The sequence below is a fragment of the Phyllostomus discolor genome, chromosome 11, assembly GCF_004126475.2.
Source record: "Phyllostomus discolor isolate MPI-MPIP mPhyDis1 chromosome 11, mPhyDis1.pri.v3, whole genome shotgun sequence".
In the NCBI taxonomy this organism is placed as follows: domain Eukaryota; kingdom Metazoa; phylum Chordata; class Mammalia; order Chiroptera; family Phyllostomidae; genus Phyllostomus; species Phyllostomus discolor.
The window spans coordinates 65,138,878-65,210,966 of record NC_040913.2 but is presented as its reverse complement, the minus strand read 5'-3'; the positions used below and the strand labels follow the sequence as shown (position 1 = coordinate 65,210,966).

General features: G+C 39.7%; 1 protein-coding gene across 6 annotated transcripts; it reads left to right on the top strand.

Moving 5' to 3' along the window:
- The first annotated feature begins 14,205 nt into the window (after positions 1-14,205).
- Positions 14,206-48,233, top strand: ANKRD10 (ankyrin repeat domain 10). Of its 6 annotated transcripts, none has more exons than XM_028526593.2 (6): positions 14,214-14,571; positions 18,624-18,776; positions 23,742-23,833; positions 34,765-35,000; positions 43,441-43,536; positions 46,626-48,233. In XM_028526593.2, exons 1-6 carry the CDS (start codon positions 14,362-14,364, stop codon positions 47,099-47,101), a joined length of 1,263 nt encoding a protein of 420 aa, XP_028382394.1. In that variant the 5' UTR covers positions 14,214-14,361; the 3' UTR covers positions 47,102-48,233. The 6 variants fall into 6 exon arrangements, 3 of the variants coding, with proteins under 3 accessions (XP_035867357.1, XP_028382394.1, XP_035867356.1); XR_003685554.2 differs by lacking the exon at positions 14,214-14,571 and adding exons at positions 14,623-15,348; positions 28,928-29,092 and having other exon boundaries at positions 43,441-48,233; XR_003685555.2 differs by lacking the exon at positions 14,214-14,571 and adding exons at positions 14,682-15,348; positions 28,961-29,092 and having other exon boundaries at positions 43,441-48,233.
- Positions 48,234-72,089: the final 23,856 nt, after the last annotated feature.

Sequence of the window (72,089 nt, the reverse complement as noted above, 5' to 3'; positions counted from 1 at the left end):
TTATGTTAACACTAGCTTTATTCATAATAACCCATAAGTGGAAACAACCCTAATGTCCATCAATTGACAAATGCACGGACAAGTGTGGTCTATCCATACAATGGAGTGTTATTCAGCAATAAAAAGGAATGAATCATTGACACATACTACAACAATGGATGAATCTTGAAAACACTACGCAAGTGAAAGCCAGACTCCAAAACCACATGTAATGTGATTCCATTTATATGAGATGTCTACAATAGGCAAATCTATAGTGACAGTAGATTAGTGGTTGCCTAAACTAGGAGGTATTGGGGCATTGAGGGATAGTTGCTAAACCATGTGGCATTTGGGGGGGGTAATTAATATGTTCTGAAATTTGCTCCTGCTGGTGTAGCTCAGTGGATTGAGCACCAGCCTGAGAACCAGAAGGTTGCTGGTTCGATCCCAGCCAGGGCACAATGCCTTGGTTACGTCCAGGTACTCAGTAGGGAATGTGCAAGAGGCAACCACACATCCGATATTTCTCTCTCCCTCTCTCTAAAAATAAAAAAATAAAAGTCTTTTTTAAAATGTTCAAAATTTATTGTGGTGATGATTGCACAACTCTGAATATTCTAAAAGCCACTGAATTGTATACTTTAAATATTTGAATTGTATGGTATGTGAATTATCTCAAGACAGTTTGGTATTGGTGGAGGGATAGACACATACAGAAATGGAACAGAATAGAGAACTAGGATAGAGACTCATAGAAATATTTTTTGACAAATAGGCAAAAGCAATTCAGTGAAGGAAATATAGCTTTTTCAACAAATGGTGCTGAAACAATTGGACATCCATATACAAAAACTGAAGCTTGACCTAAATCTCATATAGTATACAGCATTACTTCAAAGTGGAATGTGGATTTAATTATAAAATAGAAAACGATAAATCTTTCCAAAGACAACAGAAAAATTTCAAAACATAAAAATAGGTGAAGAGTTATTAAACATGACATCAGAAGCAAAAAGATAAATTTTACTTGATCAAAATTTTCAGACTAAATCAAAAACTTTTGGGATTTGATGTACCTTGTTAAGGTGATGAAAGAAAAGCTACTGACAAGGAATAAATATTGCAAACTACATATTTTAAAGTCATATCTAGTAGTTATACATTCTTTTAATGGTCTTTTCCTACTTAGCTATGCCTCTCTGACTTACTCAAATCTAAAATACAGTAGTACTTTTATTACTGTATAGACAATGCAAACGCAATAGGATAGTTAACTCTTTGGCTCTTGTTTCTACATTTTCCATCTTTGGGCTCTAATCTGGAGGGCAAATTTGAAAAAGGAACCCAAGACCCTGGGACCATCCCTTGCCTGGTGCATTATGCGACAAGCAGTGGGAGCTGGGTTTCAGCCCCTACCTGTGTCTTTGGCCAGGGGCTCCTTGGTTATGAGCCCCAGATCAAGAGCTCAGTGCAGACTGGTCAGTCTTCCCAAGGAGGAGACATTCCTTCTTCTGAGTAATTAGTAAGGAAGGAGAGAATGAGGACACAAGACTTTTGAGGCAAAGGAGGGTTTAGGGTCCAGGGACATGTTCCTGCTACTTTGCCCCTATTCTCTGCAGAACAGAGGGAGATACTTGAAGCTGCATTTGTAACTCAGTTTGGCAAATTAAAATATGAAATCATGACATTATTATGTGCTGGTTTCTGGGCAAGAGGTACAAGAAGTTCAAGTTTGGGAAGATGTACAATATTTCACAGGTTTTTATACAGCATGTTCTTGGTGACAAGTTAGAATTTTTAATTTTCCAAAATTTCCCAAATTTTTAAATTTTGTCTGTTGTTATTTATTTATTGGTTTTATTTTATTGATTATGCTGTTACAGTTGTCCCATTTCCCCCTTCACTCCCTTCTACCCTGCACACCCCCTCCCACCCACATTCCCCCCCTTTAGTTCATGTCCATGTGTCATAAGTTCTTTAGCTTCTACATTTCCCTTACTATTCTTGCCCTCCCCCTGTCTATTTTCTACCTCCCATCTATGCTACTTATTCTCTGTACCTTTTCCCCCCTCTTCTCCTCTCACTCCCCTTTTGCTAAACCTCCATGTGATCTCCATTTCTATGGTTCTGCTCCTGTTGTAGTTGTTTGCTTAGTTTTTGTTTTTGCTTTAGGTGTGGTTGTTAATAATTGTGAGTTTGCTATCATTTTACTATACATGTTTTTTATTTTCTTTTTCTTAGATAAGTCCCTTAAACATTTAATATAATAAGGGCTTAGTGATGATAAACTCCTTTAACTTGACCTTATCTGAGAAGCACTTTATCTGCCCTTTCATTCTAAATGAAAGCTTTGCTGGATAGAATAATCTTGGATGTAGGTCCTTGCCTTTCATGACTTTGAATACTTCTTTCCACTTTCTTGCCTGTAAGGTGTCTTTTGGGAAATCAGCTGACAGGCTGATGGGAACTCCTTTTAGGTGACTGTCCCCTTATCTCTTGCTGCTTCTAGAATTCTCTCCCTCATTTTAATCTTGGGTAATGTAATTATGATGTGCCTTAGTGTGCTCCTCCTTGGGTCCAACTTCTCTGAGCTTCCTGGACTTCCTGGAAGTCCATTTTCTTTACCAGATTGGGGAAGTTCTCCTTTATTATTTGTTTTTTTTTTTTTAGTTTTTTTAAAAATATATTTTATTTATTATGCTATTACAGTTGTCCCATTTCCCCCCTTTTCTCTCCTCCACCCTGTACTCCCTCTCCCACTCACATTCCCCCCCACCCTTTAGTTCCTGTCCATGTGTCATACATATAAGTTCTTTGGCTTCTACATTTCCCGTACTATTCTTACCCTCCCCCTATCTATTTTCAACTTACATTCTATGCTACTTATTCTCTACACCTTTTCCCCCTCTCTCCTCCTCCCACCCCCCTGTTGCTAACCCTCCATGTGACCTCCATTTCTGTGGTTCTGTTCCTGTTTTAGTTGTTTGCTTAGTTTCTTTTGGTTTTGCTTTAGGTGTGGTTGTTAATAATTGTGAGTTTGCTGTCCTTTTACTATACATGTTTTTTCGTTATCTTCTTTTCTTAGATAAGTCCCTTTAGCATGTCATGAAATAAGAGCTTGGTGACAATGAACTCCTTTAACTTGACCTTATCTGAAAAGCACTTTATCTGCCCTTCCATTCTAAATGAGAGTTTTGCTGGATAGAGCAATCTGGGATGTAGGTCCTTGTCTTTCATGACTTGGAATATTTTTTTCCAGCCCCTTCTTGCCTGTAAGGTCTCTTTTGAGAAATCAGCTGACAGTCTGATCGAAACTCCTTTGTAGGTTACTGTCCCCTTATCTCTTGCTGCTTCTAGGATTCTCTCCTTCATTTTTACCTTGGCTAATATAATTATGATGTGCCTTGGTGTGTTTCTTCTTGGGTCCAACTTCTTTGGAGCTCTCTGAGCTTCCTGGATTTCTTGGAAGACTATTTCTTTTGCCAGATTGGGGAAATTCTCCTTTATTATTTGTTCAAATACGTGCTCAATCTGTTGCTTTTCCCCTTCCCCTTCTGATACCCCTATAATTCAGATGTTGGAACTTTTAAAGATGTCCTGGATGCTCTTAAGCTTCTCCTCATTTTTTTGAATTCTTATTTCATCATGCTTTCCTGCTTGCTTGATTCTATCTTCTTTCTGGTCCACTGTATTGTTTTGAGACCCAGTTTCCTTCCCTTCACTATTGGCTCTCCTCTGTGTATCTTCCTGCATCTCTTTTAGGGTAACCTGCATCTTTTCATCTAATTTGCGCCCAAAATCAACTAATTCCATGAGCTTTCTGATCACCAGTGTTTTGAACCATACATCTGATAGGTTAGCTATTTCTTAGTCGCTCAAAAGGATGAGTTCTGGGGCACTGATTTGTTCTTCTATTTGAACCATCGCGCTCTCTCTCTCTCTCCTTTTTTTTTTGGTCTGGTCGCTCTAGTTATGATGAGGGGCGGAGCCTTAGGTGTTCACTGGGGCTGGGCACCACAGTCGCTAGATTGTGACGTTATATGTGGGGGCGGGGGGGCGGAAATAATGGCGGTAGTTCCGTTCTCCTGGGATCTCAGTCCCTTCTCTGGGATCCTGGGCTGCGAACTCTGCCCTGGTCCACAATCGCTGCCTCACTGGGTCCGCCAGCCGCAGCTTGCATACTCAGGGATCACTGCTGTGTTCTTGCGCGCTGGATGGCTTTGGCGCCGATTTCGCGCCAAGTTTTCCCCGACCTCTGCTTGCCACTGACCCGCGCCCACCCGGCTTGTCGTCTCCTACCGGTCTGGATCTACGGGTCTACTTCAACTTCTTGGCTGCCCAACTTCCATTCAGATAAATCCTTTATCAGTTCTGAGTGTTATTCTAGCTATAAATTGTTGTTGTTCTAATCTTGGTTGTGCGAGGAGGTACGGTGCATCCACCTATTCCTCCATCTTGCCGGAAGTCCTTTATTATTTGTTCAAATAACTTTTCCACTTGTTGTTCTTCCACTTCTCCTTCTGGTATCCCTATAATTCGGATGTTGGAATGTTTAAAGATGTCCTGGAGGTTACTAAGCCTCTCCTCATTTTTTTGAATTCTTATTTCTTCATTCTTTTCTGCTTAGTTGTTTCTTTCTTTCTTCTGGTCACTCCATTTCTTCTGGTCAAATCACTCCATTGATTTGAGTCCCAGTTTTCTTCCCATCACTATTGGTTCCCTGTATGTTTTCCTTCATTTCACTTCACGTAGCCTTCATTTTTTCATCTAATTTGTAACCAAAATCAACCAATTCCATGAGCATCCTGATCACCAGTAATTTGAACTGTGCATCTGATAGGTTGGCTATCTCTTCATCGCTTAAAAGTATTTGCTCTGAGGTTTTGATCTGTTCTTTCATTTGGGCCATTTTTTGTCTTGTTGCTGTTGTTATTTTTTAATTTATTATGGACATAGATCACCTAACATTTGGGGAGAAAGGAGTTACTGGTGATTGTTGAGATTCCCATTTGGAACAAAAAATGAAAGGAGTTTGACAAACTGTATTTTAGAGTGTATTATAGAGCTACAGGGTACAAAACAGTATGGCACAGGAATAAACAAAAGGTCAGTGGAATGGAGTAAAGTGTCCAGAAATTTAGAGTCATGACTTTTAGTACATAACAATCATTTCAGATATATATGAGAGGTTTAGGAACTACTGTGAAAACATTAAGTTAGAGATTTAACACGTCCACACAGGAAAATAATCTGAGGTGACTTAAATATTTAAATATTAAAAATACAAGCATTACAATTGCTAAAAGAAAATATAAGGGAATTGTACCAGTCTGGGTTCAGTCAATAATTTAAACAGGAGAACTTAACTATAAATAATTATTAATTATTAGGTACGATAGGAGAGTAATGATAAGTGAGGACAAGAGAGAACACTCACAGGTCCCCCATGACTAAGGGAGAGTGCCAAAGGAAGACAAATTTGGCAGGGGCCCTGCCCCCAAGACCAGCAACCAGCCTCCATGGAGAAGGTCCACCTGCACACCACCAGGTGGTGGAGAAATTACAGTCAGAGCTGATCCCTATTCACAGGGCAGCAGGAAACAGACCCCGAGCTGGCTGTGAGGGTGTGTGAGACTGCACCCTCTCCCCACCACAGGTCTCCACCACCCTGCACCATCAACAGACCTCACAGAAAGAACAAGAAAGAGAACAAACACAGTACTCCCAGACCAGGAGGACAAGGTGCCATTCTGTGGCCACATTCGTCCAGCGCCTCCTACTATTAAATTGAATGCTGTGTCTACTGCAAAGGAGAAATCTGAAAGCATCTGGTCCATTAGGGTATAGTAGAAAGCAAACCTGAAGTTAAGATAATAAGCTGATAACTAACACAGAAGTATTTTTATAATTTCAGCATACTTTTCTTTGCATGATTCCAAGGACAGAAACTATAAAGAAAAATATGATGCCAGACTTGACTACATAAAATAGATAATCTTGGTAAAGTAAAAGGATCCATTAAAACAGTTAAAACAACTCTTTATGACATAATAATAGTTGATATTCTTAAATATGAAAGGCTTTTATAAGTTAACATTTACAAATAAAGCCTACCAGCTAGCAATTCAGCAGCAATACACAACATTTGGAAACAAAAACACATAGATGCTCAGTAATAGTTTCATTAATAATTTTACAAGTGCAAGTTAAAAAGGGCATGTGGCAAGTGCTTGATAAACACTCGAATGAATCATTTCTGCATATTAGATTTCCTAAATTTAAAAATGTGACTAATGCCCAGTACTAACAAGGGTGTGTGGGAATAGAAACTCTCAAATATTATTGATGGGAGTATAACACAATTTTTCTGAATGATACCTTGGAAAAGCCATTAAAATGTGCATAAAATTAACCTAAAGATTCTACCTCAGAAAATTGAGCAAGTATGCCGAGAACTATGTATGAGTATATTCGTGCACCATTGCTTATAATTGCAAAAAACTCATTCATCAATAAAGGATGAGTAAGTACATTATGCTACAGACACACATCGTCACACACAGCTATTAAAAAGATTAGTAGTGATTTCTATCCCTGGCACAGAAAGCTGCCTAAACTTCTGTAATAATGGCTCTGCTGCAGGCAGTGTGTGATATGATTCCATTGTACCTGAAAAATCATCTGTAGATTAATGCATAATTATACTTATATTTGTGTGTATGAAAATATATACAACAAATGTGACAGTCTCTGGTGTGGAATTACAAGGGGTCACCCTACATTTGGGATGAAGAGGCCAAGTGAGGTCAGTGTCTCCCGGCCACAGGTCAGCATACTGTCACTGGCAGCCCTGTGGACACCAGTGCCTAGGAGAGGCCACTGGTCACTGGCTTGCACTCTGAGTGGTGCCACTTTCTGACAACAAAGCCTCTGGTGGCCTTGACCACTGTAATTTAGCCTTCAAGAGAAAGAAAACACCTAACAGCAACACCTCCTACCAGGAAAAAGTGGTAACTGAAATTTTCATATATTGCTTAGTAGCAGGGTAAATAATAAAGGTACTTTGCAGAACATTTAATAACCTGCATCTTCACAATCTAAAAATCCTTTACATGTCCACAATCTCATCTGACCCTCCCAATGACCATTTTGCCAGAATTGGGTATTTTTTGTCTTCTGTTAATGAATGAGGAGACTAAGCTAGACAGGCTGAGAGATGCTTCCTCCAGCAAGGGAGAGCCGTTCATCTACTTTCCTAATACATCATCCTGCCCTCAGAAATGGAGAAAGGGGAAAGGTTGGCATTAAGGAGAGGTGAAAAGTACCCAGCCACAGTGCCCTGGGCCACCACTGCAGGATGGCACTGCATCTCTATCCCCAAATCTGGCTGCTCCCCCTCATGCTGCACAATCAGCCACAAAGATCACTCCTATGTTTGAAAGGACCAGGGGCACAGGGTTCTAATGGAGTGGGATGTGTTTGTCTTCCGGGTAGAGACCATCTTGGGACCCGAGTGACAAGACCTTTCCGCTCCAGCCCCACTCCCTGGTAGCCTGTGCATTTCTGGCTCTCATGGCCTCAGTTCTGCATCCACTCACTTAAAAAAGGCTCTGTCTGTTGGTGATGGGCAAGAGTGGGTTTAATTTGACAACTTAATTCCTGTTATTTCAGCAGGTATTTGGGATTATGTTATCCTTGGTAACAGAGATTCCCGTCGGGCTAAATGCTCTTGTTTCTGGAACATTCTTCAGGAATAAATTCAACAGTGGAAATTTCAGGAAGGGTGAGGAAGACGGGATAGGCGTCAACGGCAGCAGGTGCCAGGGCCTGGTCCAGAGAGCGCGGATAGCCGTCTCTGCCAGAGGCCTGTGGTTCTGTCTCAGTGGAAGTAGGCCTCAGGATGGCAGTGTGCGGGTTTCCTGGCCAGCTCTGTGGAGGGAGGTCACCAACTCAGTCCAGTGGGACTGCTGAAGCACATTTTAATAATAGTGATGACTCACTTGGGACTTTTCTCTCCAGTAATAACACTGGGGAATTAAGAAATAGATAGACTGACACATTTGAAAGGACTTCATGGCTGCCAAGTTAAAGATCAAAGGGTCGGGAGACCACATATGGTCATCCTCAGTGGTCAGCAGGACCCTCCTCAGGAGCAGCCCCTGTCAGCCTCTGTCTTTAGGATGGCAGGTACCAGAGCAGCCTGCTGCTTCCTTTTTCTTCTTCAGAGCTTTCACCCCCTCCCAAACCCCAAGTATTTTGCTATCACAAGTCTGCTTCTGAGTGGAGCATAGTCCCTTTGGTGTTATTTTCTTTTAAGGGCACTCGTGCTTGTGAAATTTTAAAAAGTATATGTTGGCCTCTGTCCCCAGTTCCCAGAAGAGTTCCTAAAGCTCTTGTGATCTCCTAAGTGATGAGACACTAGAAACATCTCTTATTCTAAATCTCCACACCTTTGGTAACCAAAAGTATGGAGGTTTAGAATAAGAATCTAAATCCACCAAATGTGACAAATGTCACCAAATGTGTGGAGAACTGGACGGAAAAACTGCTTATGTAGGAAGGAAAAGAATTGAGGCTTTTTTTTTCCATTATAGTACTAATCACTTTTAAAAATAAGCTATAAGTAAGACACAGGACAATCATTTAGATTCCAGAATCTTAATGTTCTTTGTAACCTAGGTCCCCAATCCATAGCAGGTCTCCCCTTTCTGAAAAGGAGCTACCAACTGATATGAGTTTCAGCTTGCAATTTCATGTCAGTCAACAAATTTGTATTGAGACCTGAATATGAATAAGGCATTGTTTTGGTGCAATGGATACAGTGATAATGAAGAGGGAGAGAGAGACAGAGAGAGACAGGAAGAGATGGAGAAAGACACAGAGACAGGAGAAACAGAGAGATGGAGAGAGAGAAAGAGACAGGGAAAGACAAAAAGACAAAAAGAGAGAGGGAGAGATGGAGAGGGAATGACAGAGAGGGAGAAACAGAGATGAAAAGAGAGACAGAAATTGAGGGAGAAACAGAAATAGTAAGAGAGAGAGAAAGTGAAAGAGAAACAGAAAGACGGGGAGAGAGAGACTGAGATGGAGAGACACGTAGATGGAAATGGAGAAAGGGAGAGAGAGACATCTATCCTTTATTTTATTCAACAGAACACCTGATACGAAGTGGAAAGCACAGAATTTTCAGAGCAAGCTCTCTGACCTGCCTGGGGTCTCCCTTCCAGAGCAGAGAGAGGTCATTTCTGAAAAAAACACCTGCTTTCACACTTAGAGCCTCTGGAGAGCCACGCATGTGGAGAGTCAGTCTCGGGGCACACCTCTTCATTATCAAGATTTTATTTATTTCATTAAATTTTTTTTCAGTTTTTACAAGTTTATTTCATAATTTAAAATGAGTAACATTTACTTCTCATTTTTTTTCTAATTTTTTTCAGTTGGGGGTGACAAGAAACTAATATTCTAGACATCTGGAAGCTCTCCCCATGAAAGTGTCTTGAAGGGAAGAAAGCTCCTGGTGTTCCCTGGTGTTCCCATGGCTTTTGGAAGAAGTCTGAGAAGTCAGGTGCATTCACAGTGTCTCAGCAGGGCACTGAGCCTCCTAGCCTTTGGCACCTCCAGATTGAACCAGGACAGGGAGGTGTGTTAGTGTCCTGGTGCTGCCACAACAAGTACCACAAACAGCAAGCTTGAACAACAGGAATGTAATCTCTCATAGTGTGGCGGCCAGAAGTCCAGCGTGAGGGTGTCCACAGGTTGGTTCCTCCTGAGGCTGTGAGGGAGAATCTGTCCCAGGCCTTCTCCCAGTTTCTGGTGGTGCTGGCACTCCTTGGTGTTCCTTGGCTTCTGCCCCATCACTGTGGTCTCTGACTTCACCTTCCCATGGTGTCCTCCCTGCGTGTGTGCATCTGGGCCCAAATTGCCCTTTTTTATGAGGACACCAGGCACATCGGGTTAGGAGCCTGTGCTCCACTATGACCTCATCTTAACTAGTTACATCTGCAACAAACCCATTTCCAAATAAAGTCACATTCTGAGATACTGGGGGTTAGGATGTCAATACAGGAATTTTGGGGAACACAGCTCAATCCAAACCAGAGAGACTGTACTGGGGATGGGATGGGAAAAGCCTCTGGCAGAGGCAACTTTCATTTCAAAAATTTAGTAGACAGCCTTGAACAAACTTTATTTTGTCACATATTTGTTTAAATGCGTAGGGACGAAAATATAACTAGCACCACAACTCATGGATGTTTCGTTAATGAAGAGGATGTGAATAAAGTTGGTAAGTTTTAAAAAGTAAACCTATTTTAAGAAAAATATGATTAGTACAGATCCTACATGGATATAAAAATCCATGTAGATGTGGTAAAAATTTACATGGAAGTGGTATCTAAATAACCAAAGTCTGGGAAGTTGTTTACTATGGATTGAATATTTGTTTCTCCCCAAAACTCATACCAATGTGATGCTCTTTGGAGCTGGGATTAGGGTGGGATGAGGTCATGAGGGTAGGGCCCCCATGATGGGATGAGTGCCCTTATAAACAGACATGAGAGAGAGCTCTCCCCCTCCACCAGGTGAGGACTCAGCAAGGAGGCAGCCACCTAGGAATCAGGAAGGGGGTCTAACCAGAACTCAATTGTATTGGCAACCTGACCTCAGACTTCCAGCCTCCAGAACTGTGAGAAATACATTTCTGTTGTTTAAGCTACCCAGGCTGTGGTATTTTGTTATAGCGGCCTGAACAAGCCAAGACACTGTTCTTACAGATTTGCCTTCTTAAAAGATGGGTCTGGCAGCATGGAGAGATGGATAGGAGGGGATGTAGATGAGTTAATAGTAAGACTCCAGTCCCACTTTTAGGCCAGAGTGAAGGCACCATTGGAGTGGCATCTCCTGAATCAGCTGTAAGTTGGGCATCTGTACAAGCCCCATAACCTCGCCTTACCTGGTGCCTCACTGGTCCAACACTTTCAGGAGTTAAAGCCAGCTTCTTGGTATGGTGTATAACTTGGGGCCCTGCCTTCCTCTCCAACTCATCTCCCATGTCACAAGTTCACTATGTCCCAGGTGTAATAACAGCGCTCAGAAGAGGCCCACCAACATCTACCAAATATGTGGACACTTCTGTGCATTTCTGACTGGGGCATTCCTTCAACTGAGCCCTGCTCCATTTGAGAAGCTCCTCACAAAACATGATCCTTTTTTGGAAAACCACACCACCAATCCTAAACACAGAGTTTTTGGTTTTGGTTTTGATATATTGAGTCTTGAGTCTTCCTGTTTTCTTTCATGTATTTGAATCACATCTTCAAATACCCATATTTGCTAAGTTGAAGGAAAAAATTATTCAAACAATTAAAGGAGAAAATTGTTCAGTGACATTTGTTAAGGATTGGTAAGTAGATTTTACTCACAGAATTGTGCGCCTGAAAACTGTATAATTTTGTTAAGCAGCATTACCCCAAAAAATTAATAAAAAAGAAAAAAAGGTAGATTTTACTCAAGCAGGGCCATCATGATGGGTGTAGGAACTACTACAATGGGGAAGACCCCATTATTTCTTGCAGTAGGGGAGAGATCGGACTCAATTCTCAATATAGCACAGACAAGTTGGAATGTATAGCCACAACACAAGGTGGGTGTCCATGAACAGGAAATGGTTAAGAGGAAACATCGACTAAACATCAGAAACTCTGGCTAAACCAACCTAACAAGATTCTTGCTGAGGGCTGGCCAGGGTGGGCAGATTCCACCTGAGGGCTGTGGGGAATGAGGAACCTAATTAGACATCAAGGATCATATATGAGGGTGGGGGATTCTAACTAAACCAACTTAGTGTTTTTGTCGAAATTGGACAATGCAGAGAGAAACGCCCAAGTCCAAAAATCGAGGCCTAGTTGAAATTCAGGGGAGTCAGAATAGAGTTTGGTCAAGGACAGAGTCTTTGTCACTTATTTGTGGTTGCTTTGCCAAATAAAATTAAAGGATGTGAGCTACAAATCTAACTCCTCCCCACTTTTTCTGGAACTTTTTAGAAACAAGAGTCCTAAAGAATATTGGAAACTAGTAAAAATTTTAAGGGTTGGGCAAAACTTGGCACCAACCAATTGGAATATTGGCATTTGTGAATACTCAACAGACTCCCCCTTATAGTTTTCTTATACACAATTATCCTGAGACATATCTTAAGGATCCACCATCATATATATGTTGGTTTATTCTTCTACAGCTACCTAAATGTGTATACAGTCCAAGTAACCCTAAAGAATCAAGAAATCATATTGAAGAAGGATGCACTCTAAGAATCCATCACTATAACCTATTTTTTGTCTTTATGCAAAATAAATTCAAAGGCTAAAAAAATTAACAGTGGACTGGAAACTAGTCTGGTATTCTAACCTCTGTTGCAGGGATGCAGGAACTTTGTCCTTGGGCAAGTTCCTTAGTTTATTTATGTCTCAGTTTTACCATTTGCAGAATGCAGCTAAGAAGGAATAATCCCTCCCTCTCCTTATTATGGATCAAAAGACATGCTTTTTGACCTTTTGCAAAGCGGGATGCCTCTTTCCCAGGAAGTGTAGGAGTTATTATCAGGGTGTATATCTTAAATAGATAATTTGATTAATATCAGCATAGTGTATATAAACAAAAATGATTGAATTCTGGAGTGGATCAAGCTTAAAAGGTGTTCATAGCATATTTCTACCCTTTTGGTCTGAAGAAAAGAGTACTGCTTGGACTACTGAAATATTCTTTCTTGCCTCATTTAATAGATTATAAACTCCTTGAGAAAAAAACATTATAAATCTCATTCATACTTCCCATTGATTTGTAATTGCTCACCGAGTAGAAATACTTGCTATTTTTTCACACTTTATCTAGAGCAGGGGTGTCAAACTCATTTTCACCAGGGGCCCATCAGCCTCTTGGTTGCCTTCAAAGGGCAGAATGTAATTTTAGGACTGTATAAATGTAACTACTTCTTAACAGTTAAGCGAGAGCTAGGTGCTGCTGCCAGCTGGAAACAAGGTGCCCACAGGATAAAACAAGGGGGAGGGCTGGATTCCACCTGTGGGCCTTGTGTTTGCCCCCTGTGATCTGGAGCATTTCCCAATGTGTTTTATTCACCATTGTACTCAACACATTTGTTGGACGAATAGGATGGCTCTTATGTTTACACTGTTAACAATTTCCCTGTTAGGCATTGCTTCTAATTTCTTGTTTTATTAACTAATGCTGCAATGTGCTATCTTATGCACCACTATTTTCCCAGACATGTAGTTACCTTAGTTTAATTACTGTAATTAGAATTTTGTAAAAGAAAAAAAGGAAAGCAATGTACACAAGGAAAAAGAATATATACAAGTCAATTACATGATTGGAAAAGTACTATAATATCCATAAATGTTAATAGTGGTTATTTTCCGATTGGGAAATGCTCTGTAGTTTTCACCAGAAAGAAATTCTATTTAAAAAATATAATCCTCAGTCACTGAAAGAGAATTGAGCATTTCTTTGCACACAGCAATGTTTCTTTCTCTGAATGTTTACTATCTGTTCTCGCAAACGACCAGCAGGCGCCCTAATTAGGGCAGAAAGCGCGGGAACTGGTTGTCCGCTCTCGGACTGTATTCTCAGATCTGAAAGAGCAGTGGTTTCCCACGTAGGATTAATTGAGCGAATTACAGGCGCGCGTCCAAAACCTTCTGGGGTCCAGGCATTCCGCTTGCCGGGAGGTCACAAAAATTCCAACTCGGAGGCCCTGCCACTGGGCCGTCCACTGCAGGACGATCAGGACACTGCCTCACCTGGGCAGGGGTCACAGCCAAGGGCCCGTCGGACCAGCCGGACCCGCAAAATCAGGGGGACACCTCGACACATTCCTCCATCTGCCCTCGGCTCCAAGTCCTCGCCCTCAGACCCCGCAGTTCCAGGCCTCTACCCCAAACCGTGACCGCGCAAGGCCCCGCCCCTACCCCGGGCCCCACCCACCGCTTCTGGCTCCACCCATACGGCTCCACCACCACTGGGGCTCGATCCCGAGCCCCACCCCGGGTACTTGTTGCTCTCAGCCTCCGCCAGTCCAGGGGTAGACCGCGTCATTTGCCCCGCTAGGCCCCACCTCCACTGTTTCCGGCCTCCCTCCGGACTCCGTGTCTCCAGGCGTCAGCCTCAGGCCCTGCCGCTGCAGGCTCCGCCCCCAACCCCGCCCCCGTGCGCGCTCTTCTCGGCAGCCGGCGGGACGCGGCGGCGGCGGCGGTGGCCGAGCTGAAAGCGGTCTTTTGCTCCTTTGTGCTCAGGCGGCGGCGGCCTCTCTAGTGGTCACCGGCGTGTCCTCTCGGCCCGCCGGTGCACACTCTTCGGTGACGAATTATGTCGGCGGCGGGAGCTGGCCCGGGCGTGGAAGCGGGCTTCTCTAGCGAGGAGCTGCTATCGCTCCGCTTCCCGCTACACCGCGCCTGCCGCGATGGGGACCTGGCCGCGCTCTGCTCGCTGCTGCAGCAGACGCCGCGCGCCCACTTAGCCGCTGAGGACTCCTTCTACGGCTGGACGCCCGTGCACTGGGCCGCGCACTTCGGCAAGGTGGGCGCGGGCGCTTTAAGACGCCATTTTCCGCGGCTTTCCCGTGAGGGTCGGGAAGATGGGGGCTGAGGCGCTGGGGGCGCGGGGAGTGCCGGGAGCGCCAGCAGAAGCGGGATCCGCTGCGGCGGTGCCCAGAGGGCCCTGGGGCGTGTCGGCACTAAGGGGCAGGAGCGGGCCCAGAGGCGCCCCGAGGGCCTTGAGGCGCTGTGTGGCTCTCCAGGTTTCAAACAGGGGTGGCCTCCTGGAGGCGCCGGCTTCCCGGGTGCGCCGCCCCTGGCCGACTGAGGATTAGCGCCTGCAGTCGGATGGGAGGTTCGGGACCACCCCCCGCAGCCTGTGCTGGGGGCCCGGGCCTCCCGCGGCCGGCCAGTTTGGGTAGCGGTGAGACCTAGCCCTCTTGGGGGCGCGCGACCTGCCCGAGCCCGGGTGCTTCTGGGGAAAGCCGCGCGGCGGCCGGGATCCGGGCGCTGTGTGACTGCGGGCCCTGGTGGTTTTATTGCTCCCGCTCTGACCCAGGGGAGGATTACCGCGTCTGGAGCGGAGCCGCGCGGAACGCGGAGGATCGGTGGGCCGGGTTAGCCTCCTTAAATGCCGAGTGTTTCCTGCGCCGAGCTGCGTCCGCGGGAGCCGGAGCCGGAAGGGGTCTGCGCGTCTCTGGCTGACGGAACTGCTGCCCCGGGGCTGCTTCGGAGGCGCCCCCTTCTCCCCTCGCCCCTGCTCCCGCTTGAACGAGCGTGTACACGAATTATCTGGAGACAGCTTCTGTGTTAGCAGAAGGTTGTATTTCGGATGATTTCGGTGGTGGGATAACCTGGTTGAATTGTAGTCATCAGACCGTTGTGTAAGATGAATGGTAACACTTAAAAAAATGGTTTTTGGGTATTTTGTGTGTAATGTTTGCTTCTGAGACTCTTAGCCTGTCCAGTTTTAGTAAAATCAATGATGATTGTATTATCTTGCGTGTAAATTACTGTAAAGGTGTTAAATTAGAATTATTTTCCTGTGATCATTTGAGAACAGATTGTTACTTTAATTTTTTTAAAGATTAGTTAACATTTTCCTCGCCTGTGCAGTAAATGGCATTTTTTAAATCAGAGTAGTCATAAAGTGACACGGTGCATTTCAAAAGTAACTAAGACTTACATGCCAAAATCCATGGGCATTAAAAAAATGTTCCCCTCTGAAACCATGAGGTTCAATTGAAGAAATGTTTTTTGCGGAAATAGATGCAAGATAATGCGAAATAAGTCACTTTGTTTCAAGACAGACCTGAACGTCTAGCTGATGAATGTGCTTTATTTGACTCGGTGCTCCATTCACAATACGATTGTATCTTTTGGGAAACAGTTTCTGTTTCCCCTCATAAAATGGAAGAGTCAGGAGTTTATTTTATTGAAAGAACTGAAAGGGAGTTGTGACAGTGGGGAGAGGCAAGTAACTTAACCGTCAGATCCCAAGGCACTAGTCTCTGCAGTTGTGTGACTATACAGTACCAGTTGCTGAAAATGAGCACCCGTGGGAAATCAGTTTTTAAAAGTAGCAGAGCCCTCATTCCCGCCCTTCTCTTTCTAGCCTTGAATGTAAATAGATTTCCCAAGGCAATCGGTGATCTGAGGCACTATCTCTCTCCTGAGTGCATCTTGCTCTGGTTTAATTTTACAGTAAACTGTAGGTAACTCGCAAAGCATTGATTCTCAACATTTTTTGTCTGTGTTTTGGGGGAAGACACCCTAGTAACGGGCGACGACATCTTTTTTGAAAACGCTTCCCTACAGCGGGAGGATAGGAGGATGCCTATCCTCCCTACCCTGTAGAGAATGATACAGTATTGTATGACAATCCAGTACATTCTACAGAATGCTTGAGCCTCATTTCAAATGGTCATTTAGAGTACGTATTTACTGGCCCAGGGATGCCTACAGGTATCTCTAGGGATAAATAATGGTCATAACTGCTTTAAAAATTTTCAACTGGTAAATTTCATGTTATGTGTGTTTTATGACAAAAGTAAAACTTACTTTTTGAAAATCTCTGTTTTTATAAAACATGAGTAGTAGATTAACCTCAGAAACCAGATGTTGTAACTAGAGACACTGCAGTGTTTTCAGCTGTCTTTAATTATTGTATCTGTGTTGTGTTTGATACAGAAGAGGCCATGCAGGTGTGTTCAACCTGCAGCCTGCAGGCTGCATGCAGCCCAGGATGGCTGTGAATGCAGCATAACACAAAATTGTAAATTTTCTTAAAACATTATGAGATGTTTTTGTGATTCCGTGTCACAATGTATTTAACATGTGGCCAAAGAAAACTCTTCTTCCAGTGTGGCCCAGAGACACCAAAAGGTTGGACACTCCTAGGCTATAGGGAGCATCATTCTATCTTTGAGAAAAAGCTGTTTGGACAGAAATTGGGCCAGGATTCAGTGCTATAGGTTCCCAATTCAGTCCCCCCTAAATACCTCCCACCCCTTGAAAACAGCTCCCCTTCTTTCATATACAATCAGGGCTACACTGTGCAAGTGCCAATTTAGCATTTAGCATATTATAAACTATTCCCAACATTCAAGCTTGTATTTCTAAAATGAGCCAGTTGTGCACAAATTACCTAATTAACCTTTTACGAGGCTTTTTTGTTCCCAGAACTTGATAAACATTTAAAATCTCTCATTATACCTTGCTTTTACGAGCCATCTTATTGAACAATATTTTTCAAAAATTTCAAACCCAATTTCCTAAATTGAACTGATAGGTAACAGATTTAAGTCCAGGGAGCTTTCAATTGGTGTTTTTGTCATGCCCAGTGGTTTTCATCCTTGTTTCATTTTTGGTTGGATTAGACAGCTGTTCATTTTATCACTAGTATTGTCAGCTTTTTTACTCAGTACCTTAACAAAGGCAGTATATGAAAATATACCAAAGTTGTCTCTTTATCAGCCGCCACTCCCAGATTCAAGTTCCTTGAAGACAGATATCGTGTTTTAAATCTGTGTACTCCCAACTGTGAGAACTCATCTCACAAAAACGTTGATGGCAGTAATTTGCCCTTTGCAAGGAAAGGCTTAAATTTCTGAAACAGGATAGGAGACATGAGGCGAGATGAATACATAGCTATTCTGCATTTGAGGTCTGTCCTCTGGAAGAGAAAGAATTTTGGCAGTTAGAACTTTTTTCAGTAATTGTGCATGGCTCCTTGTTAGGGGGTAACAGGGCAGTCTGGAGTCCAGCTCCTGAGGACACAGAAGGTGGAAAAGTATAATTTCTTGAGAACAACAGGCCTCTTTGGACAGTGCTTGGCATATGTTAATCATTAATTAAATGTTTGTTGAGTGTGATGAGTTCTTTTACCCAGAGGCTAGTATAATTTGGTACTTGCAGTCTTATCTTGACTCCTTGTCTTCCTTTTAGTCACCGGACAGGTATAGAACTTAACTATGCTCTAGCCTTTTCTGCATTTTTTTCCCATGTACAATCAGTTTGAAAAGACTGAGTCCTGCCCTCTGGCTTACTCTACACATCTTTTCCTGGAAAAAATAAGCTGAAGGATGGGCCTCGATTGAGTATTCGTCAAATGCTCCATTGTGTAAAGATGTACAATAGTGCAGACACCAGAAAACAGCCTTTGACTATGCAGTTTCCTATGGCTACAAAAACTTTTTTTTTAAACCTACCACTTTAACATTTTTATACTTTAGAATAGTGTGTGAAAGTGGCAAAACCTAGTTTTGATAGAAATCTGAATAATGCAGTTTACTCTTATTTTGTCTTTCTCAATGGTAGAAAAACCAAAATATTTAAATTTATGTAGTATTAGGTTTTTTTGACTTCATATTTTTATGTGCCAACTTTTTAATAAGGAAGAGTGTTCTTTTAAATGCCTTTTAAAATTTGTATAGCATTGGTGGGAAATGGCTTGCCTTGTTCTCATAAACAGAAAAAAAATTGATTAAAAAATGCCACTTAATCTCCATTGTACAATTTATATTATTTGAGTAATAATTTAGTAGTATACCTACATTTATGTATGTTTCATTTCTCTTTGTGCTGTTTTCAAAGTTGGAGTGCTTAATACAGTTGGTGAGAGCTGGAGCCACACTTGATGTCTCCACTACGCGTTATGCACAGACCCCAGCCCACATTGCTGCTTTTGGGGGACATCCTCAGTGCCTCATCTGGTTGATTCAAGCTGGAGCCAGCATTAACAAACCGGTAAGGGAGTGTTAGTGACTGACTTGGTTTGATTTGTTTTCTTTTTCCAGTTGTAATTACATGGTATTCAGTTTTAAATTGAGGCCTTAATTAGAGTTTGATATATCTGCCTGTGGGCTCTTTGGAATTTATGTTTATTGAGTTACTTGTGGATAATAGGCCTTTCACATAGGAAAGTTTTCTCACCTATTATATGACTTCCTGTGATCCACACTGACCCAAAGTGATTTGCCCAAGGTTACAGTTGTAACTGAAGGACTTTGTCATAGAGTCCAGCTTTCCTGCTCACAGCTGCCTTAGCCTAATTTCCACTGACAATTGTAGAAACATATCCATACTATAGCAAAAGAATGGCTATTAAATCATCTGCATGGTTAAGTTAGCCTTAGAGTGACCAACGTGGGTTAATGTTGCTTCAGATAACAAGTTAGGGGTGATGACAATACAGATAAGTAGACATGTGTCATATAGGAAATGACTCCTGGACACCAGATGCAAGGGTTTTGTATTTAAGCATACAAACATGAACATGGGAGTGCCAGTTTTTTATGGTGTGTTTTCAGTATTCTGTTCACACAGGTTGCGGGGGCCGGAGGTGGGCGTAGATGGGGTGGCCGGTATCCACAAGAAGAGTGCTTGGCTTATGGGGAACTTGCTTGAACTCCACGGGTAGCCTGATTGGAGCATCCCCCTGTCTTAGCACCCTGTCCCAGGAAAGATTAGTCTAAGGGACATGTGCCGTGGGCTTTGTAGCTATTCTTTATGCCTTTTTTCTTTTCCCTTTATCTTTACCTTTTATACCTTTTCCTACTAATAATCATCAAAGGCCTACTGTATCCAAAGAAACTTTTATTTCCTCTTTTCTGTCTTTCCTAATTTTCAGTCCTTTATGATATCCAGGTATAAAGTAGTTCGGATCCCTCTCCTAAAGATAACACAGCTACCCACTTACAAAGTAAGTAATTGAGGAAAGGTGTTTTAGCAGTGATTTAACACAAGTATCAGTGGGAAAGGGGAGTGAGGGATAGGAGGGTAATTTGTTCTCCATAGTAGGCTTTTAATAGGATGGTAAAGGGAGAGCACTGGATTTTAAACCTGTTTCTGTTACTAAACTGGAACTCAGGAGATGGGACAATTTTTAGGTTTACTGTGCTACCTCTTTTTCTTCATTCCTTCTCCCTGCCTGGGTGCCTTTATATATATATATATACAGACTTTTCTGCTCCTTTGTTACTTTCATCCACCTATTCAGTAACTATATACATTAGGCATTGCCTGTCTCTCTGCTTGTCTCCTTCCTGGTCCTGCATTCTCCTTCCCCCTTTCTCCCAGTAGAAAGGGCAGTGGGGGCTTGATTACACATTCTGCTACCTCATCTCTCTGGCCATGGGCAGGTTATTTACTTAGTCTGTGGCTTAATCTTATCAATAAAATATGGACAATCCATGTACGGTAGTAATATTTAATTTTAATATGGAATTTAAGTGCAGAATATTCTGTATGTTAATTTTCATTAAATTGTTACATGGCATCTAATTTAGAGCTAAAGAAATTGTTTAATGCTACTTATCAGACCCTTTAAAATCTAGAAGCCCACTTTTCATATAACATTTTCAGCAGCTCTGTATTTTTCACAGGTTTGTGTACCCCTACCCCCCCACCCTCTGAGCTGCTCTAGATTGCACTATGTGGAACTCTCTCCTGAACTCTGCTTCCAGTACTAGAGTCCCTCAGATTCCCACTCACAATCCTCCATATGTGTTAACTGTTCACCTGGTTCAATGTCCCCAAGCTCTCTCATGTGTAAGAGTGTTGCTTGGATTTCTTAGGCATAGTGGCATTGCTCCTGAAGGGATCTTGGGTGGCTGTGGTCTCGTGTACTCAGTCTGAATCTCAGAGGTCGTCTTTATTAGGTAACAGTGGGACTGCTATGATAGGCACTCGGTGACCCTTGAAGTCCCAGTAGCCCTTTTGTTGGCCCCCCCAACACACCATTGACTCATCTTGAAGTAGACAGTTTTTCTCATTTTCTAGATAAACTAGTATAAAACCAGATTCAGATTTTTCTTAGGCTTTTTTTTGTGTGTGCGTGCAATTTTTTTTGAACCTCGTATAGTCTTTCTTTTCCTTTCCTTTTTTTTTTTTTTTTGAGAGAGAGAGAGGGAAGCAAGAGATGAAGAAAGGGAGACAAAAGAAACATCAGTGTGTGGTTGCCTCTCACAAACCCCCTACCCGGGACCTGGCCTGCAACCCAGGCAAGTACCCTGACTGGGAATTGAAGAGATTACCCTCAGGTTCTCAGGCCAGCACTCAGTCCACTGAGCCACACCAGCCAGGGCCTTAATAACATTTTGTTAGTTTTAACCCATCTTCTAGTTTTAATCTCTTGGCATCTTAATGACTGACCATTTTTCTCAAGTTTAGTAAATACTATGCCATCTCTAAGGTTGGCATCAGGGATTTCTAAAACTTAGATGTACTGTCTAGAGGCTCAGTGTTCTAAGTTTTACAAAAAGGAAGTGAAGGCAGTTTTCAAGTGATTTATTTTTGTAAGTCTTTAGAAGTAATTTTTCAACCTCTTTCATCTCATGGCATACATAATTAATTACTAAATTCTGCAGCACACCAAAAAAATATATATATTGCTGAGTTGACAAAAAATAATTTTGATTCAGTCACACTGGACAGCTATTGTTATGTTGGCTATTGTCATTTTTAAATTTGACAATCTAAGGGAAAGGAGTTCAGTGCCCATGACTAAATCATCAGATATTGCATGTTTTAAAAATTATTGCAGCATACTGGTTGAAAATCACTGGTCTGTAGTGACTACCCATGGGTGTCATTTTTTTGTGTTTACAGGTCATCTCTTTAATACCACTTCCAGAATTTTGCTGGCATTTGATGTTGCTTTTACAGTTTCTTGTAACTGGATTAGAAACAAGATTTTTGTTTATTTAAATTCAAGATGACTTGTCTTTAGATTTCTGGTAGCCTCTCCCACTTTCCTTTATTACTCGGAGTTTGCCAACAATACTTCTAGAATCATACTACAAACTATTTGGTGTTCTTGAAACGTGATTGGTCTGAAATGTAAACCTTAAAATGGCTCTTTAGTCTTACTCTCTTGGCTGCAGTTTTCTTTAAGTAGTTTATTCTGTCCTGCCCAGCTTAATGATACTGTCCTGGTATAACACAAAACAGGAGCAGGGTAGTTGTTTTTATTTTTCTCTGTCATCTGTTACTGTCCCACCATCATCTGAAAATAGTGAAAATCCTTGCTTTCTCTTTTTGTTCCAAAGGTAGCTTAAAGAAAAAAAAAACTTTGTTTTTCTTGAGCATTTTTGTTGTTGTTTTGCTTTGTTTTTTGAAAAATCTCATAAAAATATCAATTCTGCTTTTCCTGACAATACTTGCCAGTAATTTTTATTTGTCCGTATTATGTACCCATTCTCCCCTGAATTTTTGGGGAGGATGGGGGCATGTTAAGGTTACCGGCTCAGTTCCCAGCCAGGGCACATGCCTGGGTTGTGGGCCAGGTGCCCAGATAGCGTTGTGAGACAGGCAACCAATAGATGTTCTCTAGCACATTGTCTCTCCCTTTCTTTTTCCCTCTCTTACCCTCTCTCTAATAATAAGTAAAATCTTAAAAAAATTTTTTTTTAAATCTGAGTTCAGTAGATAGTTTCTTATATAGCCACATGGGTTTCTTTGCTTTTTCAAACAAACATGGGCTTATTATTTTTAGTTCTTTGTCTCACTTTTGAGCATATTTTAAAATAAATATGCACTTTTCCCTCCACTAAGCAGTCTTTCATAATACATTTTTCTGTAAAATAATGTACCACACTTTTACTTTAGTCCTCATCTCAGGTTGTCCCACTGTGAGTAAATATCCCTTGATGAGGAGATCAAATATTGACTGAATTTGTGAATGAACTGTTTTCTAAGTTCTAGACACTTTGTGCATTTGCCCCACTCCTGCTTTATATCTTTATCCCTTAATTATGTGGTAGTTGTCTTCTGCCAAGTTCAGCTTTCACTGTCATTGAAGTGTGATTCATTCAGGAGCTGTTGCTACTTAGCCACTCTGAATTTCCCAGGCAAACAGTCCTAAATAAGTTTTCCTAGCAGAAATGACTGCTCTTGATTGTTGTATTTTTTTTAACCTCTTATTTATGTGAGAGCTTATAAATGAAATTGTGTTTCAGACTTCTTTCCATTCATTCAGTGTAATCTTTTTTTGGATGACTACATTAGTGATCAGAATCATTTTCCTGATTCTGCTCACTTCCTCTGCCTTCTCCAGCATTTTTTCTGAAGCATAAATCTGGTTTTAATGTAGGCTTTCTAAAAGTCCTTGCACAGAGTTGCCCATTACAAATAGCCTTAGTTGTATTGTATATGAACTGGTATCTTTGACCCTCGTGTTCTCCCTTCCGATCATTTCTTGGCCCTTTAACTCAACCATGTATTCTAAGGTGTAGTCCTAATTCAAGTTCAAGATTAAACAAAAAAATCCAAGGGAACTAATGATGATATCCTGACTAAAGCTAGCCTTGTGGTAGATAGGGGTAAACTAGACCAGACTTTAGATACTGGTGCTATTTCTTGGCCTTGATTACTTTTTTTTTTTTTTTTACTTATCAGAAGATAATTATTTTGGATTTTATTTGCAACATATTTGTGCTAAGACTCAGGATAAAATGATTTCTAAACCACCATCTACAGTGTAAATGCTGTCACAGCTATAGAGGTCCCACATATCTTTTTGTTCTTGATCAAAGCATGGCCCTTCCTTGGTCTGCTCTTATTTTCTCTTTACATCCACATTTTTGCTTCAAATTTGGCTTACCCTATTGTTTCATTTCAAAGATGAATCAGGTGCTTACATGGTCTATATTAGTTATTTTACTTTAAAATGTGGAAGTCTTGTTGGACCTGTGTCACTCTTTGTTGTTTCAGGACTGTGAGGGCGAGACTCCCATTCACAAGGCAGCTCGCTCTGGGAGCCTAGACTGCATCAGTGCCCTGGTAGCTAATGGGGCTCACATCGAGTAAGTGTCTTTGTTTATTTTTCCCAACCAAGATGTAGTCGAGGGTATTGTATTTAGAGACAGAATTTAGAGCAAGCGAAAGTCCTGAATATTAGTAATATAATTTTGCTTTTTTAGATCAGTTGGTGTTAGTGAGCAACATTGTGCGGGTTAGGTTGACCACAGAAGGGGCCTTAATTTTACAGCACTAACAGAATTCTTGCCATGAGAGAGAGCATATTAGGATGGAAAGAACACTTAAGTAATTAAACTTGGAACCTAGCATCATTATTGACTTTGCCACTAACTAGTTGTATCACTGTGGGCAAGTCTTCAAACTTTTATTTGCCAAGTTGAAATTTCAAAACAAGGTCCTTGAATTGGATTTGAATATTTTCCAGGCCTCTTGGCTCAAAAAATTCTTGCAGTTAGCATTCCTGAGCTTTTAGTTTCTCATTTTTTAGCAGATGTGACATAATTACGACTTTCGATGATTTGTAACTCCTTGTAAAATGTAATCTTATATACATAAAAAGACTTCAAACTCTCTCTGGGCCTTTGATACTAATGGCATTATTTTAGAATATCCTTGTTTTTGCCCAGTTTACATCAACTAGCTTATTTATGGTTTGGCAAAACAATAGTAATATTTAAGTGTATTAATTTTAAAACATTATTTTGTATGCAAATTATGAGCTAGCCATGGCACTATACATTTATTTTGGGTAGTAAATTCATTTGTATTTACTTAAAAGATTTATGTTATAAAAATTTTTCTTCTGCAGTTCACAGCATTAACAAAATGGATGCGGTTTTCACCCTTAAGTGTTGAGTGTAAGCTATAGAGCTATAATAACCAAAATAACTATAATACCAGCTTTTTTTGTTTTACCTTGAGTGTCTTGAATATTTAAAAATTAATTACGAGCCACTTTATATAATTGGAAATGTGAAATTTTAGATTTTGGTAGAAATAAAACCCATGAAACTAACTTAGTTTAACCCTTTGGTTTCCACTTCATTGTTTTGACTCTGTATTATAAATAAATATTGAAAATAGACCCTGGACAGCAAAACTGTATAGGTTAATGCAAGACCTGTCTAATATCAGGGGCTGTCATTAGGCTGTTAGTATCTTAGCTTCTATTTCATTAAGTATTACTGTTAAGGTTAGTTCATTAGTTTGGACTTGGATCATTTACTTATGCAGTGATTTAGTATTATAAATATGACCTGTATTAACCATTACATTTCAGGGAACCTTGCAATTTCATATGTAGTTATGACTTAAGGTAATGTAAAAACAATTGAATATGTATTATACAATGTTAAAAACATTGAGATGATTCTCAATGGATTGCTTTAAAGCATAGATATATATGCAGTTTTCTTAGCTGGATTTAGATTAAAAGCTCATCTTTAATAAGAAGCTTTGCTTATAAAATACAGAGTCATATAAAATAATTGATTAAGTTACTTGTCATTAATTGAAATAATAATTAGATGTTAATCTTTTAATGACTTATTTTTCTAAACAGTACTGTTAATTGGTCCTGAACATTTTATTACTAAAATGTAAAGTTTTATTCATTTTAAGGGATAGCTTAATCCTTTAAGCCAATAAATATCTATTGCTATGTCCTTTTAATAGGTGTCTTTTTAAAATGAGATCATTTTATTTACAATTCTGTCCTTGGTTACAGGACCCTCGAGTGTTTCTTTTCCACCAAGTGTGACTGAGCATGGCCTCAAGTGCCAGTCTGTTTTTCCTTCTCAGTATAAGAGCCACTCCCTCGAGACCCTGCATTATGGTGATTTCCCTTGACTGAACTTCTAGATATTTTTTTAGAAGAAGTATTTCACCTGAGCCACCTAGCCAAAAGCAATACTTAAATTTATAAGTCTTTGGACTGAGATGGAGCACAAGTAATCATTATATATTGCAATTTTATATAGGGCTGTTTAGTTTTAACATCTAGATAAAATGTCAATATTGCCAGTAAGCTAAATTGTAAATTGCTTTCTGATCATTGTTCCGTATGTTTTATAGTTTTAGTTTACCAACAAATAATAGTTCGATTCCCCCAAATTACAATACTTAGATCTGTTTTACTTGTTTCCTATAATGCCTTAAAGTTATTTTTTTTTCCAGTTCAGAACAGGCTAGATTATTCTTTATATTACATGCCATAATACTAAAGAGATAATATAAATTTTTTATTTTCCCGTGAATAGATTAAAAACTGTCTCATATCAGCATTTTATCACACTTGGTGGTATTTAATAATTTTGTTCTTAATTCCTACTTTGCTTTTTATATATCAGCTGCATGAAGTGACCAAAGTCTTAAAGTGCTGCTTTTTGGTCATTGGGTAGATAGTGGTGAGGGCAAGTGTACCACACATCTGTGGCTACAATGGTTTGTTATATAACTAACTTGTCAATGTAGGCTGCATCTGTAAGATAACGCATGTCAACTGCTGTGCATCGTATTACATTTTCTAGCACCACACGTGAGTATATTGATGCAGTTTTTTTTTTCCTTCTATTATTTTACATCTTGAGTTTTGGTGCCAAGTTTTCTTTTTTCATGTGAGGTTTATTTCGGCTTGTATGATGATCATTATTATTTGCCATTGTTTAGGTCTAAAAATAAACACACACAGGATTGAATGTCAGTTCTGTGACCAGACTTAATGTTTGTGTACTTTAAATGATCTAAACCTCTACAGATGCTTCTCATTTTTTCTCAGATACGGAATTTTCATTAAGTTGGTTGTTACCCTTTATTTTGCTTGTATCACAGTTCAGTTTTTCATTGTAGCCAAAATTTGAATGGTGCTTGCTTCATTCACATTTAGGATTTTTGATTGGCAGGAGGGCATATACTAACATGAAAAAGTTGTTGCCTCATTTTTCTTTTGTGATCAAACTAGTAACAATATAAGATTGTCTTAATGTGATTTTGGAAAAAGATGTTGAAAAGCTTGCTATCTGCTGATAATTAAGAAAACTGTTTTACTGCTAACATTGTCAGGTGCACATTTTGAGCCTTATTATCTTTACTTTTAGCATTTTGGCACCATTAATTTTGGTTACTTTATTTTCTTGAGAGATTGAAGTGGTGAATGTTTCCATATTAACTAGATATTTAAGTAGCTTTATTAATGCCTCAGTAAAAATAAAGGGATTTAGCAGGATTTAGAGTGAAACCAGAATTACTTATATCTCAGGCAAATTTAAATTTGCTAGTCCATTTTAATACACGGTATACAGGTGCTGGTGTTTAATCAGGCTATGAAAAAGTCTCAGCTTTCTATAGGAGAACATTGCTGTAGAAGCCATTAATTCAGTGGTAATCAGACTTTCAAATGAGCTACATATATTTTAACTTAATTATTTTGATCCCAAGAAGAACTTAACCATGACCATCAGATTCCTGGAGAAGTATCTATATAGCCTTATATAAAAATAAATTCATTTACTCACTCTAAAACTCTCTTGTCTAATTTAGAAAACAGGCATAATTGGCTATAATAACAAAAGTCTGAAATGTGATCTTTTTAATGTTGCAAAATAAAAGTACGTTGCTGAACTTTTAGGAATTTTTCACTGAAATGGAGTTAGTTTAAGTTTGGTTCGTAATTCATAGCCATATTTATGACATACCTTTATATGTTTACCCATAGAGCCCCATCTGGAAGCAGAATTTTCATTAGGAGAAATCATTTGTTGAGTGTATTTTTAATATTAGTGTAAGAAGTTTGTAACTTTTGCATTTGGCAAATCCAGATTAGCCATTCATTCATGTTCAAAATTCATGGTTTTGTTTTGTTTCCCTTCCCTTTTCCCTTTCTTTTCCTTTCCTCTTCTGTATTTTTTGTGGTTTCTTTTCATTTGTTCATTTACTTGTCCTTCAGAATAATATTTTAACTATGAAATTGATTAGAATTATAACTCTGAATTCATAGTTTCTGATTTTGGATCCTCTGCATTCCAGTCACTCTTACCTAGTGTTGCCTTCCTTATCTAATTGTCACTGTGGCAAACTCGTCTGATCTTGCTATATCCTGCATCCTTTTTTCCTTTTATTAAAGTGTAACAAGCAAGGTGGAGGAATTAACTTCCTGAGATGGCTATTAAAGTTCTGCCTGATGGACTGGAGCAGATGATGGAGTGACAATACTGTAGAATTCTTGACAAATTTAGTCTAGGATTTTTATTACTTTTCATGCTTGAATAATATATAGGTTTTAATAGTTTAACCACTGCTTTTATAAATAGTGCTTTCAAATAAACCAGTGATTTCTAAATTCAAATATCTTTTTCCTTTGCTAAAATATAGTGGGAGCATGTTAAATACTTTATCAGAGTATTTGAATGATACTCTTATATTTTAATGTATGCAAACATAATTGGGGTTCATTTGTAGTGTTGTAAAACTATCCTCATCAGTTTTGAACTTAAAATGAAAACTTGGCACCAAATTTATTCAGGTAGAAACTTGAAAAAATAGTTTCTTCTTATTGTTACCTAAAGAATTTATTTAAGAAAGTCTTCATAACTATTTAAGAATTTGGATACCAAAGGGTTAAAAATACACGTTTTTCTTTTACTGAAGAAATTTTAAGATGTTTGCTAATGTTTTGTTTGTACAAATGGACATTTAGTAATGTTTTTAATTCTTTTTTTTTAATGATTCCATGTATTTGCTTATTTCCATCTAGGAATAGTTACTAATGTATTTGAGATACAGCATACCAAATTTTAAAGTAACCAGAATCGTGAGTTAATGGTTTTTTAGTCCATACTGTTAAATTTTGTTGAAATATTGACATTAATTAAATTGGCTTCATGCTAAAAATTATTAGAAGTGATTGAGAAGGCAGTGTATTAGAGCAATAGCTTTTGGTCAAGGAGGTCCCGTGACAATGGCTTACGCTCAATAAATGTGCTTCTGCACCTCATGTATGTATATGTATTTTTAATCCAAATGTTGCCTGCAAATATGTGATCCCTTATTATTTAAGTTTCCTGTTTTATGAACCATTGCCCGTTTTAAATCACACAGAAGATTCTGAATCTATAAAAACTACACATGTCAATGTTTTACAGCTACGTAATTCGAATTGACTTGATTTTTTCAAGTAATCCTAGAAAGGGGGAGCATTCCATATAGAAACTGCTGAAACTGCCACAGGTGCTTCTCCGAAAACCTTACAGTTGTGGCATTGAATGTTCAGTATGGCTTCCTTTCTTCACACGAGGCATACTGTTGAGGTATTTGTTGCGGTGATTGGTTTTAATGCTAATCTAGGAATTCAGATATAGAGTCTTTAGATTTGCATGCTTTGCTTACCCTAATTTATGATATCTACCTTTTTATTTGTAAACTAACAATAGTTAAGTTGAGATCAGAATTTTAACAGAAATATTTATATAAAAATTGTGGTTATCTTTTATTGTCACATGGCATTAACAAAAAGAAAGCATCCTGAAGGTGATGTGACAACTCGGATTCTAAAAATTATATTTCAGGTTTTTCAAATTACAAATAAAAACTGTTCTTATTAGAATCTAGGCTTCTTATATATTCTAATGTTGTGACACTATAAGTGGAAAATAGATGGAGGATTAGCTGGCAGCAGAATGGAGTTTTGTTGTAAAGTCATTCTTAGATACAATAAATTTAATGTTATGTTCAGAATTTTATTACAGAAAATATATATAAGCAGTTACATTTTAACTTTAGTAAAGTTAAAAAATAAATACATTTGATTTTGCTGGTTTTTTAGCAGAACCAAAAATTATGTCTTCCTACATTTTCATACTCCAATTTTAAAAGAATTCTAGGAACTATTGGGAGAAAATGAGTGGTCTGCCCAAAGATGGCTTTTCATGTTCTTGCTGACTATTAGAGGAACCAGATCCTACAGATCACTCTCATAAAAATAACAAACTAATCTTACCAGCCAAAAATCTGATCATGTCAACTTTTATTTAAAGGAAATACATTTTAAAACATTAACAAGCTATATCCAATTTGAACATCAAGTTGATAGATATCTGATTTTTTCAAATCTCTGCCCATTTTCTAAGAATTTTAAAGTGGATATTAGAGAGGACCAGAGAGGGTGAACATCAGCTATAGAATAACTTGGTCCCGTGGGAGATCTCTCTTGTTCTCAGAAACGAACAAAGGAAAATTTTAGACCAGTCATAGTCTGTTTGCCCAGGCATATCAAACTGAAGGCCCTAAATTCAAAAGTGTATGTTTTTAAAAGACTTAGTCTAAAATAATGTGTAAAGTTTCATTACTACCCCAATTTTCATGCAAAATTAAGTTTTTGAGAGTTATTTTGAACATTTCCTTCCAGATTCTGTAAATTTCTCTTTGGGCAAGTGTGTGTAAAGGCTGCAGTTTGGATTGACTTAGTCTTTGCCAGCACCCCGCTTATGGAGGCCAGGCAGTTAGTGCAGTGTGGCCATATCACACACACAGTGAATACCTGTGGATTGATTGAAAGGGGAAGGGTTGACTATTTAAAAAATACTCTAACAGAACAAAGTACCACGTTTTAATGTGAAGTTACAGAACCTGTCAATTTTAAGTCACATTCATGTGCCCAGCTCCCATTTAATTTTATGAAAATAACAGGATAGCTTAGGTTTAGTACCTGCTTAAACTTGGAACATTAAATAGTTTGAGGGCTTGCTTAATAAATTGATGATACATTTTAACCAGGATTACTGTTTGAACTCTTTTTTTCCCCAAATCTTAAGACATCAAATTGTAAAACATCAAAATTGAAACATGTTTAACAAATAGGACAGCTTACATGAAAAAAGAATTTAAAGACCTGAGCTGCTTTTGTTAAAAATTAAGTGTTATAAGTTAAAATTATTACCATGTAATAATTATTCTTGTTTTTACTTGGAAATCCACCTGATAGTTAGCCTCTATAGTAAATTTGAAAGTCCTCTCTACTTATTAAGCATTAAAAAGTGATTTGAGGAATTAAGACCTTTAAAGATAGTTTTACATTATTCATATTAAATATATTGCCTATTTGAAATGTAAGACACTTAGAACTTTTAACAGGAAACACTGAAATGGAATAAGAATGAAATGATTGTATTCAACATGTTCTCTCAAGGTCTGGTATTTTATATTCTAAAGTTTACCTTTAGATATTTTTCTTGGTATTTAATATTTTATGATTTAATGGATTTAAGTTATTCTTTTGTTTGAATCAATTAGTGCATAACATTACTAGAAAGACTTTTTTAGGATCCCACACACAGCTATTATTAACAATGGAGAGGACTAGTTACTAGTTTTGTCTCTTGGTTAAATGTTAACAGATCCAACCTGCTGCTTGTTTTTGAATGGCCCATAAAGTAAATGACTTTTACATATTGAAATAGTTGAACAAAAAGAAGAATATTTTGCTACTCATAACATGAAACTCTATTTTCAGTATTTATAAATAAAAGTTAACATATAGTTAAGCTCAATTGTTTACATATTGTCTGATGCTGCTTTCAGGCAGCAATGACAGAGTAGTTGTGATTGAGGTTGTGGCTTCTACGGCCTAAAATATTTATTTTCTAGCCCTTTACAGAAAAGGTATCTACCCTTGAATTAGATTTCTAACATTCCTTTTCAGCCAATTTCTGTAAAGTACAGTCTGAGATTGAGCAGCTACTTGGAAGTTTTTAAATGTGAGCAGAGCAGAATTAGGGAGTTAAACATTTCATAGGGTAGAGACTGAAGGAATGAATGTAGGTATATAGAGGAGATGGCAAGGAGGACATTCAGAGGCAAAATAGGGGAATGGTGGGTTTTGTTGTGTATCAGTGTCAGGTGTTAACAGGTCTTTTGCTGGAGAGGAATATTAAACTGTAAGTATGTGTTGTCTACATTCCAGTCCTTAGTAACATGAGAAATAGTATAATTGAAATCTTTTGTATCTCACTAGAAGCGGAGAAAGGATACTTTGATGTCTGTTCCTATAATAATATAGGGAGGTTGCCACAATTATAATCTCCCAATTCTTCCACAGTCATCAAATGTCACATCCTAATATCTGTCCATACAGTTTATACAAAAGAATATGTACACTTCCCTTTTGGCTCACTCTCATTTCCAGACCAGGTTGACTTGGGATTGTTCTTGCTTACTTGCATGGTCCATGCATAGGGAATATATAGCAAGAGTCGGCTATAGTTCTTTGGAGTTTTGAAGATAATGCCTTACAAAACCTGGAAATGTGGTTGGCTCTTAACTCAGTTAAGTGATGTGCAAGTGTTGGACTACTTTTGGTAAGGGAGAAGGTAGGGTAAGGTGATGTAAGCAGTATTATCTTAGGTCTAAGCACATACTCCCACTCAAACATTTATATTCTGTCATCTCTGGATATTGTCACCAATTTGTTGCTTATTTTTCTTTAAGGCCATATTTCCATGGAGGAACAGTAAACTTGCTATTCTGTCCCAGATTCAGTCTGCTATTCTGTTTCTGAATGAAGGAGTAAAGGAATTGAGTGAATTTTTAATGTTATTCTTTTCAACAACTTCAGAATGTTGGCATGCTTCTTAAACATGCTCCTTAAACAAGTTTTCCTTGGTGATCTGGTATTTATGATGGTAAATGCCATTTTAAAAGTCAATGTGTGCTCTGGCGGGTGTGGTTCAGTGGATTGAACACCAGCCTGCACATAGAAAAGTCACCAGTTTGATTCCCAGTCAGGGCGCATGCCTGGGTTGTGGGCCAGGTCCCCAGTTGGGGGCGTGTGAGAGGCAACCTATTAGTGTTTGTCTCTCTCCCTTCCCTTCTCTCTAAAAGTAAATTAATAAAATCTTCAAAAAAAATTTTTTTTCTTGAAAGAAATGCTCATTTTTTTAAAAATCTATGTGCTGTTCTTTTTTATTCTCTGGTCCACTAAGGGGTGATCTTTGTTGTCAAACTCTATTTGTTCTAATTTAAGCAGCAACTTCTCATTTCTCTCTTCTTTAATGTTGGAGAGCAAGTCTATATTTTACCTGTGGAAATGATCATTGTATAAACTTTGTTTATACAATGTTCTGAGTCTTCATCTTTTCATGAAATTTTGATAGCTAGATTTTTTGGTTTTAATTTTCAGGTGGCAGCTTTTATTTTTTTTTGTTCAAATGCCTGAAGAAGTAGGCATTTTTAGACCATTTTCACTTGTGATATCTTCTGAAAATGAAATACACCACTTAAATATCATCCAGCTATACACATTTTAATACTACATTTGCATACCATGTTGACATTAAAAATCAAGTGCATGATCATTTTGTATACATGTAATTTGCTATGTATACATGCTAGTGTTTACTTTCCATTTATGTATCAAAATTAAAATATTAAGAATTCTAAAATATTTATCAATATACACAGCCATGAGGTAAAATTAAAATGTCAATTTTAGTCCCCATTAGCTGTACATGGCTGCCATATATGTTTAAGAAACTATTGATGGTTTCTAGGATTAAGTCCCGTCTTTTATATCTGATAGAATTGAGTTTGGGCTTTTGCCTTTCTTCATAATGCATAATACATTTTCTTTATCTCATTTTTTGAGATGTGAAGACATGTTTAATGATTGTCCAAAAATATAGAGATTTTTCATTCCTAAAGTTGGAGCTTTATGAGCATGATGGCTGGAAATATGAATTCAAAGCTTATTATTATCTTTAAAAATGAAAAACCCTTATTTGCCCCCAATCCTCCAGTTTTCTTGCTGGAAAAAAATTTTTTTTAAATTGACCTAGGAAAGAAGCATTAAGGATTCTGCATTGGTTATTTCACTTAACACAAAGTAGATCCTTATTTGATCATATCTTTGCTCTGTTCATAGCATAGCTTGCTGAGTAGGTATGGGAGGTATCTTTGCTGTTTGGTACTCCTGCAGTTTCAGTGTATCGACCTGTACCTAACAACCTGTTTTGCTTTCTTTACAGATTTATTTCACAGACCGGTGTTTTCTCTTGTCCTCCAGGGAAACTTCAGCATGGACCTTCTTTTGTTTTTTAAAATTTTGTTTCCTGATTAAGGTCTACAAGCTCAACCGGTTCTGTTATATCTTAATTCAGATCTTTCATTTATGTTCTTCCACCACCTCTTCCTTTTAATTTGAATCTTAGCTACTACAGAAGACATGAGACCTTTACTTTATTAGTATTATTAGCCACTTAAGATTTTATTCTTTTCAGTAGTAGATCTCAGCCTGGGGCATGAGTTCCTAAAATAGTATTAGACTTTCACAGGAAACATCCACTCAGATGCTCTAGAATTCCAATTCCTTGAAAGATTCCTAGGCAAGGCCAGAAAATATAAAACACAAAAAAACCCATTCATCTTTTTTCACATCTCTAGTCTGATGATAAATTAATGTCAGGACATCCTTCTAAACTTCCACTTATAGTGTCACATGTTAGCATAAAATCTGGCTTGTTGGTAAGCCAATTACACACCTTTGTTTTAGGAAGCCGATTGTTATGAATGCCATGGACAATTTCAGTACGTGTTTGTTTGTTATGATTTTACTCAAGCTAAAGGGATGGATTATTAAAATTAAGTGCAAATAATACAGAATTCAGGTTAAGTCTGAAGTTAGCATAAATTTAGGTTCTTCAGACTAACAAAAAAATGATTTTGAGAAGTTAAATAGGAAGATGCTTTTAAAATTTTTTTACTATATTGATTTTTAAATTACTATCTCCCAAATCTTGCTTAGTAATCAAATGTGCATAAGAGAGAAGTTAGTTAAAGAGCTAGGATGAGTAATTCCTTCTTTAATGAAGACTTGCTGTAAATCTGTATACTCTTTCATATCACCTTCAGATAGTTAGTCAGTTCGGCAGGAGCAGAGACCAGATGAAAATGTTAATGGGATGTAATTCAGTGTTTTTGTGTTGTACAGCCTGAGAAATGCCAGTGGCCTGACAGCAGCAGACATTGCTCAAACCCAGGGTTTCCAAGAATGTACCCAGTTTCTCTTGAACCTCCAGAATTGTCATCTGAACCGTTTCTATAATAATGGCTCCTTAAATGGGGGCCATCAGAACATATTTCCTAATCATGTTAGTGTGGGAACAAATCGCAAGAGATGCTTGGAAGATTCGGAACCCTTTGGAGTAAAGAAGGCTAGAACTGAAGGTGAGACTACTTCATGGGTGGGAAAGAGCAGTTTTGTTTCCTTTCTTTAACATGTTTTCTTTTTTATGGCTGAAAATACCTTCAAGATGAGACCTTCACTTAAGGTGGTACTGTGCCTGGAGGATTCTGGTGCAGTGATGGTGGAGTTTTTCCTGTATTGCTACTTTGAAGATTGCCTGTTTAACAAAAGGAGAGGGATATAAGAGGGCAGTGTTGATAGCTTAAATGTAAATGTGTGTATATAACTTTTCTGCACACCCAGGTTTACCTGCCATGAATTAGATTTTTTTCATTTATTGTACCTGTTGGAAATATAAATTTTTAAAAAAATCTGCCACTGTGCCTGATTTTTTTGTTTCCTATAAATATTCCTGATCTTAAAACAATTGTCGGTCTGGTGGTAAAACATAGTTTCACATCTGGGAAGGTAGGTATTTGCTGTACTGTCCCACTTGCACTATGATTTGGTCTCAGCTGGTCTCTCTAACCCACAGTGTAATGTGTATTTGTCACAAGATCTGGTGTGTCATTTTGACAGTGAGGACTTAAGTCTCTAAGATAAGTCAAGTTGTCTTCCCCCGTTTTATCTTTAGTTTTGGAGTTTGTAAATAATCAGAATCAACTGAGTCACTCTTTAAGTTGGAAAAACCTCCCTTTTATCTAGGAAAAAGATATATTTGTATGTAAAATATCTTCATCAGAAGACAGTAGCTTAGCGGGAATATTTAGTGAACCAACCTATACAGAAGGAAAATTAGAGATGACATTGAAAAGTAATCACTCTGAAATTATGCACTCAGATATTTGCTGAAAATAAATACAAAGTTGTGCCCTTTGGCTTACAAACAATTAACTATACAAGTACAGTATGAGTAAATGCTGGCTGGCTATAGATTTTAGTTGACTTTAAATTTGATGTGGGTAAATGTTACCCTTTTTGGTGCTTTGTCTCTTTAACCGGAGTGTATCCAGACAAAGATTTTTTTCTATGATGATAAAAATTGTATTATTTACTTTATAACCTTTAAAATCTTGGTCACTATAAAAACTTGTGATTATGTGACTTTTTTATAGAAATGAATGTGTGAACTTAAATGTAATAGTTTATCAAGTTCATAGCTTTTATAAGTTGTGAGCCTAATAATCTAGAAGGTACTACTATAATAAAGCGCATGGAGATATGTCTAAATTTTAAGAATGGCTTAATGGTGAAGTGTTGCTCAGCATTGTCATTTATTTCCAACGTGATTCAGTATATTTTTTTCTAATGTCTTTTAAAGGCTTTTTAAGAGCATTCACTTTTTTAAAATATACTCTTTTTTTTGTTTAGTACCTAATATTTTGGAAGTGTATTAAGTGTTAGCTTCACTGTGCCCTCATGCAAAAATTGTGTGTGCCTATGTCCGTGAATGTAGGTTTGCAGGATAAATCTTAAATTTTTTTTAAATTAAAGGGTTGTCACTTAATATTCTATGTAATAAGACACAGAAATGTACCTGGAGAGTTTTAAGTGTCCTAAAAAGCCTTTCCAAGGATTCCTGAAACTTGATTTCAAGTTTCCTAAACCCTGTTATCACACAAATTTGGTTTGAAGCATCAAGCAATTTTCAGGGCATTTTATTCTCCTCCTCCAGACAAGGATTCGTTTTTGTGAAGCAGGGTTAGAGATTTCACATTTTTCACACTAAACTCACCATCCAGGCTTCCCAAATTGCCCATTCCTAATACTAAGCCCGAGGATGTCAATTCAGAAGAAAATGTGATTGACACCTGGCATTTGTTTACATTTGCAGGTAATAGTTGCACATACCTAAGGTTGAGCACTGCACTGCTCCACATGCGCATGAAGTGATACTCATTACCACAGGAGAAGTCATGGCTTGACACCAGATGCACCCTCATAGCTTCTCTCGTGTCTGCTGAGCATTGTTATAATTATTTACTCCCTAAACTTTCTAATACTCCAGTCCTTGGTAGTTGTAGTACTGAGATTGTTTTGCATGTCACGTGTGTGTGTGTGTGTGTAAATTCATATTTGTAAGCATAGTTTTCATGCCACCCTCACGCCTGGCACCACTCTCCTTTCTCTGGGAAAGGAAGAGTTAATTTTTTTCACTTTACCGTTGTATACTGTCTGTGAATGATACATCTGAGCAATAATTCTTGATTACTAAAACAAGATCTCCCTCTACCCTAACCACCTGGAAGTTCTAAATGAAGCTGTTCTTGGCTTCAGTAGTTCTTCTAGTTATTTTCACTCTTTGACTAGTGTTTTAGTATGCAGTTCAAGATTGGTAGCCTTAGTTCAGTTAATTTCTGGCATAATGTTTTGCTTTGCTATTTAAATATGTAAGCTTAAGTCTTTGCTCATTCTGAATTCACTTTGTAGCTAAGTTTTTGGTTCTCATGCAAAGTAAAAGGGTTATTTTTTCCTAATGTGTAACATGCATATAAAAAATACATTTTAAAATAACTTCACATGTGAAAGTATTCAGAAGAGTTTAGAATCATTTTTTTTCTTTTTTGAAGTACAAATTTGGCTTTTTCTTAGGGGTTCCTGAAATAATATCTTGGCTACATAATAAATACATAGCTTGAACGAACCCTTAAAGATATGCCCTGTGAAATTCACTTTTTAATTCTTTTTCTACTTGGACTCATGAGTCTGAAAGTTAATTCCTCTTCTCCACAGAAAGCAGTGTCTCTCTGCTTTAATAAACTATTTTCAAGTATATTAAAGTAATTGGAGTAGTTTTCCTTTGGAAACTATATTGATGTAAAAGAACCAAAAGGAGTTTGGCCTTTTTGTACTATTCAGTTATAAACTGTCCTTTGGAAGCAAGTTGTACTACATAAACGTATGCCTTAAAATATCTTTCATGCAGTCATTCTTGACACTATCAAAATATACTTTAATCAGAGCAGGCATAATAGATGTGGCCATGGACTCTGGAGGATGAGATAAAATCCAAAGTTATTTGAATAATTTTGATGAAAAGTATTTGGGAGTAGTATTTCCCCAGTACAGGATTTTGTTCATTTATGATGGTGCAAGGAAGTATCTGTACAATCGGTTTAGGATTCTCTCCCCACCCCCTCCAATTTTTAAATGATTTGCTCAAGAGGGAATGACAAATGGACTTCAGGACTTCAGCTGGAGCTGCTTTGTAAAGATTGGCTTAGTTTTGTTAGCATTCCTAGTTAATCTTTAGTAATAACACTTAGTATAATTATTTATACACGTATATGTATTTCTTGAGAGCTGTTGCCCAAACTATCAATGATCCTGCTTAGAAAAGAATTGCTGCCTTATCTGTGGATAAGGAGAAACCTTTATGGGTTTTTTTTTTTAGCCAATAATGTTTTTGGTTGTAACTCTATAGTTTTGAGTGAGGAGAGGCATTGTGAGTCACAAACCAACCAAGTAACTTAACGGTTTTATTTTGGGAAACAACTGCCGTAAGAAAGTAGGCTGTGACATAATACCAGATCTCAGGTGTTAGGTTGACCTCATGGGTTTTGATCAAATAGGTATTTTATTGATCTTAGCATCTGATACATAACATGTAGGTGTTTAGTATAAAAATACCCCTTTAAGAAATTATCTTCAACAAAATTAGCAGTGAGAAGTTTGTCATTGCACTTTGCCCAGGATGAATATAACAAACGGCTTTCACTTTCTCCTAATTGTTCTTGTTGACTGGCATATATGACTTGGGAAGAGGAGGGTGAATAACTTAACACATGGTTAAGTAATGCAATAGCTAATTATTTAAACAAGATTCAAGAAATCAGACTTGATGTAGTTACACACACACACACATACACACGGGGTGGAGTCTCATAAAATAATTTTTTGTTTCCTTAGTGTTCCCAGACTTGAAGTAAATGGCTATTTATATTTGTTTTTAAAAATTTGACCAGAGTGAGTGAACACCTACTTGTGTTCAAATAGCAAATGATTATTTTATCTTAATCCCTAAAGACATGGCATTTTTTAAAACATTACCCTTTATATGAATCAATTTTTTTAAAGGTCTTATTTATTTATTTTTAGAGAGGGAAGGGAGGGAGCTAGAGAGAAACATCAGTGTGTGGTTGCTGGGGGTCATGGCCTGCAACCCAGGCATGTACCCTGACTGGGAATCGAACCTGGGACACTGGTTCGCAGCCCGTGCTCAATCCACTGAGCTACGCCAGCCAGGGTAAAGACATGACATTTTATAATGGAATCTGAATTACATTTAAGAACCAAGCAATTTCTATGATTTCCTCTATTAACGATTGTGATTTTGAACTCAGCAAACCTTATGTGCCTGGTCTGTTCCCAGCTGTGTGTGTCTTGTTTCACATGTACCTTTCATTCTGTGTATTTTTAATAACCCCAAACCCTCAGCGTTTCCAGTGCTGTCACTGCTGTTCTGTGTCCTTCACATCTCCACTGCCCACCCTCTTGAATTTTCCCACGCCCCTGGCCTGCTGCATTTGGGGCTGTGTCCAAGTTCCACAGAAGGTACCTGATAGTAGAACTACCTTCACACTGGCCTCAGATCCTAGTTTTATATTTTAACAGGACCTTTCTTTTCAAAGGTAGTTATATGGGTTATGTATGCTCTACAGTAGAACAGAATAGTTCTAATTAGCAATGGCTGGTGGAAAACCAAGGGAACATTTGCTTCCTGGCTGCTTTTATGGGGAACTAAGGTCAGAGTTGCCACTTGAGTGGAAAGACCACGGATATGAGGTGTCTTGCCCTGCTGCCGCCTTCTAGAGTTGTGGATCAGTGCCTGTGACGGACCTCCAACTGACACCTTAAAGATGCATAAGAATGGGAGATCACTATCTTACAACCCCACACTTCAATTAAATCCACTGTGAAACTGCTGAGCAGTTTCCATGTGTCAGAGGGTATCTCCAGTTTAGGAATGTCAAGGGATTAAATAAGGTCTTTACTTCCAACTGTTTTCTCATAGTTTATATGATTTTAGGAGCTCCTTAAGAACTGTCTTTTAGGGAGTGTAGTCAACTGTTTCTGGTGAAAACACAAATGCAAGCCTCTGCATTGTCCTGGGTACCTTCCCGAATGGAGCATCTTTCTTGGCTCCTGAGGTCAAGGCTTACTGGGCAGTGACTGCCTGCGGGAGAGGAAGGTATTTATTTTGAACCAGTCCTAGATGGTTTTCTATCATAAACGTGCATTGTTGAATGTGTACTGGAAGCTTCTCAAATACCTGCTTTGTCAGTTAAAAAATGTAAAGACACTTTATGAAATGTTCATTAATTTCACCTTGTAACTCAGAGTCAATAGAAAAACAGGATGGGGAGGTACTTTTTCAAAACAACATCAAAAATTACAATTTTGGAAGATTTTCTCAAACATTTACAGGCCACCTTTCTCAGACACAACATGGAATATTTAAACAGTTCCTTTGGCAATGGTGATGGGTACGTGTGGGAGAGAATGCCACAGGCGACATCTGTGGTTGTGGGAGAAAGGAGTCAAGTCCAAATCCAATATTGTTAGTATTCTGAGAGGCCAATTTTAATTTAATGACTTATACGATTTTAAAAAGCAAATGCAACCTTGAAGCTCCCATCCAACAAATTGAGCACTTCCTATTTGCAGGTGCTGTGAATAAAGTGAGTGTTAGTGTGAAATACATTACTCAAGGTTCTGGGGCAGCTGGATTATCAGCCGAGTAGTGAAACATCTTTGCAGATACGTGGTGGGAATAACTCACTGCAAAGACTATCTACAGAGAATTATATTCTAGGATGTCTGCATTAGCATACACTGCCCACCTTAAAGAATTTGATTACCAAACAAAAGAGCCGTTGGTCTTGTTTTGTTTTATCCTGTAATAAGAAACTATACATTAACAAAAGACAGCTACTAAATGGAACAGCTTCAGAGTAGAAATCCTAGTGCATCAGATAGGCTTCTAGTTAAGAGGTTGATTTTTGCTTTAAAATGATACTGTGCCACAGCTCCTCTTTACATACTCGTTTGTTTTGAATGTCCCCAAACTTCCTTTACCACTGACTCTGGCCCCCTAGTGGCAGGTCTGCTTTCATGTCCCACTTCCACTCTTCCTGAAGCAATTGTGACTCTTTCAGTTTTACAGGTTACTTTAGTTATTAACAGTTTTTGCTTGTTTTCTATGTAAATAACTTTTCTGGCTAGGGAGTAGGCTTTGTTTACTGATACGGGTACTATTCTATGCACTGGGCTCAAAGGAATGAATTAACAGATACCCTTTTATGAAGATGGTGGGGACGATCTTCATGTTTTTTCATCGGGTTTTTTGTTTTGTTTTTAATCTGCTTCCCGCGGATCTGAAATTGCACATATAATCTAGTTGTCACCTTCCCCGAGGAACACTGGCACCTGAATTCCAAAACAAAACCAGACATTAAGGGTGTGGCTACTTAACGCAGCTTTGTGTCCCCAGTAATGTCTCTTTTTTACAAGGGTGTTTGTGGTTTTTCCATGACAGCCTGCACCAGTTCTCAGTAAACTACCCAATTTGGCTTAACAGGCATTGGAGAGTGCAGAAGTGGGAAAATCAGACCCCGTGCTGGCTGCAGGTTTGTCTCTTAAAAGACTGGCTAAGAACTCCCTGATGGCTCTGGATTTTGACACCTAGTATCTGGAACAGCCCTCTCTAGTCACCACCACCCTTTTTTAAGATGACCTATTTACCACTGAACTCCTGAAAGTGCTGTGTTTTGTAGTAAAGATAGAATCTCTTATCACCAGTTAGAGCCCCGTGGAGGATTACAGAAAGCATTGAATGGAAAAGACAAATCCACGACTTAATTCCCCAGGTTTTTAAAGCACCTCTATTGGTAGAATACTTTTGGCCCCATACCTGTGCAGGCTTCTGTTTTTTCACCAACTGCATGAAATCACACTTCCTATTTCTCCCACATACTAATTCAGAATTTGTGTTTCTTTCATAAAGACTACATTATCATCTTTGGTTTCAAAAGTTAAGGAGATAATCTGGAATATGCTAATTCCTATATTGAAAGTGACTTGAGTGCCTTTAAAACTACAAGTAAGTAAAACTGCACAAAGTTCAAGTCTCTACTTTTAAATTACTTGAAAGAAAGACTTAACACCAAAAGTCATTACTTACTTGTTGTATCTATTCTTTTGACCCAAAAGTAATGTTGGGTATTCATCTGAGTAAAGAACCAGAAATTAGCCCTGGCTGGCGTAGCTCAGTGGATTGAGCACGGGCTGGGAACCAAAGTGTCCTAGGTTCGATTCCCAGCCAGGGTACATTCCTGGGTTGCAGGCCATAACCCCCAGCAACCGCACATTGATATTTCTCTCTCTCTCTCTCTCTCTATCTCCCTCCCTTCCCTCTCTAAAAATAAAAAAAATTTAAAAAAAAACAGAAATGTGTACAAAGGAGCTTTTATAAGGATGTTAGTTTAATTACGGTATTCATGATAAGAAAGAAAGCTGAAGCAACCCAGACAAAGTGGAGAATTTGGTGGTGGGTGAATTATAATACAGAGTATGACTGAATTTTAACTTTAAAGATTTAAACTTGTTTGATGGGATTCATTCATGCCATGGTAAATGGATAAAAGCAAAGCATAAAAGTAATTTTTAAGATCTGGTTTTGAAGAAAAAAAAGACTAGATTTGCTTAAGACTAGATTTGTCTGTCAAATGATAGTGGCTGCTCCTGAGAAGTGGGGGGATTACTGGAGTTTGCAGGGAGAAGTGTTTCTGAACAGGTTATGTAGTACTTGGAGGGAAAATGATTAAATGTGCATATGAGCTTTTCTCCAAGACAGGGAGGATTATAATTTTATAAGAAGTGTATACATAGCTTCAGCTCCAAATTTCTTGGAACTAAGACTTAAATGTTTTTTTCCAATTGTATTGTATCTTGAAACACAGGACTAGTGCCACCAGGATCGTATTAACAGGCCTGTCTTGAGTCTTGGCTTTTACCTTATTTTCTGTTCCTGAAATTAGTGATTTTTTTTAAAATTTGAGGATCATTTCATGGTTTCTATATTGTTACTCAAGAATTGTCCTGGTATTTATGAAAAAAAAATGAACATTTGTTTTGGGGCATACTTTAGAGTATGCTGAATTTTAAAAAATATTTCTAAATGTCTCTGGATTGTAATTTATGTTGTCCAAATAACAGCCTTAAATGAGAATTTATGTCATCAGTAAATCTAAAATAGGTAACTTAAATTTCATGACTTTCCGTTGAAACTGCACACTTCAAGAAATATTTTATACTGTGGGAAAGTTTCTCAGTAGTATACTAAGTTCATTCATCATCTGCAGATTAGGAAAATATTTGGTAATTTTGGAATGTTCGGTGCTCTAACAGAAAAATGAGAGACATTTGTCTTAAAATTTTGTGTGTACAAGGAATCTAAAATAGCCTTTGTTTCCTGTGCAGCTCAAAGCTTGGATTACTCCATGCCACTAGTGAACGGCGAGGCGGAAGACGATGCTGACAAAATGCACGTCGATAGAGAGTTTGCTGTTGTAACAGGTGGGAGTGGACAGTTTCCCGTTAGCTGCAACAGCAGTCCAGTGGTCGAAGACACCAAACAGCACGAGGGTGGTTCTGTTGGACCAAAAGAAATAGAAATATATACTGTTTCAGCAATGCAAACCCCTTGTCGTTGCAAGAATCAGTATGCATATTATTTCTAACATAAGCTTCTCTCAAATGAGTTTTGCACTTTGTTGTCCAGTGTTTTAAAGAATGTTATACTATAATTTGCATATTTTGGGCAAGTTTGTAGATACAAGGATAAGTGTTTTTGGTGCATTCTATGGATATGAAAAATATAAGTGCAATATTTCTGATTTTAAACTTTTGCTTAATGTGCCTTGTTTAACTTTGATAAGGTTTTGCATTTTTAATTTTCTGATGGAGGACTTTGGCTGAATATACAAAATGAGCATCTATTGCTAGTAATTTCAAAGCGATAAGGATGATTCACTGTAGACAATGAAAATTAGTAAACATTGTGGTTTTGACTTGTAACCAGTCACGCTGATACAGAACCTGTCACTTGACCCTTAGTGGTTGCTCTGGTTCCTGTGCCATGCACTCTAGGTCTAGTGAAATGCTGAACACCGTGTCTCACAAAACACAGTTTATACACTGAAATTTTTAGTGTATTAAGATTTTATTATCGATAGTCATTATCAGTTTTTAAAAGCCAAAGGCTCGATTTTTTTTAGCTTTTAAAGATTTATCCATTTAGTTAATGCTTTTTTCTACTGTTCTTGATTTAAGTGCCCGTGAAAACATTTTATTCATTCTTTTACATGTTAATATATGTAAAAATAGATACTGGCTTTTAAAAAGTTTGATTATTATGTCTTTAAACTATATTCTTCACTGGGGAGAAAAGATTACCTATTTTGTTTCCCAGACTTTCATGAAAAAATCATTTCTGTTCAATAAAATGATAAAGAATGTGTACATATTTCTAGAAGCTACAGAATTGTAATGGGTGGAGTCACCTTTTTGCCAAATAATTAAATGAAACGAAACTCAAAGCCAGCTTAAAAAAAATAACATTGCTACATGCTTTTAAAAAGGCACAAGTAATCACTCTTTAATCTTTAAGCATTAATTCCCTGGGTTTTCAGATTACATTTAATACCAAGCTTGAACATAACATTGAAAAAGCCATACTTTTCAAGCCTGGCTCATCCCATATACAGGTGCCAAGTAAGCACCTGTATTTTCCATCATTTCATATAACACTATCTGACTGAATAAACAAATGTTAATTCTCTGAAGACTGCTTGTTAGTAGATAAGCAAATAGGTGAGAGGGAAGTGGGAGTCCCAAAAGGCAGTTTGAAACAGAATAAAGGACAGTGTTGGAGATGGCCTGTGGTATGAGTCCTGGCCAAGCAAGGTTATGTCTTAGCCAGTCTCTAGCAAGGCTGCTATTTTCATGCACAGTTTTATTAGATTTCCAACTAATCTTGACTTTGAGATTGTGCAATGGAACTAATTTAATTAGGCACTAAAGGAAAACAGTCCACACACAGATTTCTGAGGCGTGCTTATTTACCTTTGCAGACCCATCACCTGAAAATACAGTTTTCATTCCACTGGTAGCATACCAATTATTTGTCTTAAGAACTATCCGTGAGTTTTATCACCCAGCAACAGTTATTTATACTTCATCTTTTAAAAATTAATACAAATATTTTCTTGGAACAACTAGCTTTTTTCTTTTTTTATTTTACTTCATGTTTAGTTATTGAAACAATTGTTCTCTAGACTTGAGTTTTAACTAAATAGAAAAACTGTCATTTAATTTTTTTAAAAATTTATCGTTCTCTGCAGAATTTATGGGAGTTACTAAATTGCCAGAAAATTGATGATTAGTGGAGTGTTTCGATGTTTTTGTTCATTGAACAAGCCATGATTTTTTGTTGACAGGGAGGTTCTCAGGACACACAAAAACCCTTGTTTGAGTGCAAATCAGAGGTCTGTACATGGTGAACCCAAAAAGTAAGCCCTTCATGGGGAGAGTCACACTGTGTGAGATGTGTTAGGGTAATCAGATGTACATAACGGGTCCTCATCTGTTGTAACTCAGCTTTCTGTGTTTAATATCATACCATACTTTAATAACGCAGAACATTGGGATCAAGTCTAATATTATCAAGCAAGACAATTTTAGGTCACTCTCTCTACTGTTCTGTGAATTCCTGTAAACAAATCTCTCTAGTTTCATTATTCAGAAAAATACTTTGTGATTGCCTACTCCCATGTGCCCAAATGTTTTGTGATTAACATTTTTTTCTATAAGACATCCTTGTCTTAATGGATGCAGATCAAACTCTCAACATTTCCAACATAAGTTGTTTTTGAAAGTGGAACCTTGGATATCATAATCACCTTAATTGCTGAATTCAGAAGAAACTCTTCAGAACTGCTGTTGGCCCAAGACTGTCTGCATGAGAGCCATTAGTTCCTTCCTGTAGTTGCTGTCCTCGGTACTCTGCAGAGCTGCCATGTGGCATTTTGCAGAAGTAGTGTGTAGATTTGAGGGTTACAGGGAATATTTATGTTTTCATATTCCTATGTATGCTTCCCTGACTTGTGAGGTATGACGGTGTCTCACCTGGTCCAAGGAGCTGCCAGAATTCATGTGCTTCAACCGCTTCCTTTTCTCCTTAAGAGCTGGAGAAGTTTGTGTTTTATTTCAACCCTTTGTGGGAATCCTTACATTCAGTTCTGGTGGACTTTTTCAGGAGTGATTTGAAAAATCATTCTCCAAAAAGTAGTCTTAGAATGAGAAATTTTTTTCGACGGCTTTTCGGTACTATTGGTATTTTTCATGCAGTATGTTTATCAATTTTAAGTTTTTTAATTTGGCTCCCCAATACTACTGAAATTTATAATCATTTCCTATCTTTCCAGGAAATTTCATTGTTGTGTTTTCCTTTTAAATCTATGTACTGTTTTTACTTTGGAAAAGGAACTGGTTTGTTTAAAAGAAACTAAATAAACCCTTTAAAATTGTAACAGCAGTGAAGCATTTTATAGTTTCTCCTCCCTTCTGGTTCTGCATTTTGGTGACAGGTGTATTTCTTAATGCAGATATGAAAAACAGTAGCTCCGTATCGAATACATTGACAAACGGATGTGTCATCAATGGACATTTGGACTACCCTTCCACGACTCAGCTCAATGGGATGGAAAGCAGGAATGACCAGTGCTTAACAGGATCTAATGGACTTAGCAGTGGATTAGTTCCAGGACGGCCATATTCAAGTAGCCAGGGTTCTCTCTGTGTTAATGGGACTGAGGAGCCAGAAAAGACCATGAGCGTTAACCCTGAGATGTGCGGTTCCCTGCACCTGAATGGGAGTCCAAGTAGCTGCATAGCAAATAGACCTTCCTGGGTGGAAGATATTGGAGAAAATTTGCACTATGGACATTACCATGGATTTGGGGACACTGCCGAAAGCATCCCTGAGCTTAATAGTGTAATAGAGCATTCCAATTCTGTGAAGGTAGAAGAAAAATATGCCAGTGCTGTCCTGAGTACCATGAACCTTTACCACGGCTCGTAAAGACAGGTGGCCTGGCTCTGTCTGGAAGCATTAATCCTTCCTAGTAACCCACTCAGAATACTAACGTAGATCAACCTAAAGGAATGCCACAACTTGTCCTATTTTTTTATACTTTAGCTTTTTGAAGAAGTACACTTGTGTTTGACAAGTTTCTCATGAGTCCTAGTGAATGCACGGGTAGGTTTATTTAGTGCATAGGTGTTTTCTTCCATGGACAGTGGGCCTCTTAATGCACTTCTGGAGTTTTAAGTTTTCTGCTGCCAATCTCCATATTTTCTTTTGAATACTGTCACCATAAATTGGCATTTTTCCTTTTGTCAAATTATATTTAATCAAGATAAATTTAGAGGCAGTCAGTGAGGTGCTTGATAATTTAACTGTTTGCACGTTGGCATCATTTTGAAAAGCTTGCTTTTACTCATTCCTGCAGAATTTCTGACAGAAGACAGCTATTTCCCTATGCAAGATACAGCCTTACAAAGATTAGTTGCCGTGATTTATATGAAGAAAAGAACATTTGTGTTTTTCAAAGTCTTTTCATTGAAACTCTGCAACTTGCCATAAGAAGGTTTTACTTGTAGACACATATGGTGGTTTGGATGCATAAGTCATGTCCCTTTCATGATGTAACTCCCTGGGTTTCAATGAAAACACACAGCCTGGGACTGACTCCTAATTGTTTTTATTACACATTTCCTACTTTGTCTCTAGAATTTTTACCACAGATAATGGTTTCCTTTATATGTAGTGGAAGTTACTATTTGTAGGAACTGTCGGGTTAAAATATTTAACTGACTATTTCAACTTATTATTTTTTTCCTTGTTTCTGTTTTTTGGGGGTTTTCTGCTTTAAAATATATACCACTATGTATATCCAGTAAACTGAGAGAATTTTTAATCTCTCTTATAAAACTGTTACGTTTATGGTTTTATAGAAGTTAGCTTTTGTTTAGGTGACTAGTGGTTACACTGTGCAAATATTGTAATGAATTTTTACTTTTCTGATTTTTTGTAATAAAAATTGGTGAATATAGAGAAAATGTCAAATGAACAAACCAATGTTCTAGAGTGTTACTAACATTTTGTTTTTAAACTGTCCTTGACAAGTTGAATAAAAATCTCTCACATTTGATTTGCCCTAAGCTGTGGTTTCTTTCCAGGTATGAGGAGTTGGGGAGAGGGGAGTGTCCGTGGAGGCAGTGGGAAGGGAGGTAGAAGTCTAATATTGCCTTTCATTTTGCTTGTAAGATTTTACTTCACTCTTCTGATTCCTGCCATCTAGTTGTTGTTTGTCTGTTTGTTTGTTTTTAACTACCTTTGATTTAATCTGGCTTTACAGACACTTGTCTCACTGGATCTGGCGGGGTGGGCAGAAGGGCAGGTACTAAATTGCTGTCAGCTAACAGTATTGTGTTAATTCATCATGAATGACAACCACCATAATTTACTGAATTTCTTTCGGCCTTCAGATATTAAATGAATATAAGCCTTTTTAAAATTTAACTTATACATAGTTAGTAAATGGCCATTCTGGCATACCTGTATATGTTTTGTAAAACACTCACTACTCACTACTTTATGCATATTGTAAAACTTAAGAGACCAAAATCAAGGAGCATTAGACTTCAGAAGTGTCACAAAAATGACTCTTAATGAGAACAGAAGAATGTGCTTGTGTCACCGTCTCCTTCTCCCATGCCCACGGGCACCAGTAATCAAGCTCCAGGTCCAGATGGCCCCAGAGACCTTTTTACCAGACTGACCCAAGAAGACCCCAAGAGAGATGAAACCTAATGCCATTTATTCCATGCTTGACAATATTTTAATGTATTTCAGAGACTTTCTAGTTAATATTTGTTGAAAACCATTAAGTAATCTCTTAAAAATATGCTAAAGATCAGGACATTTAGTTAGTCTTAGAAGTTGGGCAGTACTTCTTGGGGGTAAAAATATTCCATGAAATCTATAGTAGGGCAATATCCACACTTCAGTGAGTTATTGATACAAAGTTTGTCATTGCAGTTCAGTCATTGATGCTAGTACATTAAGTTTTTGTTTAGAGATATGTAAGGAAATTATGATGAATTATATCATGCCTAGAATTTGCCTCAAAATAATGTAGGAAAGTGAGTGGAGACAAAGCTCAAACAAGATCGGGTATGAGCTGATGTTGGCCCTAGGTGCATGGAGGTTCATAATTCTGCCTACTTTGTATATATTTGGGAAAAAAATTTAATTAGGACTTTAAGAAGAAAAATAATGTTCTATACTTTGAAAAATTATGGATGCCATTTTAACACTGATTAAAAATAAGCTATTTTGCTATGCTTAACTCACCAAAATTAAGTTCATATTGAAGTATTACAGTAGTTCACTGATTCTTTTTGGTCTGAAGACCCTTGTGCTTCTATTCTTAAACACTAGTAGCAAACAATTGGAAAATGAAATAAGTCCACTTATAGTAACACCCAAACCGTAAAATACCTAGGAATATATCTTAAAAGATGTTCGAGGCTGCTACACTGACAACTGTAGGACATTTCTGAGAAAAAGAAGGCCTAAATAGATGTTTTGATAGAGGTACTTAAAGACTATCTGGCCTCATATAGGTATGTAATTGAGGAAGGGAGCAATATATTAATACCCTTTGCAGTTAGTTAATCATAGGTATTAGGTGTAACACCAAGGCCACAGTAGTAGTTTGTAAAGGTTAATTGCAGTGTTGACTCAGAAACCGTTATCGATAAATTTATTGTACTCAGTGTACAATAATGTTTCTCTTGCACTTTGAGTGGACCTCTAAGCCATGCTTGATTTTAGAACATCATGCATTAGCTATTTGGAAAACATTTAACTGAGTTCTACAGATCTTGCAAATGTTGAAACATTCCATTATTTAAAGTAAAACCCACATACAGCTGACAGTCTACTAAAAATTGGAAGCTGTCAAGCACATGGTAGTGGATACAAGTTGTGTAGCATTCTAATTTTTGCCTGAAAGCTCAAGTTTCATTGATGGCCTCAAATCCTGTCTGTTGCCCACCTTGAAATGGCAGATTCACTTGGTTAATTTTAAAACAATGTCTGCCACTCATTTTTTTTACATTTATTTTGTTATTGTTGATTCTCTTGCCATTGTTCAAATTTCTCTTTTTTTTTTTTTTCCTTTTGCCCCTTTCCACCCAGCCCATCCCTCTGCCCTCTGGCCCTCTCTCAGTTGTCCATGACCTTGACTCATTAATACATGTTCTTTGACTACTCCCTTCCCCTTCATTCCCCCATTCCCCACTCACTTCTCCCCTCCCACAGCTACCAGCCTGTTTCCATGTCTCTGGCTCTATTTTTCTTGTCATTTTTTTCGTTAGATTCCAGTTATAAGTGAAGTCATATGGTATTTCTCTTTCACCAACTGGTTTATTTCACTTAGCATGATAGTTTCCACGCTGTGGCGAAAGGTAAGGACTTCTGCTGAGTAGTGTTCCATTGTGTAAATGTACCACAGTTTTTTAATCCACTCATCTACTGATGGGCACTTGGGCTGTTTCTAACACTTGGCCATTGTAAGTAACACTGCTATGAACATTGGGGTGCACAGGTTCTTTTGGATTGGTGTTTCTGGATTCTTAGGATATAACCGCAGCAGTGGAATTGCTGGGTCAAAAGGCATTTCCATTTTTAGTTTTTTGCGGAAATTCCATACTGTTTTCCACAGTGGCTGCATCAGTCTGCATTTCCACCAACAGTGCACTAGGGTTCCCTTTCCTCCACATCCTCGCTAGCACTTGTTATTTGTTAATTTAATGATGGCCATTCTGACAGGTGTGAAGTGATACCTCATTGTGGTTTTAATTTGCATCTCTCTGATGGCTAGTGATGTTGAGAATTTTTTTCATATGTCCATGGGGTATCTGTATGTCCTTATAGAAGTGTCTGTTCAGGTCCTTTGCCCATTTATTTATTATTTTTTTGAGATTTTATTTTTTTAATAAGAGGAGTAGGGAGGGAGAGAAACATCGGTATGTGAAAGAAGGTTGCCTTTTTTGTTGTAAGATTTTATTTATTTTCACAGAGAAGGTAGGGAAAGAAACATCAATTGGTTGCCTCTCATATGCCTCCAACTGGGGACCTGGCCCTTAACCCAGGCATGTGCCCTGACCAGGAATCAAACCAGCAACCTTTTGGTTCACAGGCTGGTACACAATCCACTGAGCCACACCAGCCAGCCTTTGCCCATTCATTTGTTCATTGGATTGTTTGTCTTCCTGGAGTGGAGTCATATGAGTTCTTTACATATTTTGGAAGTCAAACCTTGTCTGATGTATCACTGGCAAATACGTTCTCCCATACAGTCAGTTCCCTTTTCATTTTGATGATGGTTTCTTTAGCCACGTAGAAGCTTTTTTATTTGATATAGTCACATGTGTTTATTTTTTCCTTTATTTCCCTTGCCTTAGGAGATCTATTGGCAAAAATATTGCTAAAGGGGATATCTGGAATTTTATTGCCTGTTTTCCACTAGGACTTTTATGGTACCTTGACTTTTTAAGTATTTTTAAGTCCTTATATTTAAGTCCTTTATCTATTTTGAATTTCAATTCTTAATAACCATAATTTATCTTTCAAATAAAAATGTTTTCAGAAACGAAAACCAGTTACATTGTAACACAACTACCAGACAAGTGCTTTTCTTGGAGACAATTATATTTTGGCATGCAACAGAAGTCCTTTGTGCACACTTCCCATTTTATCACACAGAATGGACTCAGTGGTTGAGATTTAATAAAATTATTTTTACTGCATCAAGGACATTCTTAAGCGGAATTTTTTAACTGCACAGCAGAGCAGAATACTGTGGTAACCATGACAGTTGTTGCTAAGGCTCTGACCGCTGCTTTTGAACCATCAGTGCAAGTGCCGGCATAGGAAGAAGGGCGAATCACATCTTGGTGATATACTTGTGACCGTTTGGGTCCCCTAAAACGGCTTGAGACCCCCAGGGTCTGCAGATCATAGGTGGGAACTGCTTGAATGAATGTCTTGAGTGTTTGGAGCAGAGAGACCTGAGTGGCTGATAAAATGCTCAGACTATAGAAGGGTGTTCATTGAATCATTCAGCTTTTCTCTGGGTTTGCTTTTTATTTTTATTTTTTGAATGAAGACAACAGCAAATGGGAGAAGACTAGCAGGATAGAAACAATATTTTTTGGAGTTTGCCTGAAAGGGGGAGCCAAGAAATAGGCCATAGGGAGAAAGGGGACGTGTCATCAAGAGTTTGAAGATAGGAACATATGAAAGATGGAAGACTGACGTGCAAGTGAGAGATAGACCTCCTGAGGAGAAGAGAGGTGGCAGGGTCCTCTGCACCACAGGGTTGGTGGGTGGGTGCATGTGTGAGGGAGCTCCCTCCAGATCGCTTCCCCAGGGGAACTGGAAACCACCAGCTCAGGGGGCAAATGGGATAAGGAGTTGGTGTGTGAGGAGCAGTGGTAAGGTAAGAGTAAACAGGCTGGACATGTGGTATGGCATCTGGGAGGTACAGGCATCACTTAACATTGCTAACCAACTAAAAGTGACACAACAGAACAGTTGATAGTTCATATTGGACTTATTCTGAATTGTGTTTCAGCTAAGCAAGTACAACTAAGCATAGAGGGTTATTACAGTGGCTGGGATAAGACATGGGTTTAAGCTGGTTGAGCTGGGGAGTGTAAGGTGGCTTGGACGTCAGATTCCACAGATGGAGGTTCTGGTGGTTCTGGTTGTTGAATATTGGCCAGAGAGGAAATGGGTTGGAAAGTGGGGGTGAGGGCTGGGACGTATTTGTGATGAGGGTCATGATGAGTGGGTGGATAGTGCAGCCCAGGGACTGAGGGGGTGAGACAGTAGGGTCGAGGGGCTCAAAGAACAAATCACTTTGTGAACAGTGAGCTCCAAGTTACAACCTGGGTAGAGTCAGAGTGAGCCAGCCACGCAAACCCTCGGGAGGAGGGTGAGGTCCCAGGGTGATGAGGGAGCAGGAGCAGTCTTGAAGCAGTACAGGGGCCAGTGTGAAAGAATCCTGGCACCTCTGAGAGCTCGAGAGAGATCCTGTCCTTAGGAGGACAGCCTCAGCCAGAGAAGGAGGCAGCGTGAGAACTGGAGTGTACTGGGCATTTTGCTCTCAAGGGGAGAGCGCCTAGAGCGTCCCAGCCACTCTCAAGAGGAGAGTGCACTGACCCTTGCCTTGACAAGCTTTTATTGCTTTTCTGGGCACATTACATTGAGGATGGTCCTCATTTACTATGCACAGGGTCCTCATTTACTATGCACAGTTTTGCTTTAGGTGGTTACCTTTTACAGAAAACAAAGGAGAGGGTGCTGCTAATCACATTGCAGAAGAAAAATATTTCTAAATGCAAAGGGAAAAGTGGTTGAACTGGTTACACTCATCCTTGGAAGGTTTAGCATAGATTTTAGGAAGTTACGTTAAAGATATGCAGTAAACGTTTGCCGCCTCAATTCAGGGTGAGGGAAAAGCAAGTCTCAAAGCGGCCTAGGTACAATGCAGGCCTGATTCCCCATGGGAAAACCTACCTGTGGGTGTGGGTCCTGTGCCCTGGACCTCGTTTTCCACTGGGAGCAGGGCCTACCCTATGTAGCATGGTCTCCTATAAACGAGCACTGGGAAGAACTGGGAAAATTTTGTCTTAAAGATGCATGTTTGCCAGACTTCCTCTGAATGATGCACCAAAATGACTGGTCTATTAAGCAACAAAACAATTTGTAGGGAAGGAAAAATAATTTTCCTTTTACCCTTCTAAGTTCTTCTGGCTAGACCAACAATCAAATTGACAAGAGACAGATTAACAGAAGATAACAAAATTTATTACTTGTGTACATATGGAGGTTCCATAAAACTACGGGACCCCAGAAGAAATAGGGCAGTTGAGGCTTACATGCCTTAGTAAGCTGAGGAGAAGGGTGTGTGTGCTGTGGCTTAGGACTTCAAAAGGGACGAAAGGACTCACACAAATGCAAATGTTTGATAAACAAATGTTTGCTGGGCCATCTTGGACACTGGAGCATGGAGAGGATTGATCGAACAGACCTTGCTAAGTTCCTCCCTGCCCTACTTGGTTCATATTACACTACAGGTACCTATGATGATGGATAGAGGGCCTGCTCCAAATTTTAGGCAGTTAGGGGGAAAAGCAAAGTTTCTTCCTGAGTGTTTTGTTTCTTAAAAATAGCCACTTTAAAATAATCAATATCCCTAAAAGGCATTTTTGGGGGTCACAGACTGCCTCCCCTCAAATTCACACAAATGAATTTGACTCAAGCAAATGAGACGTTTATAGTGTTTTGTATTTTCCTTTGGTACAAGTAATGCAGGAGTGAACATCTCCGTGCAAACCTCTGTCTGGTTTTGTGGAGTGAGCGACAGAGTTAATTAGGTCTTAAAAACATAAACTAGCTGCTTTGGTGGATAATCCTAAAGTTAGGAATTCAAGATTTAGATGGTGATTTTAGAAGTGTGATGAGATTAAGAAAAAGAAACTGCATAGGCTGAAATGGGTAAAGACACTTGAAGGAGTTTTGGAGGGGACAGGTTCAGACTCGGGGAAGGAGAAATGGCTTCCTTGGCATGTCTGCGTCCCTCTGGGGCTGGTCAGCAGACAGAAACCACACAGTAATTTAGAGAGAATTTGAATATAAAAAAAATCTTCTGAACTATAGTAGAAGAATAATCAATTACATAGCTGGGAGGAAAATTCTGAAGTTATGCCGGAGCTGAGGCTGAGGACTTGGAATACAAGCTTAGAAAGGGGTCCCTTGCCCAGGCTGCAGTTTGGGCTTCAAAGAGGGAGCTGTGGTCACAGCCTGCCGGATGGTAAAGTGCCCTGAGTGCCTGGACAGGTGGGTCCAGAGACCCAGCAAGCAGGGGGCACGTTTCTGTGATGAAGGCAAGCTGGGGCTGGCAGCCCCCCCACCACACACACACAGGTCACTGCCTCCAGCTTGAGGCCTAGAATCCATGTGGGAGGGTGACAGTGACCCCGGCCCTGGCGTCAGTGTCACTGAGGGAAGGACTGCATCAGAGTACCCCCAGATATCCCACACCACCAATGAGTGTGCATTAGGGGCAAGAAACCGCAAAACAGCACATCCCAACGGGGAAGAGACCCCGTCCTCCTGCTGTGTGCCCTCAGTGCCCTCCTGGACACAGCCTAGCATCATGCCCACCGTGAAGGAGAGGTGCTCGGGGTCCAGCCCGCCATCACGTGACGCCGTCACAGTGCTGGAGGGTGGGGTCAGATTTCAGGACCCTGGACGTGGGTGGACAGCTGGCGCAGCGTCCGCTCAGGATGTGCCTTTGTCAGTTCTTCCCAAATAACTTTTTTGTTTAAAAAGTATAAAAGCTGCCCGCTTTAGTCACTTCTTTGAGCCTCATATTTCTTTGAATTTCGTGTGTACAAAATTAAATTTGCTTTTTCTCCCGTTAGTCTGTCTTATGTCAATTTAATAGGCCAGTCAAAGAATCTAGAAGAAGGACAAAAATTTCTCCCCCTCCTGATGTCCACCCCCTTCAGGAGAGGTCAGCCTGGAGGGGGCGGGGGAGGACACTGGGTGGGGGAGCGGCACGAAAGACACCGGTTTTTGCATTTTATCACTGACTTTTTGGGGGATGATCTGAAACAAATACATTCGAATAAAAACATTTTAAGAACAAACTAAGAAAGATCGGATCAGAACGACTGCTGGGTTCATCTAAGTCCCTCCCACATCCTACAACCCCACCCCACGGCACCTCCCTGAACTCCAAGATTCCAGTGCAGGACGAAGACAGCTTACATGTTTCTGTTTTACCGTTTGTGGCTGCCACAGTGCTATCACCAGTGAATTTGTATTAAAATGTTTTTAGAAACAACCACAAAAATTGCAACTCAGATGCATCAGCAAGTCGGACCCATTCCCTTTCGGCTGAAAAATTTCATTATGGCCATTTGCTGGTACTGCTCTTCTGGCAGCTCATGTAATTCAAGACAACCTAAGCCAATTTCGCAAGCAAACCAACATGGACCACTACATCAAATAGCACATTAAGTCCCCAATACATAAAAATGACATTATTTCCTTATTTCAGTAGCTTTGAAATTCTCTCCAGAAGAGAAAGATGGGGGAAGTGACAAGCCTCCAACGGAACATGGCCTCTTTCATTCCAGGCAGGATGGGGTCCTCTGTCCACAGGCAGGGGACCCAGGATTAAAATGACAGCTATTGAAGTGTGCCTATTAGGTTACATTAAAAAGAACAAAAGTGTTAATGTATATGCCAGCAGTGACACCCATTAGCAGCCTCTACCTCCTGTGAGCATCCGGGTGTAACAATGGCAAGGTTTTACAACAGGAAATGGATGTAGCCTTTTCCTCACATAGAGGGTAAGTCCTCTTAAGGGACAGAGGTAATGACAGACTTGGGAACAGGTGAACAGAGCAGAGGCTGCACAGACACACTCAAAGGAGACTCTCATCTTAAACCGTAAGGCAAATAAACATTTGCTGCACAAGCAGCAGCAAATTCTCTCAGCAAAAATATAAGGGAAAAAGAAAAGGCCAGGAGAGGAACCTGACCAGAACCTGACCAGAATGTGCACCAGGTGACAGCTCCCACCTGGTGCACATTCTGTGCTTCATTTTTTGTTACAATGATCTGCGTGGTTCCGACTCCCGGTGAGCCCTGGCTGACACAGAGAGGTCCTCATCTGCTTTGGACACTGTCCTTCCAGAAGTGTGAAATCCCTTCAGAGCCTTTCAGATAGAATTTAAATTTGAGCCAAGACACCGGTTTGTTGAGGTGACATCTGCCAAGTATAGCGTTTGTGTAAAAACCCTGCACCGCATTTGATGAGGACCGGAAGGCCGCTGTATGGAAGGCGGCCTCTCTCCCTATGGAGGGTGGCCTCTCTATGGAGGGCGCCTGTGTGATCTCGGACAGGGCTCGTGAGCCTCGCGTGTAATGATTGCTTTCAGGGGGCTACTGGGACAGGGAGGTGTGTGACCATTACCCCCTGAAGCTCCAGGCGAGAGCAGCAGCAGGACGGAGGAAGAAAACAAAGGAAAGAGAAAGCACAACCCTCCATGCCCCTCCCATTCCCCTCCACCCCTGACACAAAACTTCATTGTCTTGGGGCAGAAGGGATCAGTTGCCACAGCTGGGACTGCACTCCTGGGGAGAGGCAGAGGGATGTGTTGTGGAGAAAAACAAACCCAGGGGAGTTTAATTTGTCCTGATGTAGGGAAAATATTTACTACCTAAGATTCACCTATGTAGGTCTGGCTGCATGCTTGCTAAGGTCATTTTCAGTGTTTGTTCAAAGTTTGCGGTTTAGGTGACACGGGAGTCACGACTTCACCGGGTTAACAGAAGCTCCAGCAGGTGCACTAACTGGAAATGGAGTCCTTGAGGTTGTCAAGACAAAGACAGCCCGTTAAACCCCAGCTAGAGCCTAGAGAGACACGGTGAGTGATGTGACATGGTACCCAGAATAGGAAGCAGCATTAGCTAACAATTAAGGAAATCTGAATAAAGGTTGGGCCTTTGTTATAACATGTATCAACATTGGTCCCTTACTTGTGGCAGATGTACCAAACTAATGTAAGGCGTTAATGATAGCAGTGTGTCTGGGAGCTCTGTACTATCTTTGCAATTTTGTACATGTAAAAAACTATTCTAAAAAACTATTTTAAGTGTCTTCTGTAAAAATTGCCAACATTTGCAGGATGTGCCCCAGATGGACACGGAACTGCCCGTCTGGTAGAGAAGTATCAGGTGTGAGACTCCACTTTGTGGACCCTGTTACCCGGGGGAGGTAAGAGGTAGGAACGATTATAAGACACCTGGAAAGTGGAACTAGGTGTGGGTGGGGCTGCGCTCTTTACCTGGTCCCCAGTGCATGCATACACATGTTAAACAGTAGTGTGGTGATGGCCACAGGGAAAGGGGGTGGGGTGGGTGCAGGTGGGTAAAGGGGACAAAAGTGGGGACTGAACGAGACTTTGCTTGGGGCGATGGGCACACGATGCAGCACGCAGATGGTGTTTCATTGAGGTGTATGCTTGAAACCTGTACGGTTTTGTGAATTAATATCAACTCAGTAAATCCAATTAGAAATGGTTAGATACGATACGTGTTTAGAAGCTTGCTAAGGTGCTATTGACAGGTGTGGAAAATGGACACTCTCTGGCAGTTGAGGGGGCTGGAAAGTTTTATTGCTTCAAGACCAGTTTGTCATCATATATCACCAATTAAAACATATGGAACCTTCAACTGCAATCCACCTCCACGGGGAGTTTTCTGCAGAAATATTCACTGTCATATACAAAATGTAAAATGACAAAGAGCATTGCAATATTGTTTGTTGTTACAAAACTTTGGAAGCAACTTAAATGTAATCGATGGGGAGTGGTTAAATGTGTTCTGATGCCACAGGATATGGGAGATTATGGAAGAGAAAGAAACGCAGGGCATTCTCCCAGTCCTGACAGGCAGGCACCTCCAGGGCACCTCTGCAGGTGAGAGGACCGTGGCTGTAGCAGAATCCCATGGGTGTTTTAAAAGGAACACAGACCAAGTCCCCAGCTCCATATCTATGTATGAATGTATGTATGATGTGCAGACACTGCACAGCTGGAAGGGGTTAGCTCTGTGGTGAGGGGTGCAGTGGAGAGAGGGTGAGAGACTTTCACTCGGGGGCTAGATCCCCTGGGCTCAAATGTTGCTCCTACTTAGGGCTGTGCAACCTGGGCAAAATACTTAGCCCTCTCTGTGCCTCCGTTTCCGTGTCTGTACAGTGGGACCTATGACAGTGCCTACCTCACACTCATAGGATTGCAGTGAGGATTAAACGAGCTCATGCTTGTAAAATAATCCCTAGTCACTCCCATACCCTGTAAAGAAGACAGAATGTGGAGTGAAAGGGGGCAGGCAGATGGTTGAGGCAGCCCAGTGAGAGTCAATAGGTCACAGGGACAGTGTAACCCAGGGGGATGGGTGCTAGGAATGACCCAGGTCATACAATTAGCCTAGACTCCCCATGCTGGATGATTTGCCATGCATATGTACACATTTGCCCAAATTTTTGAGGGAAAAATAAGGATGCACATTGTACACGAGTATAATGATTACACACCATGGGTAAATAATAGACATAATAATCCTGTGCATAATGTGCACAAAATGTGGATGCACATTATACACAACAAAATATGGTATTTCTGTTTTAATGTGTAAAAAGAGAAACTGAACTACTCAGTGATATAACTCAGAACATTGTCATATTTCCACCTATTTTACACCTGTTAGGAGTAGCCGCTGAGAGGAGGGCCATTGACACAAGACAGAGGGTTTGCAGTGGAAGCCTCACCAAGCCCAGGCTTCACGGTCACGGGTACCATGAATAGGGCCGAACCGAGCACACCGGAGACTCCCCACGCCCCATCACCACCTGCTGGATAAAGCAGGAAATAGGTTTTAACAAATACTGTACAAACTTTATTTGTTCCAAACAACTTCTGTTGAAGACAAACTGAAAAGCATTCATTCTGACATAATATTTTATCTTTCTGTCACTATAAGGAGTTAAAAAAAAAGCCAGGCTGACGGCTCCCCCGCTGGCACACAGTGAATGGGACGTGCCACAGGTCCACATGGTTCAAGTTCGGATTTCAGAGCAGGACAGGAAAGTCAAACAACCCTATGGTGTTGGGCCGGACTTGGAGGCATCCACGTGAACTCAGGTTTTTCAATACAGACACGAAAACAGATCTAGGTGCGATGTGCACACTCACATGCATGCACATGCACAATGTGATACATACGAATGGTGGTCCCCTGACAGGATGCAAGTGGGAGAAGGAAAGAAAGCCTGGTTCCAACAGATCACTCAAGGAAACCCAGCCCAAATGCTTTGTTGTTCTCTAGGTAACCCCTATTTTCTGTCGTGACCCTAATTATAATCCCTTTGTTGCAACACCAGTCCAAATCCTACCAGGTTGAAAAGAAGGCCCTCACTGACGTTGGGTGTAGGTGGTACAAAGCCCCACGGGCCTCGAGGGAGCTGCTGGTAGGATGGTCCGGCCAGATGGCCCAGGCTGTCCAGGCTGTGTCCCACTGCCTGAGCCCCAAAACAGGAGGAGACGGGGGCTTTTTCCTGTTTTGCCCTCTCCTACTCAGTCCCCACTCTTCTTTCCTTCAAGTTCTTTAAGGTCTTGCTTAAGAAGGAAGGAGAACATACTTCCCATCAGGCTGAGGTGTCCACAAAACCATGAGATCACCTCCAGTGTATTGTGCTCACAAGTCCTTGTGGCTTTTCTCTATTTTTTCAAGACTCCATTTTATTATACTTTTTGGTATGACCTGGATCCCTAGTAAAGGGATAGGTATGTGCTCTGCCGCAGAAAGGGAAGGAGGGCAAATAATCCCATCTTGCTGCATAAATAATGAAGCTAATTATATCTTCGAATGTAGGACTTTTTCCGTATTTGGAATTACCCCCTGTGGGGGAGGAAAAAAACAAATTTCCTCCTACCTTCTAAATTCTTCTAGTTGGACTAATAACCAAATAAACACAAGACAGAATAACAGGAGAAAATGACCAAATTTATTATGTATACACATGGTGGGAGAGGGGGGTTCCATAAAAATATGAGACGCAAGGAGAGATTGGGCAGTTGAGGTTCGCCTGCCACCTTGCTTGAGCTAAGGAGAAAGTGGGGGGTGGGGCACTTCAAAGGGCAAGGAGACAATTCACATGGGGATGGAAAAGCAAGTGGCTTGTAAATAAATGTTTGCTGGGCCACCTTGAAACAATGGGACACAGCAAGGACTTTGATCAAATGGGCCTTGCTAGGGTCCTCCCTGTCCACCACACTAGCTCATATTGAACTATAGCTATCCATGGCGATTGTTCCCTCCCTGGAGCAGGTCCTCTGTCTGAATCCTTTTAGGCAATTAGGGCGAAGGTCAAAGTTTCTTTCGGAGTCTTTTGTTTCTTAAAAATAACCTGCTTAAAATCATCTGTATCCCCCCCAAGCATATTTTAGGGTGCCACCTTCCCATCTTCTTCATCTCCAAAAGGAAGACAGCATTTAATTTCTGGCACACTCATTTTAAAAAATGTTTGTGTGGGAAGGGTTAGGAACAGAGGTGGGAAGGTAATTCTGGTGGAGAGTACAGGAAACTGTGATAAGCAAAGGCTAGTTCATGCCTGTAGGTCCTCAAAGAAGGTGAAAACAAATCCTTCCCTTCTTAGCTACCTGTAGACAGAGTGTCCTACCATGCACCTTGTTGGTATTTGCTGTTGAAAAGTAAGTGACAGAGGTAGTGTGCATATCACAAATATTTAAATCTTAAAAAGAGACTAAGATTTCCTCATTTCTCCCCAAATGCATAAGGGCTCATCTGTCTGATAAAAAATATATGCAGCCAAGTTATAAAAGATATCTCTTTTATAAAGACACTGAAAACTGGCATGAGAGAGGATGACAGGAAAATTAGCACTACATAGGCAGGCAGGTCCTGGAGGAGCAAAGAGTAACTTTGCCTCCAGAAATACAGAATCAAGGACAAGACCCACCAGCTGGGGCATGCGTCACTCTCATAATTAACAAACCTACCCAGGAAGCCTCAGGGAAACCGCATTCTCTGATTTACCCCGGTGCCCACCACAGTCCAGGTTGCCTTTAATATCATAATTTTATTCAAATTACTTTAGCTATCAATCTTGGAAACCAAATTTGATTAAGTTAGCTACTTGACCGTGTGTGGATTTTTAAAGTTGAAATGGTGATATTTAAAGTATTAGTGGCTATTTTTAAAACTGGAAAGAGAGTCATTCATTTCACCTTGAGAGAGACAACTCATGGAAATGAAGTTAAAACACGCTAAAAGAGAATTTAAAATGCAGTTGAAATCGAACCATCAGACATGCTGAAGTTACCTATGTTGTCATATAAGAAGTTGTCTGCTATGCTGCTCCTGCCTGCTTTTAATTTCCATATTTTTTAAAGAATGGAGAACTTTCTCTGAAACTTCATGTATGGAATGTGACAGAATGTGTTTCTGCCAAAATCCTTAGGCATCGTTAAAGAGATAACACAACTCAGTTAATTAATCAGCATAATGAATAAAGATATGCAATTTAAAAAAGCAAGAACAGTCACTAGCGCTTGACAGATTTGATCAAAGTGAAAAGATCAGATAACATGTCAGGCGAGGGGGTGGTAAGTGAAAGGCAATCTGCAGGATGCGAGGAAATGTTTTCAAACCATGTATCTGATAAGGGGTTAATTTCCAAAACATGTAAGAAACTCCTACAACGCAATAGCAAAAACAACAATTAACAAAAATGGACAAAGGATCTAAGTAGACATTTCTCCAAAAAAGACATAGAAATGGCCAACAGGTACATGAAAAGATGCTAAACTTTTTTCACTAATCATCAGGGAAGTGCAACTCAACACCCCGATGAGATATCACCTCACACCATTAGGATGACTATCAAAAAAAAAGAAGTGTTGCCAAAGATGTGGATAAATTGACAAGTTGGAACCCTTGTACATGGATGATAGGAACATAAGTCGAAGCAGGCGCTATAAAAAACAGTATGGAGGGCCTACAAAAAATTGGAACTGCCTTATGATCCAGCAATCCTACTTCTAGGTATTTATCCAAAGGAAAGGAGATTCATTTCCAAAAGATATCTGCACTCCATATTCATTTAGGCATTATTCACAAAAGCCAGGATATGAAATCAACCCAAATGTCCATCAACAAATGAATGGATTAAAAAATGTGGTATATAGATACAAAGAGATATTATTCAGCCTTACAAAAGAAGGAAATCCTACCATTGAGACAATAAGGATGGACCTGGAGGTGTTATGCTGAGTGAAATAAGCCACTCACCGAAGGACAAATACTGCATGTTTCTCTTATATGAGGCATCTGAAATAGTCAAACATACAGAAATAGACAACAGAATTACCAGGGGATAGGAAGAGGAGGATAATGGGGAGTCGTTATTCAATAGGTATACAATTACAGTTATACAAAGCCACTTCTTAAATCTGCTGTACAACACAGTGCCTACAGTTATCAATAAGGTATTATGCAATGTGTTGAGAACCCTGGCTGGTGTGGCTCAGAGGATTGAGTGCTGGCCTGCAAAACAAAGAGTTGCCAGTTCAACTCCTGGTCAGGGCACATGCCTGGGTTTCAGGCCAGGTCCCTGGGAGGGGGCAAGTGAGAGGCAACCACATATTGAAGTTTCTCTCCCTTTCTCCCTCCCTTTCTCTCCCTAAAAATAAATAAAATCCGCCCTGGCTGGCGTAGCTCAGTGGATTCAGTTCGGGCTGCGAACCAAAGTGTCGCAGGTTCGATTCCCAGTCAGGGTACATGCCTGGGTTGCAGGCCACGACCCCCAGCAACTGCACATTGATGTTTCTCTCTCTCTCTTTCTCCCTCCCTTCCCTCTCTAAAAATAAATAAATAAAATCTTTTTAAAAATAAATAAAATCTTTTAAAAAAATTGTATTGAGAAAGTAGTTCTCATGTTCAGTGTTATTACCACAAAAAAAAAAAAAAAAACCCAAAACCCCACACACACAAAGAAACACAAGGAAACTTTTTAAGATGACAGATGTGTTTATTATCTTGATTGTGGTGATAGTAACATAAGTGTATAATACCAAATTGTATACATTAATTATGTATAGTTTTTCTCTTTTTAATATATTTTATTGATTATGCTATTACAGTTGTCCCATTTTCCCCCATTCACTCCCTTCCACTCTGCACTCCCTCTTCCACCAACATTTCCCCCCCCTTTAGTTCATGTCCATGGGTCGTACATATAAGTTCTTTGGCTTCTCCATTTCCTATACTATTCTTACTCTCCCCCTTTCTATTTTCTACCTACCATTTATGCTTCTCATTCCCTGTACCTTTCCCCCTCTCCCCCTTCCCACTCCCCTGTTGATAATCCTCTATGTGTTCTCTATTTCTGTGGTTCTGTTCCTGATCTAGTTGTTTGCTTAGTTTGTTTTTGTTTTTGTTTTATGTGGGGTTGTTAATAATTGTGACTTTGCTGTCATTTTACTGTTCATTTTTTATCTTCTTTTTCTTAGATACATCCTTTTAACATTTCATATAATAAGGGCTTGGTGATGATGAACTCCTTCAACTTGGCCTTATCTGAGAAACACTTTATCTGCCCTTCCATTCTAAATAAAAGCTTTACTGGATAGAGCAATCTGGGATATAGGTCCTTGCCTTTCATGACTTGGAATATTTCTTTCCAGCCCCTTCTTGCCTGCAAGGTCTCTTTTGAGAAATCAGCTGACAGTCTGATGGGAACTCCTTTGTAGGTAACCGTCTCCTTTTCTCTTGCTGCTTCTAGGATTCTCTCCTTCATTTTTACCTTGGCTAATGTAATTATGATGTGCCTTGGTGTGTTCCTCCTTGGGTCCAACTTCTTTGGTACTCTCTGAGCTTCCTGGAATTCCTGGAAGTCTATCTCCTTTGCCAGAATGGGGAAATTCTCCTTTATTATTTGTTCAGATAACTTTTCCACTTGTTGCTCTTCCTCTTCCCCTTCTGGTACTCCTATAACTGGGATGTTGGAATGTTTAAAGATGTCCTGGAGGTTCCTAAGCCTCCCCTCATTTTTTAAATTCTTGTTTCTTCATTCTTTTCTGTTTGGATGTTTCTTTCTTCCTTCTGGTTCACTCCATTGATTTGAGTCCCAGTTTCCTTCCCATCACTGTTGGTTCCCTCCTTTATTTCACATTTTCCTTTATTTCACTTAGCATGGCCTTCATTTTTTCATCTAATTTGCAACCAAATTGAACCAATTCTGTGAGCATCCTGATTACCAGTCTTTTGAACTATGCATCTGATAAGTTGGCTATCTCTTCATCGCTTAGTTGTGTTTTTTCTGGAGCTTTGATCTGTTCTTTCATTTGGGCCATTTTTTTTTGTCTTGACACGCCTGTTATGTGCCCATTACATAGTGAGGGGCAGAGCCTGAGATGTTCACCAGAGCAGGGCAACCCACGTTGCTGGGTTGTGACACTGTATGTGCAGGAGGGGTCTGAGAGGGCACATTGCTGCTTGCTCCGCTCTCTACCATATTTTAGTCACTTCCCCTGCTACCCTCAAGCAAATTTGGCCCTCTGGTGTTGATTCTCGTGTGGGTGGGTTTGTGTACATTCTAGGACTCTGTGGGTCTCTCCAACAAACTCTCCTGTGAGGCTGGAAGTTTCTCCTGCTGCTGCCTCAACCCCTACAGGTGTTTTCAGTCAGAGGTTTGAGGCTTTATTTCCCCGCTCTGAGGCCTTGGGTTGTGCAGACCGTCCTGCTCCCCACTTGTTCCTCCCAGTTTATCTGTGTGAGAATGTGCGACCACCCAGTCCGCAATCCGCTGCCTCGCTGGGTCCACCAGCTGCCACCTTGCCCTCCCTGGTCCTCTTGCTGCGAGTCCTCTCTGCCCGGCTGACCGTCTCGTACCGGTCTGGGTGAATGTTTCTTCTTTCAAACTCCTTGGTTGTTGGACTTCTATATAGTTCAGTTTTCTGTCAGTTCTGGTTGTTTTTTATTTTTAAATTATCGTTGTCCTTCTTTTGGTTGTGTGAAGATGCACAGTGTGCCTACTTACGCCTCCATCTTGGCCAGAAGTTCAGTAATAAAATGTGTGTAGTTTTTCTATACCTATTATACCTCAATACAAATTATACCTCAATAAAGCTGTAAAAAATCAAATTACATCTCAGCCATTTTTTAAAGATTTCATTTCTTTATTTTTAGAGAGAGGGAAAGGGAGGGAGAAAGAGAGATAAACATCAATGGGTGGTTGTCTCTCGCCCCCTCCCAGGGACCTGGTCTGAAACCCAGGCATGTGCCCTGACCAGGAATTCAACTGGCAACTCTTTGTTTCACAGGCCAGCACTCAATCTACTGAGCCACACCAGCTGGGGCACATCTTAGCCATTTGAAAAAATAAAACTAGTGTTTGTTTGGCTTTTCTTTGGCAATATTTATATACATAATTCTTTTGCTTAATTGCTTTGAAATGTCTGAAGCAGTATTACATATTGGGCATTTCTAAATTGTTTCTGCCTATAATGCTTCAGTATTTCATCATTTAGGATCATATTTATTGCCGATTCCTAGAAAATACTTTTATTATATTATGTAAGTTCTCTTCTATTTCAATTTACATCAAGTTTGTGATTAGGTAATCTGCTGAATTTTATCAGGTACATTTTGGCCTATAGTGATAAAATCACGTGAGTTTTCTTCTTTGGTATGTTGGACGCAATGACTTGTGTTGGTGGATCTCTTAATGATAAAGCTTCCCCATATTCTTAGAATAAACCCTACTTTACCACAGTGTATGTTTTTAACATATAGCCAGGTACAGTGTACTAATATAACTTCGTATATTTGTATCTATACTTATAAGAAAGGAATGTCTACCACTGTGTCCATCTGGGTGAGGAGCTCCCTTCCCCACCCTTTCGAGACTTTAAGAAGAGTCCTGCAGTTGCCAGCCACCAAGTGTCGTCTGTGGGTGCTCAAGACACTGCCCCACCTTGTAAACTGTCCTCTTCCCAAGACCGCCTCCAACTAGCCAAAGGGATCCTGTCTAAGCTGAGGTAGTAGGTCAGCCTTTCCTTTCCTAAAGTAAATGTTCACTCCTCAACAAGCTAGGTGGGAAAAGGTGGGAGAAGGGGTAACAAGTCCAAGGGAAATCGTCCCAGGACCCCCTTTATCCCACATCTGTGAACACCACCATCTACTTAAGATCCTGAATTCTGTTTTCCAGCCCCAAACCCCTTCCTGAACTGCAGGTCTGAATATTCATCTGCTTTCCAGAAGGCTGTACTTGGGTAACCGTTTTCATCTTTTATCCTCAAAACCAGTCATTCTCCCGTATTCCCTATCCTGGCTAATGGGAACCCCAGCCACCCAGCTCCCAAAGCTGGAGGGTGTGAGTGGTCCTTGACTCCTCTGCCTTCCTCACACCCCAAGAGCCACACAAAAAGTGGTTATAACTCTGGAGTGTGTCTGGAATATAACTGCCCCCGGCACCTCCCCCACTAATGCTGCCTTCATGCAAACTTTCACTTCCTCTTCTTGGGTTGTAACTATCTCTTTCATTTGAATGCTGCTATCTCACTTGCACACTGTTGGCAGAGTTCCTTCTAAAGCACAGTCTGGCTATAAGCGTAGCAGATTAAAATATTTTAATGACAACAGAGTCCAGACCCCCTTCCTGTGACACCTGGGGGATGCATTGGCCTGATTCACCTTTTCTTCACTCAGGGAAGGGTAGGGAGGGGACAAGAGAAGAAGAGGTCCTCAGAGCTGCTTAGACAGGTTGGTCTAGTAGGAGAAAGGACAGCAGAAAGGCCATGGCTCAGGATCTGAAAGCCACGTTGCCTGGGCTCATACTTCAATCTTCCCGGCTGTGAAATGGGGAAAGAGTATCTGCCTAATACTGTTTAAGAATTAAATTAGTCAATGCATAGAACATCCTTAAAAGGTGCTTGGCCCATGGGAAGCACTACGTAAGATTTAGCTATTACCACCTGTGTTGGTTTCCTGGGGCCACCATAACAAATACTACAAACACAGAAACTTACCGTCTCACAGTTCTGGAGACCAGAAGTCTGAGATGAAAATGTTGGCAGGGATGGTATTGTGTGAAGTCTGTGAGGGAAGGATCTGTTCCAGGATTTTCTCCCTGGCTTGTAAACTTCTGCCTTCGTCTTCACATGGTGTTCTTCTGGTGTATGTGTACCTGATTATGTGTCCAAATTTCCCCCTTTTATAAGGCCACAGTCATATTGGATTATGGCCCACCCTAATGATCTCATCTTAACTTGGTCATCTTCAAAGACTATTTCCAAATAAGGTCACATTCACAAGTTACCAGGGAGGTTAGGACTTTAGCCTCTTTTAGGTTCAATAATTCAACTCATAATAAATACACATGAAAATATCTGGCTGGCAGTAAATAAATGCATATTTTAGTCTGGGACTCAAGAATATTGAAAAAAAATAAATTTAGATGTATTCAGATTCTAGGGGATGATGGGAACAAATGATTTTTATTTCGGGGGGTTGTGTAGAAAAAAATAGGAAAAGTTGTCATTTAAAGGATGGCCAGAGAGAGAGAGAGGATCTTGATAAGAAGACTAGCAAGCTTTGTGTAGGTGTGTTGGATGAAAACTGAGAGCCAAGTGGATTGGAAACTGGGGAAGAAAGATTTCAAGAAGGATGGTGTGCTCAACAATAGCCTAAGCTTCTGAAAAATCAAGTGGGATAAGAACAGGAAAAGTGTCCAATCAAACTCTCTTTACTAAGAGGCAACTTATGAGAATGGGATTGTAGAAAGGTGGGGACCAAAGCCTTATAGCAAGGTTGATGAGAAAATGAAAGGTAAACAGAGGCTATCAGTTTAGGCAACTCTCATTAATATTAAATCCAAAAGGAGGTGGGTGGAATCACATAGGGTGAGGGGGTTGGGGGAATTGACATTTCAGGATGCCAGGGACCTGAGCATGCTTACATCTCTAGGGGAAAAGGTAGGAGAAAGGAAGGACTCCAAGCCACAGGAGACAAAAGGGACAAATCACAGGCCGAAATCCTTAAAAGTTAGAAATAAATCTAAGTCCAATAATCACTTTTTAATGAGATATCTAATGTTTTTTGATATAAAATAGAGAGCTAAGAGAAATACAGCTAATAGAAATGTAGGATCCATGCACTTATGGAGATACTTTTAGTCAGAGGCATTCTCAAACTACTTCATGGTCAGACTGAAGCCCACCTTAGCTATTATTTAAATTTTGGAAACTTAGACCTTTGGTTGTGGTCAGTTCAAAGCAGGTCACTGGATTAGCCAAAGGTATTGTTTTGGAGATGGGAAAGGAGAAGTGCCCAGTGGCCCTGAGATAAATATGGCTCCTGGCAGGTCCTTTTAAAAAGCTTGCTTCTGTGTGGTATATTGCAGGGCCGAATTTACAGTTGTGACCCTACAACTACAAAATATAACCCTACAAAATATAACTTCCTACATATTTTATAACCAAAATTCCATCTTGCTCTAGAGGTCCCGTTCTGCACTGAAGCAGAAGGATGAATATATAGATAGATGGATAGACGGATGGATGGATGGGTAGATGGACAGATAGAGATAGGGAATTAGGTATATAGAAACATATAGAGTTAGATAGACTTAATATAGAGCCTATTATAGTTTGTGGATTGAATGAAATATGGCCTTCAAGTTCGATTTTTCTTAATTAAAGTTCTCGAAGTGTTCTCTTTCAAGAGTAATGAACTCTTTCATTGTCCCTGTGGTTGGTGTCCCAGAGATTTTATTTTTAAGATTTTATTTATTTATTTACTTACTTACTTATTAAGTATATTTTATTGATTGTGCTAGGACAGTTTTCCCAAATTTCCCCCTTTATGCCCCCTGCCCTGCACCCCCCAACCCTCCAGCTTTCCCCAACCTTAGTTCATGTCCATGGGTTGTACATAGAAGTTCTTTGACATCTCTGTTTTTATACCATTCTTAACCTCTCCCCACCTATTTTATGCCTACCAATTATGCTTCTTATTCCCTGTACCTTTCCCCTCTAATTCTTCCCCTCTCCCTCCCCACTGAAAACCCTCCATGTGATCTCCATTTTTCTGATTCTGTTCCTGTTCTAGTTGTTTGCTTAGTTTTTGTTTTCAGGGGTTTTTTTAGGTTCAGTTGTTGATAGTTGTGAGTTTGTTGTCATTTTACTGTTTATAGTTTTGGATCTTTTTTTTCTTAAATAAGACCCTTTAACATTTCATAAAATAAGGGCTTGGTGATGATGAACTCCTTTAACTCGTCCTTATCTGGGAAGCACTTTATCTGCCCTTCTATTCTAAATGATGGCTTTGCTGGAGAGAGTAATCTTGGATGTAGGTCCTTGCCTTTCATGACTTGGAACACTTCTTCCCAGCCCCTTCCTGTGTGCAAGGTCTCTTTTGAGAAATCAGCTGAGAGTCTGACAGGAACTCTTGTCAGGTACGTACATTTACCTACATTTCCTGTAGGTAAATGTCTCCTTTTCTCTTGCTGCTTTTAAGATTCTCTCCTTATCTTTAATCTTGGATAATGTAATTATGATGTGCCTTGGTGTGTTTGTCTTTGGGTCCAATTTCTTTGGAATTCTCTGGGCTTCCTGGAAGTCTATTTTCTTTGCCAGATTGGGGAAGTTTTCCTTCATTATTTGTTCAAATAAGTTTTTCAACTTCTTGCTCTTGTTCTCCCTCTGGCACCCCTATAATTTGGATATTGGAATGTTTAAAGTTGTCCTGGAAGTTCCTAAGCCTCTCCTCATTTTATTTTTTGATTTCTAATTTCTTCATTCCATTCCTGTTGGATATTTATTTCTTCCTTTTGTTTCAGATTGTTGATTTGAGTCCTAGTTTCCTTCCCTTCACTTTTGGCTCCCTGTATATTTTGCTTTATTTTACTTTGGGTAGCCTTCATTTGTTCCTTAGTTTTGTGACTGAGCTCAATCAGTTCTGTGAGCATCTTGATTACCAGTGTTTTAAACTCTGCATCAGATGTGTTGGCTATCTCCTTGTCACTTAGCTCTTTTTCTGGAGTTTTGATCTGTTTTTCATTTGGGCCATATTTCTTTGTCTCAGTGCATCTGTTACATTGTAGGGGGGTGGGGTCTTAGGTTTTCTCCAGGGTGGTCCAACTCTCTTGGCTGCAGTTGTGGCGCTGTCTGTGGGGGAGGGTCAGAGAAGGAACAATAAGGCTCGATTGCTGGGCTCTAGTGCCACTTTTGAACAAACTCTGTCATGTAAGACTGAGAGTTTCTCCCACCATGACAACCCCTGGGCTAGTTTACAGCTAGCTTGAGTGTTCAGTTTCCGGTCAGCCAGCCCCGCCTCTGGTACAACCAGTCTTCTAAGCCAGCCCCACCTTGCTCACGTGGTCCACTGCCTTCCCCTCTCCATCCTCCACCTTTCCTTGGGATCCTCTCCACCCACCCAGTTGCCCATCTCCATCTCTCCTACTGGTCTGGTGAATGTCTGGTGTAACTCCTTGTTTGTCGGAGTTCCATGCAGGTTGATTTTCTGGCATTTCTGGTTGTTTATTATTTTTAGATTGGTTGTTATCTTACTTTTGGTTGTGTGAGGAAGCAAAGGGTCCTACCTACCCCTCCATCTTGGCTGGAACTCATTTATGTTTAAAGGAGAAAGAGATGGACAGATACATCAACTAGTTGCCTCACTCACGCTCCAACTGGGGACCTGGCCTGCAACCCAGGCATGTGCTGTGACTAAGAATTGAACCAGCAACCTTTTGGTTCACAGGCTGGCACTCAATCTACTGAGCCATACCAGGCAGGGCCTAAAGATTTTTATGTTATACTTTATGTCTGTCTGACTATCTACCTATCTATCTTTCTACTGAACCACTGGAGAGTGAGTTGCAGATATAACATCCCTGAATTCAGACTTTCTTTTATGTAACCCCAGCACAATTATCAAAGTCAGGAAATTTAACATTGACATAAAACTATTACCAAATATGTAGTCCACATTGCTATAGAGAATATCAGGGGGAGTGGTGGGGCAAAAATGCAGACAACTGTAATTAAACAACAATAAACTAACTTAAAAACAAAAAGAATATCAAAGGACATATAAAGATCACTGACCCAATAATGTTCTTTATAGCCATTTTGAAAAGGGCCCAACCCAGGATTATGCAATGTTAATTGTTGGGTTTCGTTTCGTTTGTGGTTGTTTTGCTGTATGTTTGTTTCAGTTGCTGTTAATCTGGAATGTCCTCCAGCTTTTCTTTGTCCCTACAACATTGTTATTTTTTATGAATACAGACAGCTTATTTTGTGGAGTGTTCTTTGATTTTCATTTGTCTGAT

Bases quoted from the DNA above. Each gene is read 5' to 3' on its own strand.
- ANKRD10 (XM_028526593.2), top strand. From the start codon at position 14,362: ATGTCGGCGGCGGGAGCTGGCCCGGGCGTGGAAGCGGGCTTCTCTAGC. The intron at 14,572-18,623 runs GTGGGCGCGGGC...CTGTTTTCAAAG, and splicing joins GGGCCGCGCACTTCGGCAAG to TTGGAGTGCTTAATACAGTT. The intron at 18,777-23,741 runs GTAAGGGAGTGT...TTGTTGTTTCAG, and splicing joins GAGCCAGCATTAACAAACCG to GACTGTGAGGGCGAGACTCC.